The 57,522-nt window shown below is 44.8% G+C and overlaps 2 protein-coding genes across 2 annotated transcripts; one reads left to right on the plus strand and one right to left on the minus strand.

Annotated features, from left to right (window-relative positions):
* Positions 1 to 3,239: 3,239 nt before the first annotated feature.
* Positions 3,240 to 26,461, plus strand: Mto1 (mitochondrial tRNA translation optimization 1). Its single transcript, XM_036193754.1, has 12 exons — positions 3,240 to 3,528; positions 4,569 to 4,768; positions 4,841 to 4,958; positions 9,092 to 9,381; positions 12,854 to 12,966; positions 13,062 to 13,252; positions 13,555 to 13,685; positions 15,878 to 16,082; positions 16,559 to 16,730; positions 19,706 to 19,824; positions 23,850 to 24,010; positions 26,097 to 26,461. The coding sequence occupies exons 1-12, from the start codon at positions 3,315 to 3,317 to the stop codon at positions 26,211 to 26,213; spliced, it is 2,031 nt and encodes a 676-aa protein (XP_036049647.1). The 5' UTR covers positions 3,240 to 3,314; the 3' UTR covers positions 26,214 to 26,461.
* Positions 26,462 to 32,548: 6,087 nt separating this feature from the next.
* Positions 32,549 to 35,848, minus strand: Eef1a1 (eukaryotic translation elongation factor 1 alpha 1). Its single transcript, XM_036193551.1, has 8 exons — positions 35,769 to 35,848; positions 34,614 to 34,791; positions 34,322 to 34,501; positions 33,941 to 34,237; positions 33,711 to 33,861; positions 33,371 to 33,627; positions 33,056 to 33,290; positions 32,549 to 32,960 (listed from the first exon to the last, which is right to left on the minus strand). The coding sequence occupies exons 2-8, from the start codon at positions 34,755 to 34,757 to the stop codon at positions 32,836 to 32,838; spliced, it is 1,389 nt and encodes a 462-aa protein (XP_036049444.1). The 5' UTR covers positions 34,758 to 34,791; positions 35,769 to 35,848; the 3' UTR covers positions 32,549 to 32,835.
* Positions 35,849 to 57,522: the final 21,674 nt, after the last annotated feature.

A 57,522-nucleotide genomic window follows, 5' to 3' on the forward strand; every position in this document is an offset into this window, starting at 1 on the left:
AATGTCCACTGCTTGTTGTAGATGTATCCTGCTTGTTAAATAAGAAACACAAAGCCAGTTGCAGAGTTAAAAACCACGAGGTCAGAGCTAAAGCAGAAAACCTTACCCTTCACTGCTTCTGTGGTTCCTCCTCTCCGCAAGAGACCTACTTCTGTGCGTCCTGTCTATTTAAAGACTTTCTGTTCTCCTCCCTTATTGGTTGTAACCCAGCCACATGACCTCCTCGTCACTGCCTGTTTGTACAGACCTCCAGGTCTTCTATGGTTGGTATTGAAATTAAAGGCGTGTGTCTGCTATGCTGGCTGTGTCCTTGAACACACAGAGATCCGCCTAGCTCTGCCTCCCAAGTGCTGGGATTAAGGGCGTGCCCCACTACTGCTCGGCTTCTGCTCTGGCTTGCTCTGACCTCAAGGCAACTTTATTGACATACAAATAAAATCACATTTCAATACAAATAAAATATCACTATAGCTTGTGAAAGAGACTACAAGACAATTTGTACGGTAGGATCTCAATTTCACTATTCATGGTTAAAGCATAAATATTCACTTCTGAGCTGGACATGCTCTACACACTTGTAATCCCCACACTCAGGTAACTGAGGCAGGAGGATAGAGATTTGGTGGCCAGTTTGGGCTACATTAGCAAGAACCTCAAGAACCTGTCTCAAAGGAAAAAAAAAAATCCATGCCAAGCATAGTGGCATAAACCTGAAATGCCAGCACTCAGCAAGCTGAGGCAGAAAGATCTTGTTGTGAGTTCCAGTTCACCCTGGGCTGCAAAGTGAGATATTCCAAAAAGATAACAGAAGCCAGGAAGGTGGCTCCTAGAGATGGCCATGCACTCCTGACACCTGTTTTTGATCCTCAGAACCAAGACTGGATTCCATGGTGCACACCTCTACAGTCTTGGCCCTCTTATTGCAAGCTGGGAGGCAGAGACAGAATTGGCCTGAAGTTCTCTAGCTAGGTGTCCTGGAGTATACAGAACAGCTAGAGAAATAATAAGAGAGGCCCTGCCTCAAAGCAAGGAGGAAGGAGAACATTGGCTCCCACCTGTGCTCATACACACTCGCTCACTTCTCTCTCTCTCTCTCTCTCTCTCTCTCTCTCTCTCTCTCTCCCCCCCCCCCCCACCTCCACACTCCCCCACCCCACTCCCACCCACCCCACCCCACCCTGTCAATATGTAAAACAAAACACCCACAACAACAACCAAACCAATACTGGATACAGTTCAGAGGCCTTTCAAAAAAAATGGAACTTCAGGCCACTTCTATCTCTACCTCCCAACTTGCAGTAAGAGGGCTAATACTATAGAGGTATGCATTTTTTTAACATGAGATAGGGTTTTTCTACCTAGTCCTGGCTGTTCTGGAACTAGCTGGCTGACCTCAAACTCATAGAGATCCATCTGACTCTGCCTCCCGAGTGTTGGGATTAAAGTTGTGTGCCACCATGCTCAACTAAACAAATATATTATTAAGGGGACTGGCCAAATGGATCCGCAGGTTAAAGTACCTACTGCCAAGTCTGATGACCTGAGTTCAATTCCCAGGATGCACAGGATGAAAAGAACTGACTCCCTCAAGTTTTTTATCTCCATATATGCACAATGGCATGAGTAAATCCATACACCTACACACATGCAAATGAATACATGCAATTAATTTAAAAAAAAAAACATACCTATAGTTAAGTAGAGAGGAGTAAAATGAAAGACAGTTTCATCACACAATGCATGTACAAAATAATAGCATTCCTATGTTGTGTGACTTTTTTTTCCCCTGCAGTTCCAGGGCACCAAAAACAAGCCAAAGAAAAGGATTCCACTCAAATCTAGCTTAGTGAAACTGAGTTTATTGGAGGTATTTGCAGGAGGATAGATGTCTCAAAGACAGCTCATCACAGAAAAGCCCACCCAGGCATGGAGGACAACTCACAAAAGTTGCATCTCTGGAGCTCCCTGCAGGACTTGCATGGCTGATAGAGTCCTGGAGTCTTCCCCGCAGCAATGGTCCCCGCTTACACAGCCTGGGGTGGGGGTGGACCTGGAAGCTTATAAATCTTGCTTCAGCTGAACTTAGGAATTTTGTTCACTTCTGGAGTTTTTCGAGACTCCCTCTTCCAGGAAGATTTCAACTCAGAGAAAATTGTTGTACATACATATAAAAATTGTTACCAGCAACAGAAGGCTGACGTTCTTTTTTTTTTAATTAATTAATTTATTTTTCAGCTTGATACAGTATACATTTTTATCTTATTAGAGAAATGTTTCATTGAGGCTTGCTCAGTAATTGAGTAAAATCGAAACTTATTATAAGCCACAGTCTTCCTAGGGTCCCCTATGTTATATATATATTAGAAGGCTGACATTCTTGTGAAGTGGGGATAGAGCACTTGGTGTGCATTACAAGTTCTCTAATTCTCTATGTCTGTAATGTTTCTGTAATGTTTAAATTGTGTATAAATAGGTACTGGAGAGATCAAAAGCTCTTACAGAGGACCTGGGTTCTAGCTCAGTGAAACAATGGTGGCTCACAACCCTTTGTTGCTTCTGTTCCAGGGGATCTGATGCCCTCTCTGACTTGTGTGGGCAACTCATGGTGCACACACACTCATAAATACTTTTAATAAGAAGTGTTATGTAAATAATGGGTTTTTGAGGACATGGTAGTATTAGTATGCAGACCCAGATGGATTTCAGCACGAGGCAATCCTCCTGACCCTGGCCCCCAGTACTGGGATTACAAGCATGGAGCACCACGGTGGACTGAGAATGTTGATTATTAAGACAAACAACAAAACTGTGTATTTGATGATTTTATTCATCAGAACACGGGTTGCGTTAGTCAAAACAACCTCTCAGAAGAAGGCTTTAAGGCTGTTAATTCCAAAAGGCTGGACCCTGAACCTCCAACTTGCGCCTGCTCCTGCTCTTCCTCCACAAATGTAATCTGAATTTACTGTCAAGGCGACCCGAATTTCAGACTGTGGTGTTTACAGCGCCCTCAAACCCAAAGAATCTGACAAGGCAAACTGATCAAACTTACTGCTCCTAGGCGGTAACCTGGCTATAGAGACTGGTCCACCTGAAAGGTCTAACCTCAACCTGCCAGGCAGAATACCCGACACCCAGAGAACGCACACCCGACCTGCGCGCGCCACCCCGCGGCCGTAGCCGCTGTAGCTCCAAACCGCCAATCAGAGGCGACGCTGGACGCAGGCGTGCTGCGCTCTGACGCAGGGCAAGATGGCGGCGCCCAGGCGGCTCTCCCGGCCTTAGTTGTTGCGGGTTGTCTGTCCTCCCTCGGCATGTTGCTTCTCCGAGGTTGCGGCCGCTGGGCCGCGGCGTCCCTCGGCAAACGCTTGCCTTTGCCTCGCCTCCGCAGCGACGGCGCGGCTCCGTGCCGCGCGCACTTCGATGTGGTGGTGATCGGAGGGGGCCACGCGGGGACCGAGGCGGCCGCCGCCGCCGCGCGCTGTGGCTCGCGGACTCTGCTCCTCACACACCGCGTGGACACGATCGGTGAGGAGGAACCCCCCCGCGGCCTCGGCCGGCCTGGGACGCAGGGGTGGCCCGCGGCGGGGACCCCGCATCGGACCGAGCGCGGGCCGGGTTGCGGTGGACGAGAGTGGTGGGTGCCCGGGGTGAGGGAGCCGAGGACTGACAAGCACGCCGGGTCGTTGGGTTAACCTTCCCGGTATTCTCACCTCAAAGGAAGGGTGAATTAACGTGTTCACACCCGTTGGCGTAAGCGACACAGTGCGTTCAGCCAGAGCTTGTCAAGCCCTTGTGGGAAACGGCGCTTCTCGTTCCGTTCTGTATTTCCCTTGAGAGTTTTGTGTCTACGGTTTGTTGATGATATACCCGCGGTAGCGTACGCGCCACTTCATCTACTCATCACCGAATGAACACTAGATTGATCGTGTTTCTTGGCCCTTGCAAATAGTGTTGTATTAAACATAGGAGTACACTTGTCAGTTCAGCCAAAGGTTTAAATTATCTTGGATGGATACACACACACACACACACACACACACACACACACACACACACGTCGTGCTTTATTCCATCAACGCAGTAGGATTTGTTTAAAAACAGTTCAGAGGCTGTTAGTAATTCTCATAAATGCATCTAATGAAAACAATCCTAATTTGAAATGATAGGGGGTTGTTGTTTGTTGCAACACTGTCTCAGTACCTGGCTGGTCTGGCGGTCTTGCTTCGAACTCACAGTGATCATGTGTCTCAGCCTCCAGAGGGCTGAGATTTAAGGTGTGCCCTATTACCCCGGCCAAAATGATTGTTTTATGGAAATTTGTTACAGTATCAAGAGTTCCTTTGCTTCAAGGAAGAAAGATGACTTTGCCTTAGGAAAGTTGAGTCCCTCGGGATGCAGAGAGCAAGAATAATTAACTCATACTCTGCTAATTCCTCCTCTCTTTGAAGTTAGAGGAGAAAGTTTTTATTGTAAATGAGGGCCAATTACCTGTAGGAACAGCTCCTTATTAAATAATATGTACAAGGTACTCATTTATTTGCCATGATCGTGTCCATTCTCTTTAGGTCAGATGTCCTGTAATCCTTCCTTTGGTGGCATTGGAAAGGGGCATTTGATGAGGGAAGTAGATGCCTTGGATGGCCTGTGTTCTCGAATCTGTGATCAGTCTGGTATACATTACAAAGTATTAAACCGGCATAAGGGTCCCGCTGTGTGGGGGCTGAGAGCGCAAATTGATCGGAAACTTTATAAACAGAACATGCAGGTGAGCAAAGGTGGGGACAGGAAGGACTGGGCTTCTCCAGCTGCTGTTTCAACTGGCATTCTCCCTTGACAGAAGGAAATCCTGAATACGCCCCTGCTCACTGTCCAGGAGGGAGCTGTAGAAGATCTTGTTCTTTCAGAACCGGAGCCTGGATACGCCGGGAAGTGCCGGGTCAGGGGTGTTATTTTGGGTACGTACTGGCTAATAATGCTCATCCCAGCACATCAAACCCTGTGAGACATTTGCTTTAGAGGAGAGTGTGGAGATGTTTTTCCTATGCCAGGAAATTCTTGTTTCCTGTGCCTGGATAAGGAAAAGTATGTAAACAGTCTTGTGTCTCTACATTTTGACCATCGTGAATCTCAGTCAAATTCTGGGTTCTTCACTACTGTTTTAGTGTAAGACTCCAGAGCCTGCGTATTTGTATCTTTTGTCCAGGCTCTTCTATCATAAATTTGTTTCTATATTTGTTGTTTTATGTGTGAGGTGCTTGTGTGTGGCGGTAGAGGACAGCTTTTGAGAGTTGGTTCCCTCCTTTCAACATGTAGGTGCCAGAAACAGAATTCATGTCATCAGGTTTGGCAGCAAGCATCTTTACCCACTGAGCCGTCTTAACCATGTCCCCCTCTTTTTAATATCACACACACACACACACACACACACACACACACACACACATCAGATTCACGTGCCTCTACCTCTTCAGTGCTGGGATTGTAGGCATGTGCCATCGGGTCTAATGTGTGTAGTGCAGGGGATGGAACCCAGGGTTTGCGTGTTAGGCGGACCCTCTGCCAACTGAGCTATGCCACCTGTCCCTGCCTTCCTCTTTGTTAGGGTCACTGTTGCTGTGACGAAACACCGTGACCAGAGACAAGTTGGGGAGGAAAGGGTCTATTTGGTTTATGCTTCCATATTCATAGTCCATCGTTGAAGGATGTCAGGACAGGAACTCAGACAGGGTGGGAACCTGGAGGCAGGAGCTGATGCAGAGACCATGGAGGGGTGCTGATTACTGGCTTGTTCCCCGTGGCATGCTCAGCCTGCTTTCGTATAGCACCCAGGGGTAGTACCATTCACAGTGGTCTGGGCCCTCCCACATTAATCACTAATGAAGAAAATGCTCTACAGGCTTGCCCACAGCCAGATCTCATAGAGGGCATTTCCTATTGGGGTTTTCTCGGATGGCTCTAGCCGGTGTCAAATTGGCATGAAATTAGCCAAGACAGTTCTTCAGCCTCAGTCTTTTTGGGTTCTCTAATTCCTGAGCCTTTGCAAGGAGAAACTAATTCAATTTTCCTGTTTTCTCCTTTCCCTATATCAGTTACCATTCTGCCAGCTGCTATCTAGCATTCAGAAGTACAATAAACTTTTTTTTTTTTTTTGAGTCAAATCTCCCTGTGTAATCCAGGCTAGCCTCAAACTCACAAATCCACCTGCCTCTGTTTCTCAGGTGTTAGGATTAAAGGCATGTGCCACCACACATGGCCTATTTCATAGATTTTTTTTTTTAATTCCTTTAAGTTTCCAACAGTTTCAGAAGGGTGAAGAAATCATGTCATGTTTAGCTAGAAGTCTAAAATCAGCTAATTTTCTTTTTTCTTAATGTTTATTTGTACGTATATGAATGATTGCCTCCATGTATGTCTGTGCACCACATGCCTGCCTGGTACCTGCAGAAGCCAGAAGAGGGTGTTTGATCCCTTGGAATTGGAATTATGGACAGTTGTGAACTGCCATGTGGGTTCTAGGAATTGAACCCAGTTCCTTTGCAAGAATAGCCATTGCTCTTAACTGCCGAGCCATCTTTCCAGTCAATAGTTTTCTAAACCTTCACTAACTGCACTGTGCCCATGTGATCTTAGGAACATGTGTTTACTTTTGGGGGGGGAGGGGTTGTTTGTTTTGTTTTGTTTTTTTTTTCGATACAGGGTTTGTCTATGTAGTCCTAGCTGTTCTGGAACTTGCTCTGTAGACCAGGCTGGCCTCAAACTTGCAGAGATCTGCTTGTCTCTGCCTTCTGAGTGCTAGGATTAAAGGCATGCACCACCCCCGCCCAGTTGATTTTAGGAATGTGTGAATTCGTAATGAAAAACATCATGTTTTCCCTACTACATTTCTTAATTGTGAGATTCATAACATATATTATTCATGTGTATGTGTGCGTGTGTTCATGCATGTGTGTGCTGCCCGCTTGTGAGCAGACAGTTCTCTCCTCTCACCATGTGGGTTCTGGGGATCAAGCTCAGGTCATCAGGCTTCATAGAAGTGCCTTTTTGTCTGATGAACCATCTTGCCAGCCTCCTGAGTTGCTTATTTTTGGAAACAAGTGCCTCTCACTGATCCTGGAGCTCACTGATTCAGCTAGCCTGGCTGAACTTTCCTCATCTTCTCAATGCTGGGGTCACAGACACCGACCACTGTGCCCTACACACTCAGCTTTCTTACTCATTTAAAATTCTTTGCCTGGTCTGGAGAGATGGCTCAGAGGTTAAGAGCACTTCCAGAGGTCATGAGTTTAATTCCCAGCAACCTGCATGGTGGCTCACAACCATCTGCAATGAGATCTGGCGCCCTCTGCTGGCCTGCAGGCAGAACACTGTGCATAATAAATAAGTCTTTGCAAAAAAAGAAAAGAAAGAAAAAAAGGCTTTGCCTTGAGTGGAAGGTGGAGAGACCTTTACCTAAAGGCAAAGCTTTCAGTTATAAGTTGGATACTTTCTAGAGATTTTTCTAAGGGAATAGAACTGGAGTGTTTTGAGGTATACACACACACACACATACACACACACACACACACACACACACACACACACAGAGTAGCCATGAGGTAGTAGGTATGTTAACTAGGATTATATGAGTTATTACATAAGGTGGACTGTACTTAAAAAAAAAAAAATAGTACTTCAGCTGGGTGGTGGTAGCACACTCCTTTGAGTTAGAGGCCAGCCTGGTCTACAGAGTGAGTTCCAGGACAGCCAGGGCAATACAGAGAAACCCTGTCAACCTTCCCCCCCCCCTCAAAAAAAAAAAAAGAAAGAAAAATGTACTTTATTGCTGGGTGGTAGGTAGTACACATACTTTTAATCATATCACTCAGGAGGCAGGGGCAGGCAGATATCAGTGTGTTTGAGGCCAGCCTGGTCTACAAAGCAAGTTCCAGGACATCCAGGACGGTTACACAAAGAAACCCTGCAAAAAAGGCATAACACAAAACGTCCAAGAAATTTGGGACACCATGAAAGACCAAACCTAAGAATAGGGATAGAAGAAGATAAAGAAATACCTATGAAGATACAAGAAGCTTACAGAACACCAAATAGGCTGGATCCAAAAAAAGTCCCCTTGCCACAAAAAGTCCCTGTCTCGACGAAAGAAAGAAAAAAAACTTTTGATTTATGAAATAAAAAAAATTACCTATTTATGAAAAATAAATTTGTTCATATTTTAATAAAGTTTTTTGTGGTGATAGTGGGGTTTTTTTTGGCAGGGGCGGGGCTTTGTAGACCAGGCTAGCCTCAAACTCATAGAGATCTGCCAGCCTCTGCCTCCAGAGTGCTGAGATTAAAGGCATGTACCACCACGTCTGGCTGCACTTTAATGAGATTTTTAAAAATAACTACAGGAGCCGGGTGGTGGTGGTGCACACCTTTAATCCCAGCATTCAGGAGGCAGAGCCAGACAGATCTCTGTGAGTTCGAGTCCAGCCCAGTCTACAGAGCAAGTTCCAGGATAGGCACCAAAACTACACAGAGAAACCCTGTCTCAAAAAAAACAAAACAAAACAAAACAAAAAACAATAATAATAACAACAACAACAACAACTACAGGGGCTGGAGAGATGGCTCAGGGGTTAAGAGCACTGGCTGCTCTCCTAGAAGGTCTGAGTTCAATTCTCAGCAACCACATGGTGGCTCCCAACCATCTGTAATGAGATCTGACGCTCTCTTCTGACATGCAGGCATGCATGCAGATAGAGCACTCATACCAAAAAAATAAAAATAACTACAAAGCTGGGTGGTGGTGGCACACACCTGTAATCCCAGCACTCAGGAGGCAGAGCCAGGCGGATCTCTGTGAGTTCGAGGCCAGCCTGGTCTACCAAGTGAGTTCTAGGAAAGGTGCAAAGGTACACAGAGAAACCCTGTCTCAAAAAACCAAAATAATAATAATAATAATAATTACAAAAATTCTCACATTTCTAAAGATAGGAAGTTTTTCTGTAATTCTGATATAAAATTCTGATATTCACATTCTATTTTGTTCTGTAGTAACAATCAAAATTAGTTACTATTTTATGTTGTTTTTTTTCTAATCATTTAGCAGACGGAAGTACAATTTATGCAGAGAGTGTAGTTCTGACAACTGGGACATTTCTGAGAGGCATGGTCGTAATTGGATTGGAGATGCAGCCTGCAGGACGTTTGGGGGATCAGCCCTCTATAGGGTTGGCTCAGACTCTGGAGAAGTTGGGGTTTGTGGTAGGAAGACTGAAGACTGGGACCCCACCCCGACTTGCCAAAGAGTCCATTAATTTCACCATTCTAAACAAGCATACACCAGATAATCCATCCGTACCATTCAGCTTCCTCAGTGAAACAGTGTGGATCAAGGTAAGAGTTTATGAAAACCTAGTTTGATAGCTGGTGCTGGCTATTTACAGCAGGAGGTATCCTAACAAACTCTCTCTTTCTCTTTTGCTTTCTTTTAAATTTTGTTTAGTTTTTATTTATGTGTATGTATCTATGCGAGGTTGACTGTGGAGGCCAGAACAGAGTGTTGTAACACCCTTAAAGCTGGACTTAGAAGAGATTGTGAGCTTCCTATTCTGGGTGTTAGGAACTGAACTCTGGGCCTCTGGAAGAGCAGAAAGCACTCTTAACCACTGAGTCATCACTCCATCCCCTCCTCTTTTATGTGTGCGGGTGTATTGCCTTTGGGTGTGTTCATGCATCGTGTGAATGTCTGGTTCCCAAGTAGGCTAGCAGAAAGTGTTGGATCACACAGAACGATAGTTACAGAGAGTTTTGAACTGCTGCATGGGTGCTGGGGATCAAACCATGTCCTTTGGAAAGCAACTGGCATTCTTAACTGCTGAACCATACCTTCAACCCTCCATCTTTCTTTCTGGTTTTGGTGGGTTTGTTGTTGTTGTTGTTGTTGTTGTTGTTGTTGTTGTTTTGAGACAACACGGTTTCTTTGTGTAGCCTTGGCTGTCTTAGTCAACTAGGCTGACCACAAGCTCACAGGAATTGGTTCTATCATCTACCACATGGGTCCTGCAGTAAGTCATCAGCCTTGGCAGCAAGTGCCTTAACCTGCTGGGCCATTTAGATGGCCCAACACTCTCTGAATTATGTTTGTGGGTTTTTGGAGGGAGGGCGTTTGGGTTTTGTTTGTTTGTTTGTTTTTTGGAGGGGGGCTTGTATTGAGTATTGAACCTAGGGCTTTGCACATACTAGATGAGTACTCTGTCTCTGAGGTATACTCCCTGTCCCCACTTGTCCTCCAAGTAGAAAAAGTAAATATAATGAATGTTTACGATTAAGGATTAAGGGCTGGAGAGATGTTTTAGTGGTTAAGAGTACTGCCTGCTCTTCCAGTGGACCCCTGGTTCAATTCTAAGCATCCACATGACAGCTTACAACCTGTAAGTTTGTAAGCTATAACTCCAGTGCCGGGGGATATGAGTCACCCAATGGACACTGCATGCATGTTATACACAGGCATACATTCAGGCAAAACACTCATACACATAACATAAAAATAAATCCCCCTATGTGGTGGTGGCCCACAACTTAAATCCCAGTATTCGGGAAGCAGAGGCAGGCAGATCTCTGTGAATCTGGTCAGCAAATAGAGTTCCAGGACAGCCAAAGCTGTTACACAGAAAAACCCTGTCTTGAAAAACCAAAAGTAAACAAATCTTTAAAAAAAAAAAAAATCAAATTGGGTATTAGTAATTGAGGTCCCAGTGTCTTTTAAATTTCCTGATGTGAGTAGCTCTAAGTATTCTATTGCTCTGAACAAGTCATATTTATCTCTGTGTGTGTGTGCTCAAGCTGTGGTGTGTAGTAGAGATCAGAGAACATTTTGTGGGAGTTCATTCTCCCACCACGTGGTCAGTGGAGTTGAAGTCAAGCATCGGGATAGTGTCTTTCCTGCTGAGTCGTCTGGCTGGCCCACTTGGATGTTTTTGCTTAGTAAGATGCAGCTTAGGATGCCATTTCCTCGACATACTACTTTTAACATTTTGGAGACAGGGTCTTGCTTTGTGTCGCCAACTACCGTCCCATCCACAGTCTTCCTGCCTGTTCCCCAAGTGCTTTACTTTTATTGGGGTTAGTTTGGGTGGTTGGGGATGTAGTTTAGTGGGGAGAGTGCTTGCCTAGCATGATGCATTCCTCAGCATGACTAAACTTGTCGTAGTGGTGTAGATCTATAATCCTAGCCCTTGATAGGTGGAGACCAGAGGCTCAGAGGTTTAAGGTCATTCTGTGCTACATAGTGAGTGTGAGGCCAGCCTGGGCTACATGAAAGCCTATATTTTTTTCAGGTTTAAAGCATCTGCAATGTAATCCTAGCACTCAGGAAGATTGGTGAGTTTGAAGCCTGCCTACACTACTTTGTGAGACCCTGTCTCAAAAATATTATTTCACAAATCTAGGAACTAATGTAATGAATTAAATTTAGATACTATTGTGTCATTCTTTTTTTTTTTTTTCATTAGTTTTTTTGTGTATATGCATGGGAGCACAAGTGCCTGTGCATATGAGAAGCATCAGGTAATTCTAGAACTGGGGTTACAGGTGGTTGTAAGCCTCCTGATCTCTATGCTGACAACTGAGCCCTCTGCAAAGCAACAGTGCGTGCTTTTTACTGCCCAGCTGTCTCCGTCCTCTCTCTACCAGCCTGTTTGGAGACAGAGTCTCACTGTGTAGCTGAACCAAGCTGAACTTGCTGGAACTCAGGGATGTGGGAGTTACTACTCCTGGCGTCTTTCATTCCTCCTTTCTTTCTTCTAGTTTAGTTTAGTTTTGTTTTATGTAGGTTATCACTTTGTAGCCCTGGCTGGCTTCTAACTATAGACCAGGGTAGCCTTGAGCTCTTGAAGATCTACCTGTGTCTACTCCAGTATTAGATTAGAAACATGTGCCACTATACCTGGCTGTTTTACACCCTAAAAAATTTTTGTTTATTTGTTTGGGTGGGTGGGTGGGTGCCCCTGTGCTATGACGCCCATATGGAGGTCAGAGGACAGCTTGAGAGAGTCAGTTTTCTCCTATCATGTAGGTTCCAGGGATCAAACCCAGGTGATTAAGCTTGGTGACACATGCCCTTATCCCCTGAGCCATTGATTGACTGACTGATTGATGCAGGGGCTCACTCTGTAGCCCTGACTTAGCCAGGATTAAAGGTGGGTGCCATCATGCCTGGCATCCACTGAGTCATCTTGCTGGCTCAGTTTCATTACTTCTTGGTGAGTTTTAAGACATTTATAGGTAACATTTTCATGTCTTTAACAAGGAAAAGCTCACACCATTATCACAACGGAACTTTGTTTGGCATTGGGATTTTCATGATAGGATCTTGCTATGTAACTTTAGCAGATCTTCCTGCCTCACCTTCCCAAGTGCTGGGATTACAGTTGTGAAGCACTTTGCCCTACTAAAACATCATTCTTTTTTTGTGTGTTTATGTGGGTTGTCTCAAGACAGGGTTTCTCTGTATAGCTCTGACTGTTCTAGAACGCTCTCTGTAGACCAGGCTGCTTCAATTTAGGTTCATCTATTGGGTTATATGTTTACTTTTGGCAAGGATATTTAATTATGCACAAATTTAATGTGTGCTAAAGTAAGTCATGTGTAGGTTTTATTTGAATAAGAGGCAAATCAGTAAGTAAAGAAGCAAAGTAATATTATATGCCAGCCATGGTTACCCACATGCAGTCCCAGCTGTCAGGAGGTAGGGCAAGAGAAGAGCTTCTCTTCACAGAGAGTTCAAGGCCAGTCTAGGTTACTGGAGGCCCTGTCTCAAACAGACAAGCAGGTGAAATCTGTGTCGTGTGTGATTATTGTTTTCTAGCCAGAAGATCAGCTGCCATGTTACTTGACTCACACCAACCCCAGAGTGGATGAGATTGTCCTTGGGAACCTTCACCTGAATAACCATGTTAAGGAGACTACAAGAGGACCCCGGTAAGGACTAGAAGTGAGTGCTTAATCACTTTAAGGCATGAGGTAAACTTTTTGTTGTCATTGAATTTACTTTAAATTTCAATGTCTTATTCTAGATACTGTCCCTCTATTGAATCAAAGGTTTTACGTTTTCCAAACCGTGTACATCAGGTTTGGTTGGAACCGGAAGGAATGGATTCCGACCTTATCTACCCCCAAGGGTTATCTGTTACCCTACCAGCTGAATTACAAGAAAAAATGATAACATGCATCAGAGGCTTGGAGAAAGCCAAAATGGTTCATCCAGGTAAAGAGGGTCTCAGGCATGCTTCAGAAAGCAGTGAGGTGGTCTGCCTGCTTCTGTTATTGCTTAGTGCTCCATAAAATAGGCCAAAGCTGGACATGTGACACATCTCTGTAATCCTAGCACTTGGGAAGCTAAAACAGGAAGCTTTCTTCAAGTTTGAGGCAGAGTATGGCTACATAGCAAGACCCTGTCACAATCTGTATTAGTAGATGAAGCCCAGCATCTCTACATCTTTGTGTCTCCTCTTTGAGGCGGGGGCAGCTCTTCTGACTTACTGTGTGAACAACTTGTTGTTGGCCCAGGCTATGGTGTTCAGTATGACTATCTGGATCCCCGGCAGATCAGCCCGTCCCTCGAGACGCATTTGGTTCAGCGGTTGTTCTTTGCTGGACAGATCAATGGAACCACTGGCTACGAGGAAGCTGCAGCTCAGGTGAGATTGGTTTTGTTTTGCTTAAGACAGTGTCTCTCTGGGTAGTGTTAGCTGTCCTTGAACTCACCATGTAGAGTAGGCTGGCTTCAAACTGACAGAGATCCACCTGCCTCTGCCTCCCCAGTGCTGGGATTAAAGACGAGCTCCACCGTGCCCAGCTCCAGGAAAGAATTTATTCAGATGGTACTATAAACCAAAAGAGACCACTTCATTAGGGTTCTTTCTTTAGTGTCTGTTGTTGATTATACAGATCTTGGATGCATCAGGCTAAATGGATATAGCTATTGTATATAGTGCATTGTTTTGTTTTAAAATAGGGTTTTGCTTAGGCTGATCTTTTGCTTTGTTTTGTTTTCCAAATAGATTCATGTAGCCCAGATTGGCCTCAGACTTGCTATGTAGCTAAGGCTAGCCTTGAAACTCCAATTCTACCCTCACCTTCCAAGTGCCAAGATTACACGTCTGCTGTGCCTCCTAGTGTTAAACTATAGACGTGTGCCATGTTGCCCAGCTTGTGGGGGATGATTTTGAAAGCACTTACAGCTAGTTTCTGGGTCCCAAGATCTGCTAGAATAGTGAGAAAAAAAATTACGGAATTGCTTCTGAAGTGTAGAAACAAGCATTTTAATTCTTGTAAGATTTCTGAAAATTATGTTGTTATTATTATTTTGGCTTTCTGTATTAATGTGTGTGCACATTTTTGCATGTAGAGGCCAAAGATCAAAGATCAGCATTAGATATCTTTCTTAAGTGTTCTTCACCTGATTTTATTTTTAATTTCATTTTATATGTATGAGTGTTGTGTCTGCGTGTATGTCTATGTACCACCTGTGTGCCTGATGCCTGTGGAGGCCAGAAGAGGGCATTAGATCTGAAACTAGAGATACAAATGGTTGTGAGCCACTATGTGGGTGCTGAGAGATCAAATCTGGGGCCTCTGGAAGAACAGTTTTAACTGCTGAGCTGTTTTTCTAGCTCCTTTTTTTTTTTTTTTTGAATGATGGGAAGGGAGTATGTGCACATGAATGCAGGTACCAGAGGATGACAGGAGAGGAGTTCTCTGGAGCCGAAGTTGTCAGTGGTTGTGAACGGCCCAGCATGGGTACAGCAAACCCAACTTGGGTCCTCTGCAAGAGCAGTACAGGCCGGGCGGTGGTGGCGCACACCTTTAATCCCAGCACTCAGAAGGCAGAGCCAGGCAGATCTCTGTGAGTTCGAGGCCAGCCTGGTCTACAGAGTGAGTTCCAGGAAAAGTGCAAACGTACACAGAGAAACCCTGTCTCAAAAGACAAACAAACAAAAAAGAGCAGTACAGACTCTTAACCTCTTGAGCCCCGTGTCCAACCCCTCCACGTTATAATGTGAGGACAAGCTCTCACTGCGCTCACGTTAGGCTACACTGACTAAGCAGTGAGTTGCAGTGACCCAGCTGTCTCTGCCTTCTCAGTGCTGAGATTACAAGCCTGCACCACTGTGCTCTGCTTTTCCATGAGATCAGATTAAAGTCCTTATGTCTTGGAGGCATTTTATGAAATCTTTCCCATAATATTCTTTACCACTGTCTTGGTCAGTGTTCTGTTGCTGTGAAGAGACACTGTGACACAGCAACTCTTAGGAAAGAAGGCATTTAATCTGGGCTGTTTTACAGTTTTCATCTTTGGGCCTGGGGGTGGGCATGGTAGCAAGCAGGCAGACACAGTGCTGGAGAAGAAGCCGAGAGGTCTATATCAGGATCTACAGACAGTAGGAAGAGAAAGATAATGGGCCTGGCTTGGGCTTTTGAAACCTCAAAGCCCACCCCCACATCTATTCCAACAAGGCCACATCTTCTAATCCTTCTCAATTAGTGCCACTTCCTGATAACTAAGCATTCAGACTGGGGGCTCTTATTCAGACCATCACACATTTATATTCCTTATGAGCTTGCTTTCTTCCTACCCTGTGTGTGTGTGTTTTGGTTCTTTGAGACAGGGATTCTCTGTGTAGATCTAGCTATCCTGGAACTCATTCTGTATGTGGACCAGGCTGGCCTCAAACTCACGGAGATCTGTCTGCCTCTGCCTCCTGAGTGCTGGGATTAAAGGGGTGCACCACCATACTACTCTGTATGTTTTTTCCCAGGTAGTATGCTAAATAGAATAGCTATTTGTTGAGTTCATAATGGCCTCTTAAACATTCCAGTCCTCTTATAGGGTGTGATAGCTGGGATCAACGCCAGTCTTCGGGTCAGTCACAAACCACCCTTTGTGGTAAGTCGCACGGAAGGCTACATAGGAGTCTTGATTGATGACCTCACCACACTGGGCACCAGTGAGCCATACCGCATGTTTACTAGCAGGGTAGAGTTCCGCTTGTCACTGCGCCCGGATAATGCTGACATCCGCCTCACATTCCGAGGTAATTTTTTTCTCCCAAGACAGGGTCTTTGTGTAGTTTTGGTGCCTGTCCTGGATCTCGCTCTGTAGACCAGGCTGACTTCAAACTCACAGAGATCCATCCATACCTGCCTCTGCCTTCTGAGTGCTGGGATTAAAGGCGTGCGCTGCCACCGCCTGGCTCCCAAGGTAATTTTTAACAAAATCCTCTGAGGTATTGCACTGCTTTTTGGGTTATTGGTTTATGTTGTTGCTTTGAGGCAGGATCTCTTACAGTGTAGCTAAGGTGACTTTGGATTCCTATTCTTGACTCTACCTCTCAAGTAGTGGGTGGCTACTACATCCTGCCTTGGGAAGGGGAAGTTGGGGTGAAGGGCTGTTGAGACAAGGTCACCATGTATAGCCTGGCCAGCCTTGACTGACTGTCATCCTGCCTCTAAGTGCTGCCACACCCTGCACTCTGTTGTCCTTCAAAACTTCTTCCTCTTCCTTTCCTAGCTCATAAGGACGCCGGCTGTGTGTCCCCACAGCGATATGAAAGAGCATCATGGATGAAGTCTTCCTTAGAAGAAGGCATGTCTGTGTTGAAATCCATCGAGTTTTCAAACTCCAAGTGGAAAAAGTTAATTCCACAAGCCCCTATAAGTATTCATAGAAGCCTTCCTGTCAGGTATGATTGTCAATATAGACTTTTCTTAGTTTTTACAGAAAAATGAGATTTCAGAGAGACATCATATATAGGCCCCCTACCTACACATTTTAGATGAATACAGCTTTCTCATAGCTTTTCAGTAGCCTTTAGTATAATTTATCTACCTATTCAATATATATAAATACTTAAGCCATGTATGACATTAATCACAGCAATTAGGAGGTAGAGGCAGGGATCAGGAGCTTCAGATCTGGGCCAGAGTTACAGATGGTTATGAGCTGCCCTATGTGTGCTGGGAATCAAACCCAGGTCCTCTGGAATAGCAGTCAGTGTTCTTAACCCCTGAGCCATCTCTTCAATTCTTAATATTTTGTATATCTATAATTTCTTTGTGGTTCCCATTATGATTTTTTGGTTTTCCTCAGTTTTAGAGGCTCCAAACCAAGAAATAGAAAGACCCATTTTCTTTGCTAGGCTCAAACCAATTAGATTGATACCATCTAATACATGGACTGTATAAAAGAAAATCATTTAATTAAGAAAAAAATTACCCAAGCATAGTGGTCTTTAATCCCAGCACTAGGGAGGCAGAGGCAGGTGGATCTCTGAGTTCAAGGCCCTCCTGATCTACAGAGTGAGTTCCAGACAGCCAGAGCTATACAGAGAAACCCTGCCTCAAAAAAAGCAAAGCAAAACAAACAAACAAAAAAGCATAATAGTTTTTTCATAGTATTATATACTCTAAATGCTTACTTGTATTTATATAAATTTTGGGGGGGTTGCGGATTTAGCTCAGTGGTAGAGTGCTTGCCTAGCAAGCACAAGGCCCTGGGTTCAGTCCCCAGCTCTGGCAAAAAAAAAAAAAATTTGAAGGCTCATGCCAAGTTTGAGATTTCCCTTCCCTCAGTTTGGTTATATGGCCTCTGTATCTAAAGGACATTCATAGAGAACACTTTTGCTCCAGGAAAAAGTGGGGTGTGTCTGTTGTGTAGTTCAAGCCAGCCTTAAACTTGTTCAATCATCAATAGGATGAGCTTGAACCCCTGATCATCTTGCCCCACCCTCAAAATGCTGGGACAGAAATAAGTTCTGAGGACCTTGAATAATATAAAATGTGTGTATTTCACCATTCCCCCCACCCCCACCCCCACCCCCACCCCCACCCCCACCCCCAACCCCTGTTTGGGAAAAAAGTGATTTAGATAGGAGAGGGGCAGCATCAATAATCTTGTACTTTACGTTGTGCATACCATGATGGCATTGATATTCTCCCTCTGTGGCAGTGTCTGTGGTAGCTCTTAGGATGTGATAGTGCTCCCGGTTTCTGTTGTGGTATTGTATTTAGTTTTGTTTTGGGGGTGGCTGGCCCAAACTTTCTCCATGGCTGACAGCTACTTTAAGCTCCTGGCCCTCTGCCTACATTCTTTCATGGCAGAAGGGGCAGACAGGCTCCTAGAAACCTCTTCTATAAGGGCACTAATCCTTATGGCTGGCCTCACCTCTTTATAATAATAGCATATTAGTTATTAGGACCCAACATACAAATTTGGGGACACCACATTATTACTGCTGCAATCAATATATTTGTTTAGTAGCTCTATTAATCAGTTTTATGGTATAATAAAATACCTGAGGCTGCATATTTTATTTTTTAGAAGGGTTTATCTGGCTACCAGTTTGGAAGCTGAAAGTTCAAGGTTGGCAGCTTCCTCTCTTTGACCTCTGCTGAGGGTATTATGACCGATTGGATCTCTTCACAGTGGCAAGAGTACGTTTCACTTGAAAATAACCCATAAGGGACTAGAGGGGTGTCTCTTAGTTTAAGAGCATGTGCTGCTCTTCAGAGACCACATAGATAGATAGGAAGCCAGAGTCTAGGCATCAGGCTTGCTCTTCGGACAAGTCACTAGTGTGAGCACTAACTTCATGACAGGGTGTTGACCTCTTCTGAAGAGCAGAGACCTAGTTACTACTGGTCATAGTCCTTCCTCTTAAAGGGTGTCCCTCAGCAGTGTGACAGTGACTGCACTTCCAGAGCATGAGCCTTTGAGCAACACAAACCAAATCTGAACCCTAGCGTGCAGAAGGATGGCTCACTCATAGTACACTGAACAAGACTTAGTAGTTGTGAACCATGTTCCCTGTTCTCTGGACATGACAAAGTCCTTGCTAGCAGAGGATATTCTTTGTAAACAAAAAAGAGGACAGCAGCCTAAAACAAACCTTAACAACAGTATAAGTCTGATGATAGGACATCAGGAAAGCAATACTTTTGGATGGGGGTTTTAAGCTGGGGTTTCATGTAACCCAGGCTGTCTTCAAACTTGCTGTGTAACAAAGGCTGGCCTGGCACACCAGTGCTCCTGCCTCTGCCTCTCAAGTACTTGGATTATAGGCGTGCATTACCAGGCCCAGAGGGAATCAATTGCTTTTTTTTTTAATGTGCATTGGTGTGAGGGTGTCACATCTCCTAGAACTGGAGTTACAGATAGTTGTGAGTGCTAGGAATTGAACCCAGGTCCTCTGGAAGAGCAACCAGTGCTCTTAAACACTAAGCTATCTCTCCAGCCCCAATTCTTTTTTTTTTTTTTTTTTATGACCTACTTTGCAGATGCTACACTTTTTACTTATTTATTTCACAACAGGGTCTCTTTATTCCTGCCTGGTTATGTATAGTAGGCTGGCCTCAAACTCAGAGATCCTTTGCCTTTGCCTCCTGAGTGTTGGGATTAAAAGTGTGCACTACCGGAGTTGGGGATTTAGCTCAGTGGTAGAGCACTTGCCTAGCAAGTGCAAGGCCATGGGTTCGGTCCTCAGCTCTGGCAAAAAAAAAAAATTGTGCACTACCACTGTCCCAATGCGACTGTACGTGGGAAAAAATTAAGAGCCTCTTTTAATTACTCTAATATTTAGTATTATTGTAAAGGATTTTGTTCCTAGTTTGCCTTACAGAATATGGATCCTTGTGTTGATAAAACTGTTTACATTGGCAGTGCTCTAGATGTTCTTAAGTATGAAGAAGTTGACATGGAGTTACTAGCCAATGCTGTTCCAGAACCCTTGAAGAAGTATACTACTTGTAGAGATCTGGCCAGAAGACTGAAAATAGAAGGTAAAAGAGAGTTGTTTCCCTTAGATGCCTGTATTCTCTTTTCTGTATAAGCAGACTATGATGCGAAGTAGACCCACCAAGAGCACTGTTTGCTGAGCATAGTGGCGCATGCCTGAGGATAACATGGGCTTCGAGATTTTATATGTTTGTCCTCCAGTAGAAACCAAGCAGTTGGAAAGGGCACAGAACGGGATGATTATGGGAACGGTAGGAAAAGTTGGATGATATTATGCTGTTTATGCAGGAAAAGACCTTAAACTCCTTGGGGAACAGCCAGGGTGGTGAGGATGGTGCATTCTGTCCAGGATTGGTGTTCTCTTTCAATCCCACAGCAATCTGTCAGCTGTCTATGCTTGGGCTGTGTGTGTAGAATGACCCATGTGTTGCCTGCTATTCGAGTATGTCATTTTTTTTAAAGATTCATTTATTTATTATGCATACAGTGTTCTGCCTGCATGTATGTCTATATGCCAGACGAGGCCACCAGATCTCATTGTAGATGGTTTATATGGTTGCTGGGAATTGAACTCAGGTCCTCTGGAAGAGCAGCCAGTGCACTTAACCTCTGAGCCACCTCTCCAGTCTCCCCATTATGTAATTTTATAAAAGGCTAGTAATGAAAGCAAACTTACCAGAAATTCTAGAAACATTTTTCAAATGACCCAATATTAAAACATTAAATTTGGGGCTGGAGAGATGGCTCAGAGGTTAAGAGCACTGACTGCTCTTCCAGAGGTCCTGAGTTCAGTTCCCAGCAACTACATGGTGGCTCACAACCATCTGTAATGAGATCTGGTGCCCTCTTCTGGCCTGCAGACATACATGCTGTATACATAATAAATAAATTAAAAAAAAAAAAAAACATTAAATTTTATTTTAAAGTGACACAGATGGGCCTGGAAAGATGGCTCAGTGGTGAAGAGCATATGCGCTCTTCCAGAGGACCAGAGTTCAGTTCCCAGCACCCACATCAGGTGGCTCGCAACCACCTGTAACTTTAGCTCTAAGGGATCCACAGGCACCTGCACTTGTGCATACACGCCACAGACACACACACAGTTAAAAAATAACTTGTAAAATCTTAAAGAACAAAACTCAGATCACTCAGTACTAGTGACAACACACAGGAAGAGCAGACTCTGTTTCACCGCTGTGATTTCTCTGCTGAAGAATTTCTTTAGTTATTTAGAGTGTGGTGCTGCAAACAGCTGCTTAGATTACATATCTTAAACTTGGTGCACAGCTTGACTTTGTTCCGTCAATATTAGGTTCCAGTTAGCATAGTCCAGAAGCATTTATCATTCACTTGTTTACAGGAAATAATTCAACCGTGACATAGCTGCCCCTGCTCTGCAAAGACGGCTTATAAAAAACGCCAGCGCCCACTTGAGGTTTGAAAGAGACCACTTTGGGTTAAAGTACAACATATGTGGGAAATTTTCAAGTTGCTTCTTGAATCTCCCCAACCTGACAAATGTCTTTTAATCTTTTTCTCTTTAATTTTATTTTTATTTGCATTTTTGTGTTTGCGTCTGTGTGTGTGTGTGTGCGCGCATGCGCGTGCACAGAAGGGCAGAAGGTACTCATGGAGGGAAGAAGGGGGTGTCAGATCCTCCTGTAACTGGAGTTACAGATTTCATTTGTGAACTACCTGATACAGATGTTAGAAACCAAAGGACCCTCTACAAGAGCAGAAAGTGTTCTGAACCACTTTCCAGTGGTTTGTTTGAGACATGGTCTCATGTAGCCCAGGCCTGCCCAAACTCCTAAGCAGATGAAGATGACTTTGAGCTTTTAGCTCCTCTTGCCTCTGTCTCCTAAGTGCCAGTGTACACTGCTGTTCCTGGTTTTGTGCAGTGGTGGGATGTGATGGCTAATATCAGTTGTGAACTTGACATGATTTAAAGTCACCCTGGGACACAAGCGTGCCACACAAGCCCTCTGCCAGCTGAGCTCCATGCCAGCCCCTACACAAGATTCTTGAGGGCAGAAGTCAGTGTCATATTGTATTATCTTTCTTGTTATGCAATTTATATTTGAGAGATTAAGTAAATGTGCCCTGGCCATATGCAAGATCTCAGCTATCCCATGTATTAACATAGTTAATATGTAACTCTTGTTGCTGTGACAGAGTGCCTGTCAAGATGCCACTCAAGGGGCTGGAGAGATGGCTCAGTGGTTAAGAGCACAGGCTGCTCTTCCAGAGGACCCTTGTTCAATTCCCAGCACCCACATGACAGCTCACAACCGTCTATAACTCCAATTCCAGGGCTTCTGACACCCTCATACAGACATACATACAGGCAAAACACCAAATAATATAAAATAGAAATAAATTATTTTTTTAAAAAGCCACTCAAGGAAGGGTTTATTATACACGCAAAGGCCAGAGAACCACCTGGAGTGTTATTCATCCAAATGAATGAATTCTGGCTCGTGACGGGAGTTCATCCTGGAGGGAAAGGTAATGAGAGCAGCCAACCTGTGGTTTCCCAGAGACAAGGCAGCCACAGTTCATCCACATTCAGGAAACAGAGAGGCCAGCACTCAACTCCCTCTCCTTTTTAAAGATTGATTGATTTATTTCACATACAGTGTTCTGTCTACATGCCAGACAGAAGAGGGCACCAGATCTCATTACAGATGGTTGTGAGCCACCATGTGGGTGCTGGGAATTGAACTCAGGACCTCTGGAAGAACAGCCAGTGCTCTTAACCTCTGAGCTACCACTCCAGCCCCCCCCCCCCCCCCCGTCTCCTTTTAAGTCCAGGGCCTCAGCCTGTGGGATGGTACCACATGCATTCAGATGGTTCTTCCTTTTCATCTAAACTGTTTTGGAAACATTCTGACAGACATACTGAGTCATTTCTGTAGTGATTTTAAATCTTGTCAAATCGGCCGGGGGCGGGGGTGGGGGGTGGCAGGTGGCGGCAGCGGCGCCCACCTGTAATCCCAGCACTCAGGAGGCAGAGCCGGGCGGATCTTTGTGAGTTCGAGGCCAGCCTGGTCTACAAAACAAGTTCCAGGAAAGGTGCAAAGCTACACAAAGAAACCCTGTCTCGAAGGAAAAAAAAAAAAATCTTAATCAAATTGATGATCAGTATTAGCCATCACATTCCATTATACCTTGAGGGCTATTTGTGAATGAATCATAAGATTGTGCCAGGTGTAGTGAAGCATTCCTGTGTAATCCCAGCACTTGGGAGCTGAGGCAGGGGTTGTAAAAGGTCTTCCTGGCCAACTTCGTGAGACAATGTCTAAAAAGTATAAAAAGGGCTAGGAACATACTCAGTAGTAATGGTAGAGTATGTGTCTTCCTGCCTAGCGTTCACGATGCTCTGAATGTCCTGGGCTCAATTACCAGTACCAAAAACAGACAACTTTGTTTTCTTAAGTTTTGACTTTATTTTTCTAATAGGATGCATGACAAAATAATTGCCAAGCTCTCTTTATAACATTACTTCTCAATGAAGACCTTAACTAATTGTTATGTTTGCCAACCAAGAAACACCACTTCTAAAAATTATTGCTTTGGGGCTGGGTAGTAGAGCTACTTGTCTGGTGTGTATAGGCCATGGGATTAATTCCTGGGACCACACACATATGCATGCACTCAGCTTCACATGAAAATAACTTAGAGAACCATTTTCATCTTTAGGACTTAACATTTGCACAGACTAGAAAGTCAGAATCAGCTGGGCATGGAGGCAGACCCCTATAGTACTACTGCTTTGGCAGTGGAATCCAGATGACAATCAGTAGTTCAAAGTCATCCTTAGCTATATGTAGTTCATCTGCATGATAACCTTCAGTTTCTTCACCTCAAAAAGGAACACCAAGTAGGAATTCAAGGTCATCCTCACTACACTGCAAGGTTGAGGCTAAAAATACAGATTATCTACCCTACCTGTCTCCAAGTATCAAGTATTGAATGAGGTGATGCATGCAGAAGCTGTTTGTAAAGAGTTATACAAGTATCGTTTGTTAGTGTAAATATATGTGTCATAATTCTTTTTTTTTACTAGCTACTTATGAGTCAGTCTTGTTGTATCAACTACGAGAAATAAAGGAGGTTCAGCGAGATGAAGCTCTCCAACTGCCACAAGACCTAGATTATCTAACAATCAGGGATGTGTCATTGTCCCAAGAAGTTCGAGAGAAGCTACACTTGAGTCGTCCACAGACAGTAAGCAAACCAGCAATGGGAAAAAGCAAGTTGTAAGCAAAGCCAGAAGGGGCTAGTGTTTTTAATCCTGACTTAGAATGGTCACATGAGTGATCTTGAGAAACCGAATCTTGAGGCTGGAGTTCTCGCTGCTCTTGCAAAGGACCCTTGCAACAGACTCCAGTTCCAGGGGATTTGATGCCCCCTTCTGACCTCTGACGGCACTGCATGTACATGGTGTGCTTACATACATTCAAAAACACTCACACACACACACACACACACACACACACACACGTGACGTTAATCTAAAAAGAACATTTTCTTGAAAAAAAAATTTAAGACTGGGTTTGATTGCATTTATGCTCTTATCCTGACCATGTGCTAAAGCATCAGTGCACACCTCTTACCGTGTGACCACTGAGGCAGACAGTTTAATATAAGCATAAAATTTTATTTCTCACCAAAAAACAAAACTGGTTTTGTCTCTTTCCCAGTAATTATGAAAAGCCAGTAAGTCTGAGCTAGAGGTGGAACTTGGTGCTTCCTCTTCCCCCACTTTCTCCCCCTCCTCGCTCCATCGGGAGATTATGCCTGGCTTGAACTAGATAGGTCTGTTGTGTTCTGAGAACACCGCTTCCTTTAAGTCAGCCACTCCTAGCATCTTTCCATCCCTCTTCCTCAAAGATCCCTGAGCTTTGAAGGGAGGAGTGTTGGTGCAGATGTCTCGTTTAGGGCTGAGCACTCACGTCTCATTTTCTGCATGTTGACCAGTTGTGAGTCTGTTAATTGCCATCCATACCACATATTTTCTTTCTTTAAAAAGAGCCGGCGGTGGTGGCGAACACCTTTAATCCCAGCACTTGAGAGGCAGAACCAGGTAGATCTCTATTCGAGGCCAGCCTGGTCTACAGAGCGAGTTCCAGGACAGGCTCCAAAGCTCCACAGAGAAACCCTGTCTTGAAGAAAAAAAAAAGGGGGGGGGGGAGATTTGTTGTTTTATGAGTGTTTTCCTTGAATGTGCTTATGTATACCACGTGCATGCCGGATGCCTCTGGAGGTCAGAAGAAGGTATCGGATTCGGATCCCCTGGAACTGGAGTTATGGGTGGTTGTGAGCCAGTCACTGTGTGGGTGCTGGGAGTTGAATTCCGATCCTCTGCAAGAGCAGCAAGTGCTCTTAATCAGTGAGCCATCTCTTCAGCCCTCCCACAGATCTTAATGGAAAGAAAAAGATATTATGTTATGGGTATGGGGAGGAAGGTGATTAGACAGTCTTCATAGCCTAGGCTGGCCTTGAACTTGAGATCTGTCTTGGTCAAGACCTGGAAGTGTTTGTTTGTTGAACCATGGTCTCCCTATGTGGGCAAGCTAGCTTCAAACTTGCAGTTCTTCTGGCGTGATGCCCCCTGAGTGCTGTGATTACATGCATGTCCAGTTTACTTTTGATCTTGCACGCACTGTTTTAACTTCTGAACTGAAGACATGTCATATTTCCATTGTCTGCTTTACAAACTTACTTTTAATGACCTTTAGATTGTTTATGGTATGAATATTTTACCTGTGTGTATGTGCACCATGTGCATGCCCAATGGAAGACAGATGTAGAGGACAGTGGATCCCCTGGAACTGGTGTTACAGATGGTTATGAGCTGCCATGTGGATATTAGGAACTGAACCTGGGTCCTCTACAAGAGAAGCAAGTGCTCTTAAATGCAGAGCCATCTCTCCAGCCCTCAGATTTTTTGAGGGGAAGAAGGAGGGGGGATTTTTTTCAAGACAGGGTTTTTCTGTGTAGTCCTTACTCTGTAGACCAGGCTGGCCTGGAACTCAGAGATCCACCTGCCTCTGCTTCCAGAGTGCTAGGGTTAAAGGCATGTGCCACCATCACCCAACTCACAGATAATTTTTTAATAGCGGGGTGTGATGGCACCTAGCTATCAACTTGGGAAACTGAAGTGAAGGAAGATCTTTCACCCCAAAGTTCCAACCCAATCTGGTCAGTGTGGCCACACCCCAACTCAGAATCTGTACTGTAAAGAGATTATGAAGAGAACAGATTGGATGGGACATAGCTCACTTTGGTGCTTTTGTCATTTTATTCCTAGATTGGGGCTGCCAGTCGTATCCCTGGAGTGACACCAGCTGCCATCGTCAATCTGCTCAGATTTGTGAAGACCACTCAGCAAAAACAGGCAGAAGTAATGGAGCACCAAACCAATTAGTGCTTATGTGGGATACAAAGAAACTGTAACTTCCATTTCAGAGGACTTTAGAAGCAGCTTAGAGAGTATAAAAGGACACGAAAATAACACCTGGGAGAATAGCATTTTTAGATTTGTCTTTGTAAGACAAAGATTACAGTTGTGCATTTTTATGTATCTAGTCAAAATTGTTAAAAACAATGTATTCTTGTCTCTGGGGCTTTTTTGGTTTTTTTGTTTGTTTTTTCGAGACAGGGTTTCTTTGTGTATCTTTGCACCTTTCCTGGAACTAACTCGCTTTGGGGACCAGGCTGGCCTCGAACTCACAGAGATCCACCTGCCTCTGCCTCCCGAGTGCTGGCATTAAAGGCGTGCACCACTACCGCCCAGCCTCTCTGGGGCTTTTTACAGTAAGCTTATTTCTACATGCCATATAGCATTCATCAGAGGTTAATAATTACGTCAAAACTAAGCCTGAAACTGAGGGGTGATACAGATTTTAAGTAATCCATCTTTTAAAAGGCTGAAGCAGACCAGGCGAACTCTGTGAGTTCAAGACCAGCCTGGTCTACAGAGCTAGTCCAGACAGGCTCCAAAGCTACAGAGAAACCCTGTCTTGAAGAAAAAAAGAAAAAAAAAAGCTGAAGCAGGACTGGGTATTGATGATGCACACATTTAATCCCAGCACCTGGGAGGCAGAGGCAGGTCGATCTCTTGAATTTGAGGCCAGCCTGGTCTGATCAAGTTCCAGGCAGCTAGGGCTTCACAGAGACCCCCAGTCTTGAAAAACCAAAAAAAGAAAAAAAAAAGCCTGAAGCAGGAGGATCAGGAGCTCAAGATGAAATTGGCTACACAATGAGACCTGGTCTCGAGGAAACAAAGACAGCCACTTGCAAAGCCTGTGCTCCTTGGCCTGCCCTCTTTTGTCAGTTATGCACAAGAGCTTTCCCTGACACTGGACTGTCTCACTTGTTCTCTGAAGCTCTGCCATCCCTGCCTGCTTTCTTTTAACCACATGTATTTCTTTCTCTCTTCTCCAGCTCCCTCTTGCTGGCAGCTGCAGACATTTACAGCTTGCTTGTCCAGTTTTTTTTCTCAAACTTTAGTAAAATTGTCCTTGAGTTTTAGAAACAAAAAGTATTCAGGGGCAGGAGAGATGGCCCAGAGGCTTGCTCCTCTTGCAGGACTGGAGTCTGACTCCTTCTATCCACATCAGCCTGATGCTTGTAACTGCAGTTCACGGTGTCTGATGCCCTCTTCTGGCCTCCGCTAGTACCCAGACCTTCTCTGTGCCCCTCCCCAAACAAAATCTTTGAGGGAAGTTTGCACTTTTCCAGTTCAGGCTCTTCAGGAACAGTTACTGTGTAGACATTGCCAAGTCTACAACCCCACAGATATAACCAGTCCAGAAATACCATCAAGAAACCCAAGTGTAAAGATAAATCTCAAGGGGGCTGCTCCAAATACCTGATGAGCATGTTAGTTTGTCAATAAGTCAGGGGTGCTGAAGTCATTGAGGCCTTTTTAAAAAAAAAGTCTCCAGAAGAAGGCAAACAATGCAGTCAGTGAGTGGACATCAAGGCCCCAGAAGGCCTGTCTGCTAGTGTGGAAATGGATGAATTAATGTGACAACCCCATCCCCATATTGTGTGGGAGTGGCTAGTGTCCGATGTTTTTACAAGTAAACAAGACGGAAAAACTTGAGAAAGAAAAAAAAAACAGATCAGTTTGTAGATTTGCTACTCATAAGCCCATGTGTAAAGTTAATTTAGAATACTTTACTCAAAGTACACCAAATCACAGGCTTAACCTTGTCTGCTTGCTGTAGGTTAGGAAGCTAGGATAAGAAATGAAGACTGAGCTGGGCAATGGTAGCACACACCTTTAATCCCTGAGTTCAAAAACAGCCTGCTCCACAGAAGAGTTCTAGGACAGCCAAGGCTACACAGAGAAACCTATCTCAAAAATCCCCAAAAAGGGTTGGGCAGTGGTAGCACATGCCTTTAATCCCAGTACTAGGGAGGCAGAGCCAGGGGGATCTCTGAGTTCAAGGCTAACCTGGCCAACAGGGAGATCCAGGACAGGCACCAAAACTACACAGGAAAAAAAAAAAGAAAAATGAAGACTAAGGGCTGGAGAGATGGCTCAGAGGTTAAGAGCACTGACTGCTCTTCCAGAGGTCCTGAGTTCGATCCCAGCACCCACATGGCAGCTCACAACCATCTGTAATGAGACCTGGTGCCCTCTTCTGGCCTGCAGTCATACATGCTGTTTAAAAAAAAACAAAAAACTGTTTGGAAAAAAAAATGAAGACTACAAAACCTGCCAGATTCACTCAGCCATTTCTTTCTCTCTTTTAAGAAGTTTTGAGCTCATGTGCTATTATTACGCTATCACACACATATAATCCTAGTACTGGGAAAGGCAGCAGAGGAGAGGGACGAGCAGATAAAGAAATGAATCAGCAGTTAAGTGCAGTGGCTGCTATTTTAGAGGACAAGGGAGCAAGTCTCAATGCACGTATAGTGGCTCACAATAGTATATAACTCCAGTTCCAGGGGATCTGACACCTGGCCTCCATGGCCTTGTACACAGACATACATGTAGGCCAAACACCCATACACGTAATACTTTTTTCTTTTTAACACTTGAAAGAGGCGGCATTAAGCTCAGAAATTCAAAGTCATCTGTTTAGGGTAGTCTGAGCTACATCAAGACAGTCTCGGGTGTATTGGTGGGTGAGATGCTGTATGTGTAGCCCATGTAGTTTCTAATTTTGTTATTTGTAGGTTAAAATCTGATTTAGGACATTTAAGTCTTAGATTTCAGGACTTTGGAAATTTTCAGTAGTCATTAGTTTTAATTAATGAAAGTGCTATAAAACAGACACAAAATTATTTTGTAAGCTGGTTAAGGGAGGTTAAAGATGGTCATGTTTCATACAATAAAAATGTTTGGTGATGTAACTGACCTGGCCATTATTTAACATTAATAAAGCAATCCATCCATAGTAACTGAATTGTGTCTAGTAATACCATATCCTTTTCTGGTACACAGTATGTGATTCAAGAGCAGATTGGGGTGACTAATGTGGGCCCCTTCCTTGATTTGACTAGTCTTTATGGGTAGACTAGGGGAGGAGCATAGCCAATGGGCCAGGTGACTCTATCTTTAGTGCCAGCAGCTAGAACTTAAGTGTTCTAAAGGCACCACTTTGGTCAAATATCCAAGGTCTGATTATGTGGGAGGCAACCAAATATTTTGTGATTTGGCATGGCCATTTGGATGGAGTTCAGTTTTCCTAGATTTGTCTCTAGTTTTAGTCTTTCCAGGTTAGGTCAGTGTCTTTTGTTATATAACTTTTTAAAAATATATTTGTGTGTGCAGTGGTGTTTTGCCTGTATGAACATCTGTGCCAGATCCCCTGAAACGAGTCAGTTTTGTGAGCTGCTGTGTAGGTAGTGGGAATTGAACCTGGGTCCTCTGGGAGAGCAGCCAGTGCTCTCAACTGCTGAGCCATCTCTCCAGCCCTGATACCTTTGAAAAGGTAGCTTTTCTTTTAGTCCAAACCATGTGTGTGTGTTTGTGTGTGTGTGTGTGTGTGTGTATATACAGGAATAATACATAGAATACATGGCAAATTCTAGCCAGGCATGGCAGGTGACAGCATTGCACATTTGCAGCTAATGGTGAGACTACCTTTAAATTTAAAAAAAAAAAAAAAATGTAGTGCACACCTGTAATCCCAAGACTTGAGGAAGGAGCATTGCCTCAACAAATTGGGAGGCAAGCGGAAAGTACACAGCAAAACAAAGCCAGGCCAGCCTGTAATCCAAGCAGCACTGGGGAGGCAGAGACAAGAGGAAGGTCAACCTGGTCTACCTAGTATTGGGAAGTTCTAAACAAGCTAGAACCACACAGCAAGGCGTGCTCAAAAGTAGGGGGATAAGGTAGGGTGACTAAAAAGATGGCTTACCAGTTAAGATCACATGCTGCTCTTCCAGGACTTGGGTTCAATTCCCAGCATCTACATGGTGGCTAACAATCTGTAACTCCAGACCAGAGGATCCAAAACCCTCTTTCTTCTGGCCTCTACAAGCACTAGGCATGTATGTTATGCAGAGATAATACCTCCATATTTGAATATGTAGGTGTGTAATCCCATTCTCAGAAGGCCATGATGGGATCACAAGTTTAAAAATGGCCTCAGCCTGTTTTTTTTTAAAAAGGAATGATAGTTCAGTAGTATACCTGCCAACCATGTACAAAGGCACCAGGTTCAACACCCACTAAGTACCTTCCCAAGGAAAATTGCTAAACTAGGTTGATTTTTAAACACCAGGGGTGGCTAAGAATTGCAGTGTAAGCATTAAAAATGATTCCATCCATTTAACAGAGCCTGTTGTGCCTGTGGACAAAAAGACAATAGGCTCTAATGCTTGTGTCCTAGTGACGGAACTTTTATCAGGCTCAGCAGCATATACCTTTACCCACTGAGCAGTCTCAACAGGCTTTTATTTCTTGAAACAACAAAATATAGTCCGGTCTGGTGTTGGACTCCAAAACCTATTTAACCCAGGCAGACCTGCAACTCTTGAGAATGAGCCCAACAATAGCCTTCAATCCTATATTGTCAGTAGCAACAGCCCTTGTTTATTGATGAGCAAAAAAGGCTTAGGTGTTTTGACTTCCCAGCATTAAAATGTCCCAAGCACTGCTCTAAGTGGGAGAGGCCAGCCTGGTCTACAGAGCTAGTTCTAGAACCAGCCAAGCTACACAGAAATCCTGAGGGAAGCGTGATTCTCTAGAACACCATTCTCAATTCTTTAAATTCCTTGATTTGGCTATATTTATATGCATTTAATGCATGGTACACAGGGCAGAGACCCTAAATTATGTGTGTTGTTACCACCATATGGGTGCTGGAAACTGAACCAATATACTCATTTTCCATACCTGAGCGAGGGCAAATTCAACCCAAGCCCACACTAGAGCAAGCACTATAAATATTTAAAATCCACTTTCACTTCTACTGGTGCATACCTGGCATGTAGCTAACTCGGTAGAGTTCAACCATCAAGCCTTAAGGTACTGGATTCCACCCCCAGCTCCAAACATATGCTCCTTTATCTTTTTCAACTTTAGCAATTTTAGAAGTTTCATCTCTGAAGTGCCAGTAGGTGGTGCTATTCCAATGCACTCACAAACTAGGTTTGACAATTTCCATATGCCAACAGGCCACATCTCCTGCCCTTACTAATCAATTTTCCAGGTAGATCTTCATTCTTAGGGAATACAGCTTATTAAACTAGTTTAAAAAGACTACTCACATCTGCAGCAACCCATCCATTATACTTGCACTAACCTGAACAAGCCCAATCCCACAAACACTAGATGTGTATAAACTCTTAAGGCCACCTGTTAGGGTCACATCTGTGCTTCATGTGTAGCAAACCCATACACCAACACATCCACATTCAGAGCCTAGGATAGAACTCATGTTTTGCCATTATTTCAAGCTGAAAGAACATCCTGCTCAAGATTAGGTGTTCTGGCCATCACTTTAATATGCAGAATGTTTCTGGGCTAGAGAATGGTACTCATTGGTTAAGAGCACTGGCTGCCCATGTGGGATTTGATATCCTCTTCTGGCATAAAGCCGTGCTACATGTAGATAGAAAGCACTCATTTTTTTAAATATTTCCTTCCCAGTCTATTCCAATGGTAAAAGTGCCCCATTCTGAGTAGTCTTTCTTACCTTGATCTTTTCAGCTGAATCAAGTTTGTGCCCCAGGAGCTTGAATTCCCGATATCACAAATACTTAGCAATGTTTTACATCCCACAAAAGCTTTATCTATTCCAACCAAAAAAGCTGAGAAAAACTAGGCAAGCAGATTTTGAAACTTTTTGCTTACCATTTATTATTGCTAAATTCTAAATGTGCAAACCAAAGCCTGCCTCACATTTTAATTATTCAAATATACTGTGAAGTTCTACTGTATGGTGGCACATTGCCTTTTATAAACCCCAACAATGGCTCAAGGCAAATCAACTTGACATCTGTCAGCCTGGATTCATTCATCCATGCCTGCCAACCAAACTATATCCCATATCTAACCTTATCAACTTCTTTACATAAATACAAATCAGTGTCCCAACCAGTAACTAGAAGCCAAGATTCCCACAGCTAATTAGGATTACAAATTTAGTTTTAAAGCCATCCCTTGGGCCCTTGAAATGGCTCAGCCCTGGGTAAAGACTGATGACAAGAGTTCAATCCCCAGGGATGCAAGTGGGACACCATCCAACTTGTCTAAAGCACTTAGTGATGACGTTTCAGCATTGACAAGACAGATTTCTCATTAAACTTGTTTTAATGGGTCTCAAAATTCTGTGACAGATTTTTGGTCAAGTTGTTTCCATTAAAAAGTACTGATTTTGAAAACTAATAACTTAAAACTGCCACACACAAAAAAAATGGTCCACAAAACATTCTCCTTTCCTTCTGAAGGTTTTACGATGCATTGTTATCATTAACCAGTCTTTTACTATTAAACTTAAATGGCCAATTGAGACAAACAGTTCTGAGACCGTTCTTCCACCACTGATTAAGACTGGGGTGGCAGGTGTTAGAGAGAATATTCATTTAGCCTTCTGAGCTTTCTGGGCAGACTTGGTGACTTTGCCAGCTCCAGCAGCCTTCTTGTCCACAGCTTTGATGACACCCACAGCAACTGTCTGCCTCATGTCACGAACAGCAAAACGACCTATTACAGAAAGACCATTTGTGAGTGAGACTTATTCATAATACAGCATTTCATTCTGTAAAATACTTAGTGCATCAGAAATAGGTTATGCTTACCCAATGGAGGATAATCAGAGAAGCTCTCGACACACATGGGCTTGCCAGGAACCATATCAACGATGGCTGCATCACCAGATTTCAAGAATTTAGGGCCATCTTCCAGCTTCTTACCAGAACGACGATCAATCTTTTCTTTAAGCTCAGCAAACTTGCATGCTATGTGAGCAGTGTGACAATCCAGTACAGGAGCATAGCCAGCACTGATTTGGCCTGGATGGTTCAGGATAATCACCTGAAGAAAAACAGCTCTTAAGTATTGCCTTCAGCTTCTGCATGCAAACAACTTACACACTTGCCACCTATCTTAATTACCTGAGCAGTGAAGCCAGCAGCTTCCATGGGTGGGTCATTTTTGCTGTCACCAGCAACATTGCCACGTCTAACGTCTTTGACGGACACGTTCTTTACATTGAAGCCCACATTGTCCCCAGGAAGAGCTTCACTCAAAGCTTCATGGTGCATTTCAACAGACTTTACTTCTGTTGTCACATTGACTGGAGCAAAGGTAACCACCATTCCAGGTTTTAAAACACCAGTCTCCACTCTGCCCACAGGGACGGTTCCAATACCTGAAACATTTACAGCATGTAAGGTGAAGACAATTGGACACACCTCAGAATAGTTCAGCCCAGCATTCTAATGTTCTACTTACCACCAATTTTGTAGACATCCTGGAGGGGCAGTCGCAGAGGCTTGTCAGTTGGACGTGTTGGTGGCAGGATGCAATCCAAAGCTTCCAGCAGTGTGGTCCCACTGGCACTGCCATCTTTGCGGGTGACTTTCCATCCCTTGAACCAAGGCATCTAAAAAAACATAAGGTAGCCAATGTTACAGCCTGCCCACTCCAGCTTTTTCCACTAAACTACCTGCAAAGTCACTTACATTAGCACTTGGCTCCAGCATGTTATCACCATTCCAACCGGAAATTGGCACAAATGCTACTGTGTCAGGGTTGTAGCCAATTTTCTTAATGTAGGTGCTGACTTCCTTAACAATTTCCTCGTATCTCTTCTGGCTGTAGGGTGGCTCGGTGGAATCCATTTTGTTGACACCAACAATTAGCTGTTTCACACCCAGGGTGTAAGCCAGAAGGGCATGCTCACGGGTCTGCCCGTTCTTGGAGATACCAGCTTCAAATTCACCAACACCAGCAGCAACAATCAGGACAGCACAGTCAGCCTTTAAGAAATAAGAGTCATGCTCCGTTAATTAATGATAACCTTCCGGTGGTTAATAAGAGTCAGGAGTCTAAATTTTACAAACCTGAGATGTGCCTGTAATCATGTTTTTGATAAAGTCTCTGTGTCCTGGGGCATCAATGATAGTCACATAGTATTTGCTGGTCTCAAATTTCCACAGGGAGATGTCGATAGTGATACCACGCTCACGCTCAGCTTTCAGTTTGTCCAAGACCCAGGCATACTTGAAGGAGCCTTTTCCCATCTGTTAAGCAATTCAGAATTACTACACCCAAATCTCTAGGTTTTCCCAAAAAGCATTCCCTCCTTACACCACATTCCCGCCCTCCTCATCTTTCCCCTTGCATCACACTCGCCTCGGCAGCCTCCTTTTCGAACTTTTCGATGGTTCGCTTGTCGATTCCACCGCATTTGTAGATCAGGTGGCCGGTTGTGGTGGACTTGCCTGAATCGACGTGTCCAATGACGACGATGTTGATGTGAGTCTTTTCCTTTCCCATTTTGGCTTTGAATTAGCGGTGGTTTTCACAACACCTTACCAAGAGGAGGGGGAGACAAAAAAAAGCGTCGAAAACCACCTTTGAACCGCTAAGCGGCTCGACAACCAGCTCGCGGCTGCAGGCACACGCAGAGGGGCAAATTCCAAGAATGACTTCCACCGCCGGGCTGGCCTGCCTGCAGTCTCCACCCACCCGATGTGAGCAAACTCCAACGCCATGGCTAGCTCCCCTCCCCCAGCCGGGGCGAGCGGGGCTCCGAGAGGAGCGGCCCGGGGTGACTGAGCTGCGGCCGGTACACCGCGGGGTCACAGGAAGCGGCGGCCGGCGAGGGGCAAGGCCCTCTTCCTTTGTGTGGGTGACTCACCCGCCCCGCTCCGCCGGCCTGCCGCGTCCTCCATTTTGAGCTTGCGAGCTACAGGGCCCGGGAGCGGCCATCTTTCCGCGCACGCAACTGGTGCCGAGCGGGCGGGCGGGCCGGCCTCACCCACGTCGGAGGCGAGGGCACACGGCGCCGCCAGGCCACACCGTGCCGGCCACGGGGATCACCTGGCCCCAGGACCTCAGCCCCCACGCCTGGTGGCCCGGGCAGACCTCGGGCCTCGCCCCGTCCAAGCGGCGTCGGACATGTGCTCCGAGACGGGCGGGCGGGTCCCAGCGCCCCGGCGCCTGTCGCCGATCCCGCCCAACCTGAGGTCTACGGGGCCCGGAGGAGCAACTCCACACCCCTGCTTTTGTTGTCCCGGGCCGCCGGGAGGCAGCGGGGGCCAGCGGGGCAGAAACCCCAGTGCGCTCGGAGCGGCACGCGGCGGCGCGCCGAGCACGCTAGGCCGCAAGCCGGACACGAGGCGAGGCTCCGCGGGTGCCGCTAGGCCGCGGGCTCTCCCTCCCGCACGGCCGGCCGATCGGGGCGGGAATGCTCGCAGGGAAGCCTGTTGGACGACCCCCCGCACGCCAGCCCGGCCCGCTCAAAGGAGGGATCCCGGGCCCGCGGAAGCCACGTCCGCCACTCACCTGCGTTCTGACGGCAAACCCGTTGCGAAAAAGAACGTCTAAGGCGACTACCGCACTTTTATACCGTTCTCCCCCACCCTCGGGAAGAGGGCGGAGCCAGCACACGACACCACTTTCCCAGTTTGCCCCGCGCCAGCTCCCCGGCCCCCCGCTCGGCGCGCCCTTCCCCCACCGCCCGGGGACTGTGGGCTTGTGCGCTCCGGCCGACCCGCGATCGGCCCTCGGCGCATGCTCCTCCCGCGGTGCTGGGCGGGCGCCGCGATTCGGGGCTGTGAGGGCGGGGAGAATTTAGCGACGGTCCCTGGATTACCCGGCGGCGGCGAAGGCGCAGGCGAGCCCTCCTTTTGTATGAATTACTCTCTGCTCCAGCCGCCGGGGGTGGGGCGCCGAGGCTCTGGCCGAGAGGGCGTCCCGAATCCGTCCCTACCCTTCCTGACTCCACTGCCAAGGCAGTGTCGAGATCGGGGTGTCCCTTCCCACGGAGGCTACCTCCCGACGTCACCCCGCCATCCTCCTGCTCGCCCCCCGCCTCCCTGGCTGCTCCAGCCCGGAGAGGAACACAATGCTGGGGACCCTTCAGGGCCCCAGAACCCCAGGGCTCAGCTCGGGGGACCAGAGCTCGACGGATCTGCCCCTGTGCTGGCCTCTTGGTTCATTCCATCCAACGCCAGCTGCTTCTCTGGAAGCCTGTAGCGCGCTTCACGCCCTAGGAGTTCCGTTCAGAATAGGATTCAATCCTACAGTTAGCTTTACTTCTGATTCTAGGCTTGTTACGCTAAAAACGATGGTGTGTGAGAGCATATTTTTTTCCATGTACAGTTATTTGGTAGAGCATGAGGAGCCCGAAAAGAATCTAATCACACCACATGGCCTCATTTAGAAGCCAACATCAGCAATCTTACCCTAACACTTGTGAAATCAGAGCTTCTCAAAAATGGTTCGTCCTATTTAAATGCTCTTCTTCCCTGCAGTTCCAGTGATCATAACTGCATTTTGTTGCTGTTGTTTTGTTTTGTTTTTGAGACAAGCTCTTTCTTTTTAGCCCTGGAACTCACTATGTAGACCAGGCTGACCTCAAACTCACAGAGAGCCTCCCTGCCTCTGCCTCCTTCGAGCTGGGATTAAAGGCGTGCGCCACCATGCTTGTCGTAGCCATTTTTAAATGCCTCTCAGGGCAGGCACTCAGAAAAAAAAAAAAAAAAAAAAAAAAAACTTAATTGTTTGCTTCTTAATGTTAGCCATGGCAAAAGCATTTTGAAATGGGATATGGGATGGTGGAGATGGAACCCAGGGCCCCTGCACATCAGGCAAACACTCTTATCACTAAGCTACATTTTTAGCCCATAGAGCATTTATTTTTAATAACGTGATTATGGATCATTAGATCTCCTCTTCCAGATGTACGACATCACTGCCTAGTAAGAAACATTGGAGTTTTTTGAACCAACCTAATGAGCATTTGAGGACCTACTGACTAATGTCCACAGAAACACATGACATCTGCAAAGGATCTGCTTCTGGATAGGAATCCACAGTGAAACTAGAAAAAAAAATGAAATATAAGACAATTTTGGAAACAGTTCAAAGCAAATTTACATAATGTTTACTTGCTTCTTATCTATTATCTACTTCTAGTTTTCAATTATATTTCACAAGCCAAACTGTTGTTTTTTAACTTTTTTAAAAATAGCACTATTTAGTGTGTGTGCATGCACATGCCACAGCACTTGTGTGGAGACCAGAGGACACCCACCTTTCAGGAGTCAGTTCTCCCCCTCAGCTGTATAGGTCGAAAGGGTCCCACTCAAGTCAGGCTTTGCAGTGAATGCCTGTACTCACTAAGCCAACTTACCACCTCCTTAAGTTGTTTTTGTTTGAGACAGAACCTGCCTGCCATAGCCCAGGCTGGCCCCAAACTCACTATGTTGCTGAGGCTGGCCTTCAACTTCTAATAATCATCTACCTCCACTTCTCAAGTGCTGGAACTACAGACTTGCTCCCACCATACAGGCTTCTTTTCTTCCATAATTGGGGGGAAGGGGGAGCCTTCTGTGATTGCCTTCCTAATACTTATTTTACAGATCCTTACAACCTTCTCAAAGCAGGTTCTCTCATTCATCAGGTTTCTACCTTCATTTTCCTTTAACTCTGGTCATTGTAACTAAAGCATCTCAGACAAAGTTTCCCTAAAGTATATACAACTAATCATTTTCTATCCACAGAAGCCTTTTCTGGCCAAGGAGGGTGTTAAGGGACCAAACACTGGGTCTATGCAGGCTAGGCACACAAAAGCCTTTTCTATAATGTCCACATTACCCTCTCTCATTTCACAAATTCTTTTTTCACACATAATTTTTCTACGGTTCTTAGCCAGTCCTATAAAATTATCTTGATATCCTAGTGCCTATTTGTAACCAGAGAAATTATAAGAAACACACGAAAACCAATCCCTACCAATAGACCCAATCTCTCTGCTCTCATTTATTTCCTTGGAAACACTGGTTAGTGAGTCCTCTTTGGAATCCCACAGTTGGCTAGCTATGTTAGTAGTGTATTACAGTAGTAGTCACAGTGCCACACTAGATATTAGTTTCCATGCTTGCTTTAACAGTGCATGCTTCTAATGGTTTAGGCTAATATATTATTAGCGTAATATGATAGCACACATTTTATTTATTTATTTTTTTATTTGCTTTTTTCTAGATAAGGTTTCTCTGTGAACAGCCCTGGCTGTCCTGGGACTCACTTTGCAGACCAGGCTAGCCTCATTCACAGAGATCCACGTGCTTCTGCCTCCCTCAGTGCTGGGATTAAAGACATGCATCACCCTGCCTAACAACAGTACCATATCTTAACAAGAATGGCAATTTTTTGACCACATAAAGAAACCATTATTTTATGACCTGAGGGGTTGAAGCAAAACTAAAGAAAGACTGAACATTAAGGGGTTTATTTGTTGTAATTAATTATCTTATGTGTATGGATGTTTTGCCTACATCTGTGTCTATGCACTGTGTGTCTGTCTGGTGCCCTTCCCCTGGAGTTGCAGAAGGTTATATGCTGCCTGATCTGGGTGCTGGAACTGAACCCCTGTCCTTTGCAAGAGCAGCAAGTGTTCTTAACTGTTGAGTCTTCTCTCCAGCCCTAGTTTGGTGTGTGTTTGTTTTCTGAGGCAGTATTTTACTGTGTAGCCCTGGCTGGCCTAGAACTTACTATGTAGATTATGCTGGCCTCAGAGATCCTCTTGACTCTGCCTCCCAAGCTTGGGGTTCTGGTCTTCGTTCTGTTCTGTGTGTTTGTTTGTTTTCTTTTATGTGGTGGGGGGAAGGGGTTCAAGACAGGGTTTCTCAGTGTACACCAGGCTGGTCTCTAACTCAGAGATCCACCTATCTCTACCTCTCAAGTGCTGGGATTAAATTAAAGGCTTGCACCACCACAGCCTGGTGTACAGAGCCTCAGACTGGAGAGATAGCTCAGAGGTTAAGAGCACTGACTGCTCTTCCAGAGGTCCTGAGTTCAATTCCCAGCACCCACATGATGGCTCACAACCACCTGTATTGAAATCTGGTGTCCTCTTCTGGCCTTCAGGGACACATGCAGACAGAACACGGTATACATAATAAATAAATAAATCTAAAAAAAAAAAAGAAAGAAAGAAAGAAAGAAAGGCATAACCTCAAGTAACCTAGGCTGGCCTCAGACTCATTAAGTAATTAAGGATAACCTTGAACTTCTGATTCCCCTGCCTCCACCTCTCATACTGAGAATACAGGCATTCATCACCAACCTGGTTTTATGCAGTGCTGGGGAATCTAACCCTGGGCTTCACAAATGCACTCTAGCAACTAAGACTGGTCTTCAATCTTGAAAGCTAGAAATTGAGCTTTTGAAAGTTTTATTCGAGGTTCAGAATCAAGGCTAAAATCTAATCCTTAAAAAGGGTCTTGAAGCCGGACGGTGGTGGCCCATGCCTTTAATCCCAGCACTCGGGAGGCAGAGTCAGGAGGATCTCTGTGAGTTCAAGGCCAGCCTGGGCTAGAGAGAGAGAGAGGAAGAGAGAGAGAGATCAAGAGAGAGAGAGATCTCGAGAGAGAGCTCCAGAACAGCCAAGGTTGCACAGATAAACCCTGTCTCCAAAAACAAAAGCAATAAAAAGACAGGATTGGAGAGATGGCTCAGTTGTGAAGAGCACTGGCTGTTCTTCCAGAGGGCAGAAGTTTAGTTCCCAGTTCTAGGGGATCCAACACCTCTGGCCTCCCAGGGCACCTACATTCATTGGCAGATCCACAGTACCTTTGCCTGCAGGCCAGACTTAAAAATAAGTCTTAAGCCGAGCGGTGTTGGCACACTCCTTTAATCCCAGCACTCTGGAGGCAGAGACAGCCAGATCTCTGTAAATTCGAGGCCAGCCTGGGCTACAAAGCGAGTTCCAGGAAAGGCACAAGGCTACACAGGGAAACCCTGTCTCGGGAAGAAAAAACAAAAAAAACAAAAAAAAACTGGGAGCTGGAGAGATGGCTTAGAGATTAAGAGCACAGACTGTTCTTTCAGAGGTCCTGAGTTCAATTCCCAGCACCCATATGGTGGCTCACAACCATCTGTAATGAGATCTGGCACCTTCTGTATACATAATAAACAAATTAATAAATACATCTTTAAAAAAAACCCAACATTATAATCAAACATTCTAAATATAATTGACAGAATGGGTTCAAAATTACTCCTGAAACAAAAATGATGTTTAGCCATATATTCACCATCACCATTGTTATTGCTATTATTGTTGTTGTTATTTGATAGTGGAAAGTGAACCTAGGCCCTGGCATATGCCAAGCCAGCTTTCTATCTGTATTCTAATGCAGTTTAAAAAAAAAACAAAAAACTTTATTTCCTTGCATTTAGAGGCAGTTTCACATAGCCTAGACTGGCCTTATCTTCCTACGTGCTAGGATTTCAGGTGTGAGTGTCAAAGCCTGCTTTACTTTATTTTTTGAGACAGGGTCTTGCTAAATTGCCCAAGCAGGCATCGAGCTTGAGGTGGTCTTGCCTCAGCATCCTAGGTAGCTGGAATTACAAACCTGTCACCAAGTACAGCTCACATTATGATTATGCTAAATAAGGCAGAAAAGTAATATTCAAAAATTGAACCGCTCCTCCCAAAGCTATCCTAGAAAGTAGATCTTTTCCTAGATATTAGAGAATGGGAGCATACACTTTACAAACGCCATATGGAGGATGCTATCTAAGATACCAACCCGAAAATGAGAAAAATCGCACGAGACTCCTAAGGAGCCTACAGAGTGCTCTTGAAGTTAGATAATGGTGGGGATTTTCCACAAAGGAAGAGAAATCTCGAGTCTTGTGTTTAAGCGTAGATACCTTTTAGCCGAGGGGAGTCTAATGTTTATTTCTGGTAGACACTGGCTGCAGCCGGTGCTGCTTGCAGGGAGCCACTTCCGCTTCGGGGGAGGGGAGGCAGCGCAGTCTCCTCCCCCTCCTTCCTCCCACCCTCCCCCACCCCCGCGGGTCGCCGCCGCCGTGCACCTGCTAACCACCAGCCCCACCGAGGGCCACGTCTGTTCTCCCAAGAATGAGGTGGCCCAGGCCACCCCTCCACCTGCCCCCTCGCTGAGGTCACTTTCGTGTGTCCTCCGTCTGAGGAAGAGACCTGGAGGATGGAAGGGTTCAAGTGCTTCGCTCCGAAAGACTGAAGTTAATATCAGGATTCATTAAAAGCACTCACTTTTTGCGCAACCCCAGTTTTGAGCACAACCCTAATTCGTTCGGGCTCCTCCCCCTCTACTTCATGTTACAGCAGATACGGTGTGCTTTTTACTAAAATCAGAGCTAAAAACAGTGACTTCGTTGAGACTATATCTACACACACACACACACACACACACACACACCTCTTTACATATATATGTTTTCGAAATAGGGTTTCTCTGGGTAGCCCTGACTATCCTGGAACTCCCTCTGTAGACCAGGATGGCCTCAAACCCAGAGATCCGCCTGCCTCTGCCTCCTGAGTGCTGGGATTAAAGGATTACACTACCACCACCTGGTTTTTTACTAATAATATTTTACTTTTCTTAATTTGCTCACACATCCACGAGGGTGCACTCTTAGGAAGAAATGTAAAGATTACAGGTATAATCAGAGTAAAGAGGCATACTAACATTCTTCTACTATACATACACAATTGCAGAGCTCCAAGCGTCTTTCTGGACTGACTGACTATACTATGGTACAGTCCTAATTTTAGGCACTTTTAGACACTAACATTTTTCTGTCACATTTTCATCTTGCTATACCAATTGAAAATTATTTCTCCTGAGCATGACAGCACACGCCTTTAATCCCAGTGCTCAGGAGGCAGAGGCAGGCAGATCTCCGAGTTCAAGGCTAGCCTGGTCTACAGAGTGAGTTCAGGACAGCCAAGGCTACACAGAGAAACCCTGTCTCAAACAAAACAACATCAACAAAAAGAAAATTATTTCTTCACTGCATAGCTCAGGCTAGCCTTGAACAGGGGCTCTTTACCTTAACTTCTTGAGTACTGGCATTATAGGTAGGCCTGTACCACCATGCTCACTCAGACTTTGAAAGGGGCTTTTTAGAGCTGGGAATATAGCTCAGTAGTAAAATGCTGCTCTAGCTGCACAGTTTGAGATTCTCAAATGGTCATTTTCTTATCCTCTCTCCTGCTCCCTCCCTCTCTTCTCAGGTAGCCTGAGCTGACTTTGAACTCCCTAAGTAACCAAAATTAGCCTTAGAGCCCTGAACTTCTGGCTCAAACTCCTAAGTGCTGAGATTACAGCAGTGCAGGATGAAATCGATTTTGTTTGTTTGTTTATTTTTGGTTTTATCGAGACAGGGTTTCTCTGTAGCTTTGGAGCCTGTCCTGGAACTCGCAGAGATCCGCCTGTCTCTGCCTACCGAGTGCTGGAATTAAAGGTGTGTGCCACGACCGCCCAAAATCAATTTATTAAAGAGTATAAAGACTTGTTCTATATAGCAAGCTACATAGTGCAATCCTATATAAAAACAAAACAAAGCCAGGAGTTGGTGGAGCAAGCCTTTAATCCCAACACTCGGGAGGCAGAGCCAGGAGGATCTCTGCAAGTTCAAGGCCAGTCTGGTCTACAGAGTGAGTTCCAGGACAGGCTCCAAAGCTACAGAGAAACCCTGTCTTGAAAAACCAAAAGTAAAATAAAAATAAAAACAAAACAAACCACACACACACAGGAGGGAGGAGACAATTAAATAATGTTTTGAACTGATGATAATCCAACTAAAATGGCCCATCTGTGTGGAAGGTATTCTCTTAAAATTTGCAGTATGCAATATGTAATGTAGTCTCACTATCAACATTTTATAGATGTATTATAAGCAACAGTGTCGGAGCAGGCGAAAGCCTGAGTGAAGTCCTGAGAGAATGTTTATTGATGACATAGGCAGGGCCATGTAAGGACGAATAGCCCAGGCTCACAGAGAGGGCAAAGCCTTCCTAGAGGACATTGAGTGCAAGTGTTAACAGTTTAAAAAAAAAAAAAAAGATGCCCACCAAAGCTTTGGCTCCCTACCCCCTGTGTACAGCCTGGTAACTGTTCCCTATCTAGACTGTCCTACTCAGATTAGCTAAACCTGTCTCCCTGGCCCAGCTGGATACCATAAACTGTACGTAATAACTCGCCTCCTTGTTCAGCTGTCTGCAATAACTCCACCTCCCTGTCCAACTCTTTATAACAACCACATGGAGCTTTCTGGCGGCTGCAGTTTCTCCATCAGAGAACCCGGACCGCCCAATCCCTAGCTTTCTGTCTGTGTTTTTCTTTTCTTCGGGCCTTCCCTGGAGCAGTGGATGCACAACAACAGTTTATACATAAGCATGTACATTCTTTTCCAAAGTTTCACTATTTTTACACAAAGCAGTAAAATACAAACCTACCACCTTGCTGTTCTTATTTAATGCATATTGTCAGTCTCTTTGGGGGAGGACTCCATTGGGGTCTAGCAGAGAAGAATCAGAATTAAGAGGTGGCCTGGCATAATGAAACGAGCAGAGTTTCTGGAGCCTGAGAATTAGGGACTAAGTCTCCGGACTCTTGTTCACAGACTTTGTGACAACTGGTGGTTGTGGGTCTCTCGAGAGCATCTACAAAACAGATGGCTTCTTATCCGTAATTAGCATCTGCCTCACTATCCTAATATGTCATGACCCAAAGTGACATTGTACACTTGCTTAGCTGAGAAAAGTCTGCTCTTAATTTATATGCTTTGTAACATCAATTTAAGTCAGTCTAGAAAAGTTTTTTTTTTGTTTTGTTTTGTTTTTTGTTTGTTTGTTTTTTTGCCAGAGCTGAGGACCCAGGACCTTGTGCTTGCTAGGCAAGCACTCTACCACTGAGCTAAATCCCTAACCTCATTGTTATCTTTTCAATTACAAACATTTAAAAATGACTGGTGGCCGGGGGGGGGGGGGGGGGGTGTGGAGGCGGCAGCAGCCCATGCTTGTAATCCCAGCATGGTTTCTCTGTGTAGCTTTGCTCCTTTCCTGGAACTCACTTGGTAGACCAGGCTGGCCTCAAACTCACAGAGATCCACCTGCCTCTGCCTCCTGAGTGCTGGGATTAAAGGTGTGTGCCACCACCGGCCCGCCACCTTCTTTTTTAAACACAGGGATAGGTTCTGACTATATAACCCAGGCTGGCCTCACACTCACAGAGATCCATCTGCCTCCCACATGCTGGGATTAAAGGCGTGCACCACCACCCGGCATCACAACTGGCTTCTTACATCCTTTCTTGCAGTTGAAGAAAACTTTGGCAGGCCATTGAGATGTTCTAGCAGGTAAGAGCTCCTGCTATCAAGCTTGACAACGTGTGTGTTCCATCCCTGGAATCGACCTGATGGAAGGAGAGAACTTACTCCCGCAAGCTGTCCTCTGATCCCGATGTGCATGCTGTGGTACTTACATTTCCTCCTCCTGCACAAAATAAATGAATTAAAAGAGGCTGGGGATACAACTCAGTTTATTAGGTTACGCCCTGGGTCTGACCTCCAGCTCCACATAAACTGGGCACAGTGCTCCTTCAAAAAACAAGAAAGGGGCTGGAGAGCTGGCTCAGCGGTTAAGAGCACTGGCTGCTCTTCCAGAGGTCCTGAGTTCAATTCCTTGCAACCACTTGGTGGCTCACAGCCATCTGTAATGAGATCTGGTGCCCTCTTCTGGCCTTGCAAGCATGCATGTGGGCAGAACACTGTATACATAATAAATAAATCTTTAAAAAAAGAAAGGAAAATCTAGCTTGGTGTGATGGTATGTGCCTATATCCCAGCACTTCCAGTGTTCAGAGGTAGAAGTAGAGAGAACATTTTTAGGAGAAACTAGGCTACATAGAAAGATACTGTGAGCAAATGGGGGAGGAAATGTTTCCCTCATTGGTTCCTGGTGAGGATTAAACTATACAACCAGTAGAAAACTCTCAGTCTGAGGCTGGAGAGATGGCTCAGTGCTTAATGGCTTTGGCTGCTCTTCCAGAGGACCCAAGTTCGATTCCCAGCACCCACATAGAAATTTATCCATCTGAAACTCCAGTTCCTTGAGTTCTGACACCTTTGTCTAGCCTCTGTGGGCACTGTACACATATGGAGTACAGATCTACATGCAGTTTAAACATCCATACACATATAAAAATAAGTATTTGAAAAAAAAGAAAACTCTTAGCTTGGCACCTGGCTTCTAGCAAGTGCTTAACAATTATTTTGTTCCTTTTAGCACTAGAAATTGAGCCCAAGGCCTTCTGCATCCAAAGCACACACTATACCCCTATACTAATATGCTGAACACCCAGCCCCAGTAAAACATATTGGCATGCTCTCTCTATGCCCCGCCGCCCTCAGATTGAACCTCCCTGTGGAATACTGGCTTGGAACTTGCTATGCTGCTCAGAACCTCTTTAGGATTAGATTATAAATAAGCACCAGCATGCCCAGAGGGCCATTAAGCTATATCTCAGCCCTATCAACTTAATTTTCATCTGCTCAGGCTACTATAACAACATACATTGGGCTCAGTGACTTGTAAATAGTCCTCTTTCTTCCTGAAACTGATTATCTTAAAAATAAATAAATGTACTTGTGTGTTTTGTTACCATGGCTGCAGAAAGCTGCCCAACAGATGTGAACCTTCTTCATCAGAGTAGACTCCCTCAAGATTTAATCACTTTCCAAATGCCCCCACCTCTTAATATCACATGGTTATTAGGCTCCAATATATGAAAATGGGAGTGAGCATTAACATTCAAACCATAGCATGGGCCATGTTTTAAGAATTGCAAAGTTTAGCCTGGCCAGGTAGTGGTAGTACCTGACTTTAATCCCAGCACTCAGGAGGCAAAGGCAGGCAGATCTCTGTGAGTCAAGTCTAGCCTGGTCTATAGAGCTAGTTCCAGAACAGACAGGGCTACACAGAAGAACTCTGTCTTGGAAAAACAAAAGCAAACAAACAGCCAGTTTAGCCAGATATGGTGGCACACACCTTTAATCCCAGCACTCTAGAGGCAGAGGCTAGTGAATCTGAGTTCAAGGCCAGCCTGGTCTACAAGTTCCAGGACAGATTTGCAAGTTAGATATTAAATAAAACATTTTTGTTGTTTTGAGGCAGGGTCTTTCTATGTATCCTTAGGCTGTCCTGGAACTCCCTACTTGGACTAGGCTGGCCTTGAACTCAGAGATCCACCTGCCTCTGTCTCTGCTGGGACTAAAGGTGTGTGCCACCACGCCCAGAATTGCTGTGCTTGTTTTTCCAAACAAGGTTTCTCTGTGTCTCCCTGGCTGTCCTTGAACTCACTGTGTAGACCAGGCTGGCTTCAGACTCAGAGATCTGCCTGCCTCTGCTTCCCAAGTGCTGGGACTAAGGGCATGTACCACCACCGCACCGAAATTACATGTTTTTTAAAAGCAACATAAACAGTTACCCTTAATTCTAAAATCCTGTCGTGTACTTGTGCTCTCTATGGTTAAATGTCCTTTATCTTTTTCTTTTTAATTATGATATCGTTTTAGTTGCTGTTTTTCCAGGACCATCTGCTTCTTTATAGCAATTAGCAAGCTATTCCTGTTGCCAAAGGAACTTTCCAGACTTGATTAAAAAAAAAATCCAAACTGCATATGTCACAGGGGAAAACCAGGTTTCAGCTGGGTATTCTTATGGTTAAGCTCTGAGAGCATCTATTTCTAATAACAGACTCTCAAAGAATCAGGAATCCTGCTTCCACCTTTAATCTCAGCATTCGAGAGGCAGGTGGATTGCTGTGAGTTCGAGTTCATGCCGGTCTACAAAGTGAGTTCTAGGATAGCCAGGGTAGTGTAGAGAGTCCCCATCTCAAGCAACAACAACAAAGAATCAGGAGAACATCACATTCGTGGAGACTGCTGGCAAGGGGTTTTGTACAGGGTACATAGTCATAACTAAGATCTTGTATTTAAAAAGAATCTTGATATTTAATCCTCAGTACTGAAAATAAAGGAAAATGAAGTGGATATTGATGAGAAAAGTACCAGAGATAATTTTTAGTTTAGTAAAAAAGAAAAAAAAAGTGCTTTCCAATAAATATGCAGAATTTATTGAAATGACATTACAAACCAATGATTCTGAACAATTCTGAAACTAATAGAGCGGTGCTTTCAGGTAAATTATTCTATTTGAAAATATGGACAAGGCTGGAGAAATTCTAGGAAGTTAAGAGTACTTACTAGCTGCTCTTCTAGAGAGAGAGAGAGAGAGAGAGTGAAGTTCGATCCTAACCTAATTAGTTTTTTTTTTTCCTAATTAGTTTTATTAAATAAAAAGCCTGGGGGGTTGGGGATTTAGCTCAGTGGTAGAGCCTAGCAAGCGCAAGGCCCTGGGTTCAGTCCTCAGCTCTGGGAAAAAAACAAAAACAAACAAACAAAAAAGACAAAATAAAAAGCTCAGAGTCAGATATTGAGGGTGAAAGCAGAGAAGCAGTGTGAATCCTCAGACCGAATGGGGCCAAGATCCTTTCTCTACTCGCCTTATATGCCTGACTCCATCTCCCTAGTGCTGGGATTAAAGTCATGCACCACCACTGCCCAACTCTGTTTCTCTTTTAGACTGGTTCAATCTCCTGTAGCCGAGTGGCCTTGAACTCCTGATCTTCCTGCTTCTTCCTCTCAAATGCTGGGATTAAAGGTGTGTGCCATCACTGTCTGGCCTCTATAGTTACCTAGTGGTTAGCTCTGCCCTCTAACCTCCAGGCAAGCTTTGTCAGAACACAAACAAAATATCATATGTGTGTGTGTGTGTGGTTGGTTGGTTGGTGTTTTTTTCCACTTGACACAGGTAGAATCCTCTGGGAAAAGGAAACCCCAACTGAGAAAATGTCTCCGTCACATGAGAATGGTCAGAAGGTAAGTCTTTAGGGGCATTTTCTATATTAATAATAAATGTGGGAGGGCCCAGTCTGCTATAATTTATTTAAAAAGGGCAGAAAGCGACCTTGGAGCCAAGGGGCCCCAGAAAGTCACGTCACACAACAAAACTCACGTGGAGGATTTACTGGGGAGACAAGAGCTGAGGAGAGAAGAAGGAGAAGAGAAGGGACAGAGACTGGTCCCTGGGGACAAGAGCAGCAGAAGAGAAAGAGATGGGACATGGGTAAGCCTGCCTTTTATAAGAGAACATAGGGACTGTGCACAGGGGGTGCTCTTAGTGGCTGCAGCTGAGGATATCCTGTCAGGCCTAAGAGTAGGCCAGTACAGACACCTGAATGCTAACACAGCCCCCTGTCGGTTGGTAGTGCCACCTCTGGGCAGAGGGTGCCAGGTGGTATAAAAAAGCAAATTGAGTAACCTGTGGGGAACAAGCCAGTAAGAAGCATTCCTTCATTGCCTCTGTCCCAGTGCCTACCCTGACTTCCCTCAGTGATGTACTATAACTGGGTCATGTGAGCACCAAACAAGCTCTTTCCTCCCCAAGCTGCTTTTGGCCATGATCTTGTTTGTTTTTCGAGATGGGGTTTCTCTGTGTATTAGCCCTGGTTGTACTGTAAACTCACTCTGTAGACCAGGCTGTCCTTGAATTCACAAAGATCCGCCTGCCTCAGCCTCCGGGGTGCTGGGATTAAAGGCGTGCGCCACCGTGCCTGGCTGGCTTTGGTCATAGTCTCTGTTGGTTAAGGCAGCGGCACTCGTGGAGGGGAGCTGCTGGAGGAAAGTCACGAGCCATGGTTACCTTTCTAGAGCTTTATTGGGAGAGAGAGAGAGAGTGCGAGAGAAAGGACCAAAGAGACCACGAGGAGGGAAGAGAGCAGAAAGAGAAAAAGGACGTACAGAGAGCCCGCCCACTTTCTAGGCTAGGACACTGTCGCAGGCTGATGACGTAACTAAGGACATAGTCCGTACAGTCTATCACAGCAATTGAAAGCAAACATGAACAGTGTGTAATGTGAAAAGCTTCCCTCTAAATTACTGTGGAGTGCTGATTCTCATGGTCATTCATTGGTAGGTTTTAGTCTCAGAAGAACAGAAAACTGTAGCAGGGCGAGTCTTAAATTCTTGGCTAGTCTTAAATTCTTTGATCTACGATACACATCAAGGAGAAATAAAGGCCATGCACTTGCCATGCACGGCAAAAGACTCATTTTCTATTAGTGAGATTCACACCAGTTATGGACGCTCCTCCAACCACAAGCAGCACTGATTTAACCAACAGATACACCTGTAATCCCAGCAGCAAGAGAGTAGCGGCAGAGAGATCTTGATGAGTTACACCATGAGACCCTGTCTAAAAAAAAACAACAGAAAGGAGGGAGGGGGAGGACAGGGGAACCCACAGAAAAACAAGGAAAAAAAAAAAAAAGGAAGAAAAGCCACATGGAAACCAAAAAGAAAAAAAAAAAACCACAAAAGAATAAAGCCGGGCAGTGGTGGCACACGCCTGTAATCCCAGCACTTGGGAGGCAGAGGCAGGTGGATCTCTGTTAGTTCAAGGCCAGCCTGGTCTACAAATCCAGTTCCAGGACAGCCTCCAAAGCTACAGAGAAACCCTGTCTTGAAAAACCAAAAAAAAAAAAAAAAAAAGAAAGAAAGAAAGAAAGAAAAAAAAGCCAGAAAAGAATAAAAGCTGAGCTTGGTGGGGCACACCTTTAACCACAGCACTTGGGAGGTAGAGGCAGGCAGATCTCTGTGAGTTTGCGTTAGCCTGGTCTACATATTAAGTTCCAGCTAGGGCAGCACAGAGAGACCCTGTCTCAAAATAAATAAGATTAAAAAAAAAAAAAAACAAGACCTGGGTATGTAGTTCAGGAGTAGAGTGCTTGTCTAATATCTCCAAGGCCCTAGGTTTTATCCCCATCACCAAAATAAACAAAATATATAACACAGCCATCATCCCACTTCTACGGTTTTTGTCTTTGAAGATTTTACTGCTTTCTTTCCAAACACCATCCGAGGGTGGGTAGGGATGGAAGGTGGCAGTGGGCTACATCTGCCCTCAACCCCCCACATGGGGCTTAATCCAAAACGCTTGGAGGAAAAGCCTCTACAGGACAGGAGCATGGGCTGTGAAGTTCATGTCTGTTCTTTCTGCTCCTGGGGATGGAGGGACTCCTGCAGCGGGGAGGGGTCGGAAGATGTTTTGGGTGAAGCTCAGGCAGGGGTCTTGACTCAGGCAGGTGCCACCAGGCCTGTCTCGATTTTTTATGGTAATCAAGGAGCCAGGTTCCTCCTGAACCCTGTCAGTTTTCCACTTTCCCCTTGTGTTGTTACAGGCAGCACCCAGGGACTTGGGCACCCTGGACATGCACTCAGTGACATCCCCAGCCCTGAACTGCTCAGCCTAGATGAGAAGAGAATGTGCTTCTCTGGGCATCTGCAAACGTGGGTCAGGAGGTCAGGTAGCCAAATCGAAAAGTACAGAGGCAGAGCACAGCAGGAACATTTCCCTACATTGATCTCTCTTTCTGTCTGTTTGTTTTTTTGCAACAGGGTTCAACTAAGTAGTCCAGGTTACCCTGAACCCTGGTCCTCCTGCCTCTGCCTTCTGAGCATGGAGATTACAGGTGTATACCACCATGTTTGGCGTAACCCACCCCTGCCCCCATCCGTTCTCTGTTTCTAGGAAGCAACTGGGAGAAGCGGGTTTGAAACAATGCAAAGTTTGACACACATTCCTACCAATCTGTTTGCACTCCAATTGGTAGATATTCTTTTCCCTCCCCCAAGTCTATCTTTCTCTTTCTTCTTTCGTTAATTTTAATTTTTTGAGATGGGGTTTCATGCAGCCCAAAGCTGTCCTCAAACTTACTATGTAGCTGAAGACACCTGTGTGCTTCCTCTTCTCCTGTGTCTTGTAAGTCCCGTACCTGGCAGGAATGAGGCCCTATGTTGGTGCTGGAGTAATCCTCCTGCCTCAGCTTCTCCAGGGCTATACGCCATGCCTGACTTTAGTTTTAATTTGTGTGAGTGTGTGCTTAGGTCCTAGGGATTTGAACTCCAGTCCTTATGTTTACACAGCACAAGCATTCTTCCGTGATGAGCCATCTCTCCCAACCCCAACACCCGCTTGATGTTGTTAGTCTTTATAATAAGACACATGATGGAACATAGGACAATCAGGAGCTTAGACACTGGAGACTGAACTTCAGAAACTATAATATACAGGAACAGAAACCTGAGTGCTCTCACGGAAGCAACTTGTAAAGAAAATGAAATTCTCAACCAAGTGTGATAGAATGTCTATGTCAGTAATCCAAGCACTGGGGAAATAGAGGAAGGAGGCTCAGAAGTCTATGGGAGCCCACGGATGTTTCCTAGTGAGGTCCGAGCTTGCTTTACACAGCAGGGCTGCATAAGGGATGGAATGACCACGGTGTGCGATTACTGGGTGTTTGAAAGGGTCTGCACTTGGCTGTGCTAGGGGGAGTTTGCTCCACCCCTGGGCATTTCTATAAATAGCCCTTCAGATGAGACAGAAGGGACGGTGGGTTTTGACCCAGGCCCTCCTGAGGCTGTCCTGTGTTTCTGTCTGTCTCTCCCCTATTTCTATCTAAACATTTCTCACTCCTTCCTACTCAAGAGTACCCTGGGGAAAAGGTGGGGGCAGGCCTCCCACAGAAGTCCAAGGCCATCCTTGGCTACCTGGAAGTTCAAGGCCAGACTGATCTGCAAGAGACCGTGTAATCAAAAAAGTAAACAACAGAGGAAGGGAAAAGGGAAGACAGCCAAGTCCTTAGGACCTTCAGGGTGGGCTCTGTGCGTACTCATTCCCCAACCTTTCCAGTAACATCAATAGGGTTGCTGCCCACGAAGTGTCCCCACACAGAAAAGCCTAAAATGGATCCTGTAGATATGAAGTATTCATGCACTGTTGGATAAATTGAAATTTTCCATGTCAGGTGGACATTATGGTTTCCCAAGTAGCAACTGGAGTTTTCCAGTTGCTACCTGGAGTCTGTTTCATGCTAGTGAATATATCTGTAATCCTAGTGACTTGGGGTGCTGATTGGAAACAACAAGTTTGAGGCCAGCTTGGACGACAGAGTGAGACCTTGTCTCAGAAACCTCAAAATAAATATCAAATAGATACACATAAAAAATAAAAGTTAAAGAAGACCGAGGATGTAGATTAGTGGTACAGCACTTGCCTAGCATGTGGAAGGTCCTGAGCTCAATTCCCAGTTCTATAAAAGTAAATAAATAGGAGTCTGGGGAGATCTCCAGGCAAGCTTTATTTGTCAGAACATAAACAAAATATCACACAACAGCCAGGCGGTGGTGGTGCACGCCTTTAATCCCAGCACTCGGGAGGCAGAGGCAGGTGGATCTCTGTGAGTTCAAGGCCAGCCTGGGCTACCGATCGAGATCCAGAAAAGGCACAAAGCTACACAGAGAAACCCTGTCTGGAAAAACAAAACAAACAAAAAACAAAACAAAAATCACACAACAAATAAACCTGGTAGTACATGCTTGTAATCTCAGCACTTAAGAGTGGAGGCAGGAGGACCAGGAAATCAAGGCTATCCTTGGCTGCAAGAGAATTCAAGGCCATCTTGGGCTACACAGAGAACTTACTCTTTCTTTCCTTTTCTCAAGTTTTTTTATTTCATGCATATGGAAAATTTGTCTGCATATATATGTTCACTACATATGTGCCAGGTGCTGTGCTCATGGAGGGCAGAAGAAATCAAATCCTCTGGGATTGGAGTTAGAGACAGTGTGAGCCATCATGTGGGTGCTGGGAATTGAACTTGGGACCTCTAAAGAGCAGCCATTTCTCTAGTCCCTCTTTCTTTCTTTTCTTTTTGGTTTTTCGAGACAAGGTTTCTCTGTGTAGCTTTGTGCCTTTCCTGGATCTTGATCGGTAGACCAGGCTGGCCTCGAACTCACAGAGATCCTATTTATTTATTTATTGAAACAAGATCTCTCTTATAGCTCTAGCTGTCCTGAAACTCACAGGATCTTCCCTTTATTCCCTGGCCGTCCTGTCCTGTAGGACAGAGATCTATCTGCCTGTCTCTACATCGGACTATCAGGATTAAAGGTATCTGTCTGTCACTACACCTGCCCTGTTGTTGGGTTTTAGTTTGTTTTTGAAACAGGGTCTTGTGGAATTCTCAAAGCTATACCATTTCTGCCTCCACCTCCTGAGCTCTGGAATTCCAGGCATGAGCTATGCTGAGTCCTGCCGAGACAGAGCCACTGGTGGAAATGTGATCCACATACACAAGACTTACCCAGCTGTAAAAATGGTGACCTCTCATTTCTTCACAGCATGCATGGAACTGGGTTCAGTGGGGTAGATGAGCTCAGCGGATGCTGCCTTTGATAGCTTCTCACCCATGATTTCAGCTGCCTTTCACTCTTCATTTTGAGACAGGATCTTACTAAGTTACCCAGATTGGCCCTGATCTTACTCTGTAGCCCAAGCTGGCCCAGTATTTTGGACCCTTCTGCTTGAACCTTCTGAGTAGTGGTGGTGACGGGCCTGGGCCACTAGAGCTGTCAGATGAAGCATTTGAAGTTTCAATTTAAACATTTTTTTTCTTTATAGCTTTAGACCTGCAAAATATGTTATGTTTTCTGGGATAAATTTAAGTAAGCATGTTCCTTCTGCCTAGGTGTGTTAGATTTGTGCTATAAGTCCCTGACTTAGGAAGTATATTATGTTTCCTAGTTAATCTTTTTTTTCCCCAAAATTCATTGGTTTTTATTTTGTGTGTATGGACATTTTGCCTGCTTGTGTGTTTCTGCACTGTTTGTGTGTCTGCTGCGCTCAGAGGCTAGAAGAGGGTGCTGGATGCCCCGGAAGGAGAGTCAGCCGGCTAGCTGCCCTGTGGAAATTCACTACGTAATGAAGTCAGCATGGTTTCTTGTTTTTCATACAGTGCAGGCCCTGCATTATCACCATCCTCCAAGCCAGCAACTGACTTGAATTTCAATGAAAGAAAGAAAAGAATAGAAAAACACATTCTCTCCAGGTTCATGGAGAGATCTGCCTCAAAGGACTAAGTTGGAGAGTGGTAGAGGAGGACACACCTTCCTCTGGCACACACACATACACACACACACACACACACACTGCATACACCAGAATTAGAAAAGCAGTTAAAGCAGTTTTTTCTTTCTTTCTTATTTTTTTGTGGGTGGGGGTGGGGAGAGGCAAGACAGTTTCTGTGTGTAGCCCCTGGCTGTCCTGGAACTTGGTCTGTAGACCAGGCTGGCCTCCAACTCAGAGATCAGCCTGTCTCTGCCTCTTAAGTGCTGGGATTAAAGACGTGCGCCGCCACCACCCGACTCCATTCAATTTTTTGTTTGTTTGTTTTTGTTTTTGTTTTTCGAGTCAGGGTTTCTCTGTGTAGCTTTGCACCTTTCCTGGATCTCGATCGGTAGACCAGGCTGGCCTCAAACTCACAGAGATCTGCCTGCTTCTGCCTCCAAGTGCTGGGATTAAAGACGTGCACCACCACTTGGCCCCATTCAATATTTTAAAGATGCTATTTCTCTTTTAAACCTTTTCTTCATTCACCCAATCATACAAATTCAGTGTATTGTAATTTTTTTTTTTTTTTTTGGAGCTGAGGTTTGAACCCAGGACCTTGCACTTCCTAGGCAAGCGCTCTACCACTGAGCTAAATCCCCAACCCTGTAATTTTGAATCATAATTTTTTGAGATTATAATATAATCACATCATTTTACCCTTCCTTTTCCTCCCTTCAACCCTTCCCCTGGATGTGCCCTTGCTGTCTCTCACATTCATGCCTCGTTTTCTTTATGATCTCAGGGCTGACCTCCAAGTATTAGATAACCAACCCGGGGAAAACCATTTCTCCCACTCTCAGCATCCCCAGGCGCCAGGCAGTTCTCTGTCCAGAGTTGAGGTCCAACAGGCTTTCCCCCTTCCTCATTAGCATTAACGCGCTTATTGGCGTCATCATTGCTCAGGTCTCCTTTAGGCTCCATGTCATCAGAGACTTTATGGGTGTAGCTTCCCTGGCATTCCTAGGAGACACCATCCCCAAACAAACTTCCTGTTCCTCTGGATCTTAACAATCTTCCTGCACCCTCTTCTGCAATGACCCCTAAACCTTAGGTGCAAGAACTGTGTTTTGGAAGAGTACCGACTTGAACTGGGAACCATGTGATCTCTTCTCTGCATTTTGATAGGTTGTGGTTTCCATAATGGTTTTCATTTGTTGCAAAGACAAGTTGCTTTGACGAGGGGTGAGAACTACATTTATTGGTGAGTATAAAGATAAACATTTAGGGCGAGCAGCAGTGGGGGCACACACCTTTAATCCCAGAATTTAGGCGGGAGGATCTCTGTGAGTTCGAGGCCAGCCTGGTCTACAAAGTGAGTTCTAGGACAAACAGGGGGCTACATGGAGAAACCCTATCTAAACCCCCCAGACCAGAGAGAGAGAGACAGAGAGAGACAGAGAGAGACAGAGGAAGGAGAAGTGGGTCTGATTCTGCAGCCCAGGTTGACCTGTAGTGATCCTGCTCCCGCCTCCATTACTTGGATTACGAGGGTAGCACGGTGTCTGGCTCTGAGGATCTTATGCAAACTATGGTTCCTGGACTACCCAGAAGTGTTTTGTTTTGTCTTTTTAAAGATTAATTACTTATTACATATACAGAAGAGGGCGCCAGATCTCATTACAGATGGTTGTGAGGCACCATGTGGTTGCTGGGATTGAACTCAGGACCTCTGGAAGAACAGATGGTGCTCTTAACCTCTGAGCCATCTCTCCAGCCCAACTATGCAGAATTGTGAGCCCATGTGGAGGTGTGAGAAAAAAGGATTAGGCTTTTGCTAGCGTGTGATTAGCAGTGTGAGTAACTTCAAAAATTGCTATGGGAAAAGAATAATTGGCAAGAATGTAACTAAGGAGCAGTTTGTAGTTCTGCATCTTTAAAAAAAAAAAAAAGAAAAACGTTATACCCTGGGTCTCCAGTGTACCCTGTCAGCCCCGCACTCCAGAAACTGGAGGACTGGGATGTCAGTCTCAGCCTCAGCTACAGGGTGACCTCTTGTCTAAAAAAAAAAAAAAAAAAAAAAAAAAAAAAGCCAACAAACAGAAAAGAATGTGGACTGACAAGTTATAAAGCCTTGGGGAAAAGGAGTTCATGTCCCCAGCCATCAAGAGATTCTTACATTCTCTCTTTCTCTGTTTTTGTTTTTTTGTGTTTTTTTTTTTGTGTGTGTTTTTTTTGTTTTGTTTTGTTTTTTGTTTTGTTTTGGTTTGGTTTGGTTTTTTTGAGCTGAGGATCTCTCTCTGTTTTTTTTGAGACAAAGTCTCTCTGTGTGTTCTTGGCTGACCTGGGAATCCCTATGTAGACTAGGCTGGTCTTGAACTCATGAAGACCCTCCTGCCCGTACTTTGAGTGCTGAGAATTGCATTTTCTTGGGATCCATTGTTTAAACAGTCTAACAGCCAAAGACAATAGCACAAGCGGCATATTATTATTATTATTATTATTATTATTATTGGGAGGTTATTTATTTATTTATGTTAGTCTTTCAAGACAAGGTTTCTCTGTGTAGTTGTCCTGGAACTCACTTTAAAGACCAGGCTGGCCTTGAACTCACAAAGATCTGAGAGGCAAATTATTATTTTTTAAAATATATTTATTTATTAATTTTTTTTCATTTTACATACCAACCCCAGTCCCCCCTCCCTCCCCTTCTCCTGCCTCCTCACCTTATTATTTTTTTTTAAATCGGACTTATTTTAATTATGTATGTGTGTGTATGTCTGTTAGGGAGTGGTGTGTGTACATGAGTCCAAGTGTCTCTAGAGGCCAGTCAGGATCCCTTGGAGCTGGAATTACAAGTGATTGGGAGCCATCTCATTTGGTTGCTGGGAGTTGAACTTAGGTCCTCTGGAAGAATTTGAGACCAGCCTTGCTTGGCTGCATATACTATTAGACCTTGTTTCAAGGGAAAAAAAATTTTTTTTTAAATCTTAAACTTTTTTCTTTGAGAATTTCATGCATGCATACAATGTATTATGACCATACCCACTCTCTCTTCCCCCCTCTAACTCCTCCCAGAAACCCCCTATGTTTCCTTCCCAACTTCATGCCCAGCACCCATGTCAGGTGCCAAAGGATCCAATGCTTCTGGCTTCCGAGGGCACTGCACTCATGTGAGTCTGCATACTCATGCAGATATACACACGTACACGTGATTAAGAATAATAAAAATAGGGGCTGGAGAGATGGCTC

Source organism: Onychomys torridus, chromosome 7 (genome assembly GCF_903995425.1).
Source record: "Onychomys torridus chromosome 7, mOncTor1.1, whole genome shotgun sequence".
NCBI lineage: Eukaryota > Metazoa > Chordata > Mammalia > Rodentia > Cricetidae > Onychomys > Onychomys torridus.

Coding starts and splice junctions, on each gene's coding strand:
- Mto1 (XM_036193754.1), top strand. CDS start 3,315: ATGTTGCTTCTCCGAGGTTGCGGCCGCTGGGCCGCGGCGTCCCTCGGC. Junction 4,959..9,091: donor GGTCAGGGGTGTTATTTTGG/GTACGTACTGGC, acceptor CTAATCATTTAG/CAGACGGAAGTACAATTTAT. Junction 13,686..15,877: donor ACGAGGAAGCTGCAGCTCAG/GTGAGATTGGTT, acceptor GTCCTCTTATAG/GGTGTGATAGCTGGGATCAA.
- Eef1a1 (XM_036193551.1), bottom strand. CDS start 34,757: ATGGGAAAGGAAAAGACTCACATCAACATCGTCGTCATTGGACACGTC. Junction 33,862..33,940: donor TGCTGGAGCCAAGTGCTAAT/GTAAGTGACTTT, acceptor ATGTTTTTTTAG/ATGCCTTGGTTCAAGGGATG. Junction 32,961..33,055: donor CTCTGATTATCCTCCATTGG/GTAAGCATAACC, acceptor TTTCTGTAATAG/GTCGTTTTGCTGTTCGTGAC.